A 72,089-nucleotide genomic window follows, 5' to 3' on the forward strand; every position below is an offset into this window, starting at 1 on the left:
GAAGATATCAACCTATCAATGTTTCTATTGCTCGTGCTACATTGGAACTTGTTAAGGATAGAAGAACAGAGGAAAAGATTTCCTACTTGAGGATGAGTGCGTTTAACATTCTACTTCACAAGATTGTGATCAATTGCCTCAGAAGGAAATCAACTTCCAAGACTGATGTTTCAAGTTCAGAGGCAAAGCTGATGTATGCCATCATTACTGGGAAAAAAATTTCTCTTCCTCACACTGTTATGTTCCACATGTATAGAGCAGTGGTGAAGGACAGGGGTCAACTTCCTTATCCAGGTCTTGTGATGAAGTTATTCAGACATCTGAATATTCAGCCTCCACAAATTTTTTGTGTTCGATCGTGTGATCATATGGTGATAGGACTGAAAATGGTGACTAAAATGCGTTTGAAGGAACTAAGCAAGGCGTTGGAGAAATTCAAGGAGAAGACTCCAGTCAAAACTCATCAAATCTCTTCTGCATCAAAAAGAAAAGGGAAGGAGCCCATGGTTGCTCCATCCAAGAAAAGAAGAGCTCTCATCGTTGAAGATGAAGATGATGAGGAAAACATCACCATTTTTGCAATGGCATTGAAGAATCTGAGTCATTCTGTTCCAGAGAAAGACTCAGAACAGAGGACTAGAGAAAGAGAAGAGAAAGAAGCAGAGGAAAAAGAAGCAGAGGAGAAAGAAGAAGAAGAAAGAGATGTTGAGAAGGAAAGAGTTGAAAAAGAAGAAGAAGAGAAAAGAGATCAAGAGGAAGGAGAACATGAGGAACACTCTTCTCCACCTGAAGGCATGGAAACAAGGGGAGACCAAGAGAAAAGAGGAATGTCCTCACATCCTGCTACCAATGAGGGAGTCAGTCGCTCTCCAGCAGATCCAGAGGACATCTATGCCTCTCAATTTCCTAAGGAAGGACATGATGTGTCATCGCCAAATCTGCGTGATTATGCTGATCTGCCATCATCTGCCTTTACTCCATCATATCGTGCTGAAGCCAGTACGCAGACCGATAATTCAGCAGATTTTCGTAGAATTCTGGATGTTCTCTTGGAAATGCGAGGTCAGATATATACTCTGGGATGCGAAGTTCAGAATTTGCAGAATGCAGGTCAAGCTTCTTCGGGTTCCTTAAACGATCAGATCCAAGCCCTTTCTCTTCAGATTCAGGCTAATGCTAAGGGTAAGGATGTTGCACAACTAAAGGAAGACTTGAAAAGATTGGAAGGCATCGTTCGGTCAATGGGAGATTTCCAGCTTGTTCGTGTTCCCAAGCATTCTTGACTTTACTCCATTTTCATCTCAACCTTTTTTATGCTGACAAAAAGGGGGAGAGATGCGAGATTTGAAAACTTTGAATCTTTACAACTTTTGAACTTTTGGATTGTTTTGATGTTTGAAGATTGTTTTGATGTTTGACTTTAGTTTTGTGTCTGGATGTGGACTGAATTTGGATTTGGACTTGACTACTTATATTAACTACTATTGATATCTTATGGATGGCTTTATCACATGCAAGACTAACCAAATTTCTGTGGTTGCAGATTTTAGCGTTATCATTCATTAAGCCATTTATCTTTATAAGATATCCATATTTGTTTGAGTAATATTTTGCAGGTCAAAGTTATCCAAATCTGCAGGAAAGTTTTGTCACTATCAAAAGGGGAGATTGTTGGAGAAATCTTCGTGAAGTGTTTTGAAGCTCGACAAAACGTTTCCATCGTCTAGTCGAAGATTTGTAGACTCTTCGCTATTTAAAGTCTCGAAGACCTCCGGACAGCCGACTCAAAACTCAAAGTCTATCCTCATTGACAGTTTCTAATCCGTTGAAGAAAGGCTATCCGTAACTTGACGTTTCATTAAGGATGTGACATTATCAACTGGAGAAGATCTCTTGGCTGGATGTGACATAGCGGAATCCTTTATTTGATCATGATTGATTTGAAGATTAAGGGTCCGATGATTGACAAAGTATACTTGGAAGGTTTTACTTATGGAAATCGAGATCCTGATTGTATAGGCGAACAGGATTGATGGGCTATCGACATGTTCCTTTAATAGCTCGAATGATCTTCCTAATTGATTCCGTCCAACGGGTAGATTGGAGGAATTCCTTTGGTAAGTGCCAACGGGTATGATGGCATAAAGGAATATATAAGGAAGACGTTCCAGTTGTTTGAGTGTGTGCACGATAGAAGAATTCCAAAGTCTGAAGCTCCTTGTTCTTAGTCAATTCATTTGAGCGAAATCTTGTACACAAAAGAGAGTCTATATTCGTGAGAATCCTTGAGGAAGTGTGGTAGAATATCTACACTGTGGAATCAAGGAAAAGCAGTGCTGTAACATCTCTTTTGTTCATAATGAAATCCAGCCGGTGGGCTGTCAGTGCGGAAGAGTGGACGTAGGCTTGGAATAAGCCGAACCACTATAAACCTTGTGTTCAATTTTCTCTTCCCTACTCTTACTTTACTTTGATCGTATTTCATTTTGTTAATCAAAAGAGAACTCCCTTTCTATCGTCTGCCTAGTATCGCTTCCGTATCTCGAGAAATTGTTTTTTGCACCTATTCACCCCCCTCTAGGTACTTATACTAGCTATCTCAAAAGGACAAATTTGTTTCGCTTGGAGAAACACAATCGACTGTACTCTAAGTTGCTAAAGCATGGTGTGATTAACCTTAGAAGTGTGGAGTTTGATTTTCTTGATTCCCTAAATGTCAAGCTGCGAGAGAAATTCAATCTTCTTCAACTAGAACGGTTTTGTTCTGAAACGACAGAAGCTCATGCTGAACTCACTGCTTACTTCTATTCTAATCTAAGTTTCTTGGATGCAAATAGATTCTCTTTCAGTGTTCGAGATCAGGACTATGTAGTTGACATGGATACATTGGCTGATGTGATTGGGGTTGAAAGAGGGAAATTCCAACCAATCAGTGTATCTATTGGACCTGCGACGGTAGAGCTTGTTTGGAATAGAACAGTGGAAGGAAATATTTCATATTTGAGGATGAATGCCTCTAAAATTTACTTCACAAGATAGTGATCAACTGCCTCAGACCCAAATCGACTTCGAAGACCGATGTTTCAAACTCAGAGGCAAAGCTGATGTATGCCATTAACGCTGGTAAAAAGTTCTCTCTTCCACACACTATTATGTTCCACATATACAAAACGATGGTGAAAGACAAGGGCCAACTTCCTTACTCAGCACTTGTCACTAAGTTATTCAAACATTTGAACATTCAGCCTCCCAGGATTCTTTATGTTCGACCATGCGATCAAATGGTGGTGAGACTGAAAATGGTCTCTAAAATGCGTCTGAAGGAACTTAACAAGGCTTTGGAACGATTCAAGGACAAAACCCCTGTCAAGACTCACCCAGTCTCTTCGGTTGCAAAACGGAAAGGGAATGAGCCCATGGTTGCTCCATCCAAGAAAAGAAGAGCACTCATCTTGGAGGATGAAGAGGATGAGGATGATATCACAATTTCTGCTCTTGCTTTGAAAAAACTTAAGTTGTTATGTTCCAGAGACAGAGGTGAGACAGGAACAAGACAAGGATTGTGGAAGAAGAAGAAGAGGGCAGAGGTGAACAAGAGGAAGCAGAGCATGAAGAGTACTTTTCACTGCCTGAAGGCAATAAAATAAGGGGAGATGCTGAAAAAAGAGGTACATCTTCAATTGCTGCTACTAGTGAAGGAGTAAGTTGTTCACCTACAGATCCAGAAGACATCTATGCCTCTCAATTCCCTGAGGAAGGCCATGATGTTTCATCGCCAAATCTAAGTGATCGTGCTGACTTGCCATCATCTGCCAATACACCTACTGATCGTGCAGAAGCCAGTACACAGACTGATAATTCAGCAGACTTTCGCAGAGTGCTTGATGTTCTTATGAAGATGCGAGACCAAATTTATGTTCTGGGATGCGAAGTTCAAAACTTGCAGAATGCAGGACAAGTCTCTTTAGTTTCTTTGCATGATCAAATTCATGCCCTTGCTCTTCAAGTTCAAGCAAATGCCAAGGGTGAAGATGTGGCTAAACTGAAAGAGGATTTGAAAAAGCTGGAAGGGATTATCCAGTCAAAGGGAGATTTCCAGCTTGTTCGTGTTCCAAAGCAATCCTAATTCCATTCTCTTTTCATCTCTACCTTTTTAATGCTAACAAAAAGGGGGAGAGATGTGGTGAGAGTTGTGACTGGATTTGAATTTGGATTGTTTGATCGTTTGTTTATTTTAAGCACTAGTGTTATTTCATGGAAAAAATAGTTGCTCATTTACAGGACTAACTCATTTCCTGTGAATGCAGATTTTAATATTATCTTTACTAGGCCAATTATCTTTTATGAGATATCCATGTTTGCTTGAGTATTGTTTTGGGTCAAAGTTATCCAAATCAGGAAAGTTTTGTCACCATCAAAAAGGGGAGATTGTTGGAGAAAACTTACTTGAGTGTTTTGAAGTTGACAAAACATTTCCATCAATCTAGTCTGAAGACTTGCAGACTCTTTCATCAAAGTCTGAAGACCTCCGGACTGCCAAACTCAAGACTCAAAGTCTATCCTCATTGACAATTTCTAGATCGTTGAAGAAAGCTTATCCAAAACTGAGTATTTCGCTAAGGATTTGATTTTATCGGCTAAAGAAGATCTCTTGGCTAGATATAGCATGTCAGAATCCATTATTCAAACTGAGATTAATTCAGGGATTTTGGATCCGTTGATTGGCAAAGTATACTTAGAAGGTTCTACTTTTAGAAACCTAGATCCTGATTGTATGGGCGAGCACGATTGATGGGCTATCGTCATATTCCTTAAATAACTCGAAATCTCCCTAATTGATTCTGTCCAACGGGTAGATTGGAAGAACTCCTTTGGTAAGTACCAACGGGTGTGATGGCATGAAGGAGTATATAAGGAAGACGTTCCAGTTATTCGAGTGTGTGCGCGATAGAAGAATTCCAAAGTCTGAAACTCCTTGTTCTTAGTCAATTCAATTGTTGAGCGAAATCTTGTACTCAAAAGAGAGTTTATATCTTTGTGAGACCTTGAGGAAGTGTAGCAGAGTCTCTACACTGTGGAATCAAGGAAGAGCTATACTGTAACAACTCTTTTGATTCATAGTGAAATCCAGCCGGTGGGCTGTCAATGCGGAAGAGTGGACGTAGGCTTAGATTAAGCCGAACCACTAAAAACCTTGTGTTCTTATTCTCTTCCCTAAGCTCTTTTACTTTGATCATAATTATATTTGATTATTAGAGTCTAATTTCGTTTTCATAATCTATTGCTGAACAGAGTTGCTTTAAAAATAAAATCATTCACTTCACTCTGGAAAATTTATTTTCACACCTATTCACCCCCTCTAGGTGCCCGTACTAGCTTTAATAAATCTGTCCCTGATAACTACAACTGCATCCATTGACTGTTGAACTAACTTTAGGCCTGTGATATTCCGTTCTCCGACTTCATCCCAACAAACTAGAGTTCTGCACACACTGCCATACAACGCTTCAAACGGTACCATCTGAATACTTTGCTGGTAGCTGTTGTTGTAGGCAAACTCGACAAGGTGAAGCCGTTCCTCCTAGCTTCCCTTGAAATCCAACACGCAAGCTCGCAGCATGTCCTCGAGGGTTTGAATCGTCCTTTCGGACTGGCCATCCGTCTGCAGATAATAGGCCATACTGTACTGCAACTTCATTCCCAGGGTAATCTGTAAGCTTTTCCAGAAGGCAGCTGTGAACTTCGGGTTTCGGTCAGACATAATCGTCACTGGTACTCCATGCAGACGAACAATCTAATGCACGTACAAGTCAGCATATCTATCCAATGCATAGTCCTTTCGTATGGCGATAAAATGAGCATACTTCGTCAATCTATCTACCAGGACCCATATGGAATCATTACCCCTCTAACTCCTTGGTAAGCCCATCACAAAATCCATTGCGACGTGTTCCCACTTCCACTTGGGAATCTCAAGAGGTTGCAAGAGTACTCCCGGCTTACAATACTATGCCTTGACTTGCTGACACGTCAGACACTTTGCGACATGCTTGGCGATATCCACCTTCATACCGATCCACCAAAAGTGTTGACGCAGATTCTGATACATCTTCGTACTGCCTGGATGAATGCTGTAATTGCTACGATGAGCTTCTGACAAGATCTCTTCCTTAAGCTCCGCATCGTCAGGTACACACAATCGTCCTCGGAACCTTAGTGTTCCATCATCAGAAATCTGAAAATCAGCATTTCTCTTATCCACATCCTCTTGCAAAATCTTCTGGATCTCTGGGTCTGTCAATTGTAGCGTCATGATTCTGATCTGCACTTCCGATTATTCTGAGGGTGGCCATAAGATGTGAAAGGTGGCCTACCTCAAATTTGAAAGCTGAATCTCACGCTCCCTCGAGTAAAATCCACTCCTTGATCGCCATTTGCGCAATCGAAGAGTTCCGACTCAACGCATCTGCGACCTTATTAGCCTTTCTAGGGTGATACAGGATGTCGCAATCATAATCCTTGAGAAGTTCCATCCAGCGACGCTATCTCATATTCAACTCATCCTGAGAGAATAAGTACTTGAGACTTTGATGGTCTATAAAGATCCGAAATCTTTTTCCACACAAATAGTGTCTCCAAATCTTCGGAGCGAAGATAATCGCTGCGAGTTCTAAGTCATGCATCGAATAATTCAACTCATGAGGCCTCAACTGATGGGACACGTATGCAACAACTCTGCCATGCTACATTAACACGTAACCCAATCCCATAAACGATGCATCATTATAGATCTCGTATCCTCCAGGACCATATGGAATTATCAACACTAGGGCGATAGTCAACTTCTGCTTAAGCTCTTGAAAACTATGCTCGCACTTATCCATCCATACAAATTTCTCTTCCTTCTTCAGCAGTCGAGTCAAAGGCGAGGCTAATGTTGAGAATCCTTCTACGAACCGTCTGTAATAACCCGCCAATCCCAAGAAGCTTTTGATCTCTCGTCACTATTGTCGGCCTTGGCCAGCTAATAATTGCTTCGATCTTGGTCGGATCCACGGAGATTCCTTCACCTGAAATCATGTAACCTAGGAAAGCTACATGAGTTAACCAAAACTCGCACTTGCTGAACTTGGCGTGCAATCCATGATTCCGCAGAGTCTAGGGCACTACCCTCAACTATCATTCATGCTCCTTAGGGCTTCTTGAATACACCAGGATATCATCAATGAACATGATCACAAGTTGATCCAGATACTCCTTGAACACTCGGTTCATCAAATCCATGAAAGCAGTTGGGCGTTCATCAAACCAAACGTCATCACGGTAAACTCATAATGACCGTAACGCGTACAAAATGCTGTCTTTGGCATGTCTTCCTTTCGATCCTCCGCCGATGGTATCCTGTCCTCAGGTCGATCTTAGAAAATATCAACGCTCCCTGCAACTAGTCAAACGAGTCGTCAATCCTCGGTAGCGGTTACGTGTTCTTGATCGTCACCTGATTAAGTTGCTGATAGTGGATGTAAAGGCGCAACGAACCATCTTTCTTCTTCACGAACAAAACTGATGCTCCCTAAGGTGATGCACTGGGACATATGAATCCCTTATCCAACAACTCCTGCATCTACACCTTCAGTTGCTTCAACTTTGACAACGCCATCCGATAAGGACCCTTAGAGATTGGCTCCCTCCCGAGGGCCAACTCAATCACGAACTCGATCTCCCTTTTCGGGGGCAGACCAAGTAATTCCTTCGGAAACACATCTGGAAACTCTTGCACCACTGCAATGTCCTCAACCTTCTGCTCCTCAATTGTCGTATCCACGACAATCGTCAAGTAACCTTGGCAACCCCCGTATAACAAATGGGTTGCCTCAAGCAACGAGATTAAGGTAATCAAAGGTCATTCTCGGTTCCCAACCTCCAAACTTCCACATGCTAACGAGTTAAACTGGAGTACTTCACGATAACAATCCATTACAACAAAAGGCTCCTTGAGCCAACTCTTTTCATATATGACATCGAAGTTACACATAAGCAAAATAGTCAAGTACAACTTTAGCTAGTAATTCTCCTTTCTATGATTTCATTACAACAAACCGAAGTTCTACAAGCTTAACCATATTTCCGCAACACCATTCTGATAAAATTATCCCATAAATATTCTTCTCCTAACCGAAGCATGGCTCGGTTCATTCCTGTCCCCTCGGCGGTGGCGGCAGCTATGATCCCATCGGCCTGTGCAGACAATCTTTCACCTGGCGGCCGTGCTGGTGACACCTCGCCTTCTGGGAACACTATTCCTTTGGTGGGCCTCCACCAAGTGCTAGCATTTCCCTGCAGCTGATATACTACAATGACAACTTTCTCTTCCTCTGTGCACCTAGCAATGGAAGTGCTTTCTCTAACTCTTGGATCCAGAGGGCTGCAACCTCGAGATCCCCTACACCTGTGAACCTCGGCGGGTTCAACTTCAGGAATTGCTCTACAAGCTTATGCATTGGCCTCTCGGCAATCATGTTCCCAAGTGGAACTTCGGCAGGTGCAGCTACGGCAACAACAGCAGCATTGGTGGCAGCAGTAGCGGCAATTGTAGCGGCGGCGGTAGTGGTGGCGGCTTGGTTCTCTGCTTGCTGGCCCATCAGATTCCCCAAGGTCTCAAGCGTATGTACAATCCCATCGATTCTAGGATCGCCAGGTGTTGTTGCACCAACACTGAGCAGTAGTGGTGCTTTTACACTTGTGCTGGCCTCAGCCGACGCTCTTCCTTGGGTACTGACCCTAGTCGGCTTCCTACCCCGAGTTACAGACATGACAGTCCTCCTCCGAGGAGTCCTCTGCTCCAGATCACTCATTCTACAGGATCTCTACAGAACCTGCTTTTCAATTCCACACAGAATTAGAAAATTGAGCAACCCATACCAAACCATTTACCAATCAATTAATTAATAACATGCATTAGCATAAGAAAAAGGGATTTCCTATTAACTATCCCATAACCCATTGCACCTTATCACTCCAAACACTAACCAGCTCTAATACCACTTCAGGTGGGTTCTGTCACGCCTTGAACCTCAAGCACGTGCACATCTCTTGGTGGTCAACTAAATTGCGACGTTCCCATGACACATCACCAACCCAATCTATTCATGCACATGCAGAAGCGAAATAAACAATCCCTAGACAACAATCAACTTAAGATAGAAAAGCAGGACAATCAGATCAAACCAAAACACTTTTATAAACAAATTAAGTTTATATACACAAGGGTCTAACTCAAAAAGGGCTACCAAGCTAACTCTACCTCGAACCCTACCTACTTAGGTTCCGGGTCTATCACGACACCGTCAGGGGTGTCGATGTCTAAAGGGTCAACTACCTCCTTAACTTCAGGCTCCCGATACACCCCGTACTGAGCTATGACATCGGTGTCATGTACGGGGTCTAGCTCAAAAAGCTCGCCAACAACAGCGAGACCGTCGAAACCATCTAGGGGGCCCTCCCGAACACCACTAGACCACGGCAAAACCACACTTTGAATCAATGAGGGACCAACTAAGGTTGGCCCTCATCGACCCAAATAGTAGTAACCATGAGCTCACGGGTCCAGTTAGGGTTCCCGTGGATGAGGAAGACAGTGCGCTCGGTATCAGCCTCCTGTAGCCATCCAAAACGAACGGGGTGCACCTCCATCTAAGGACTTGAAAAGTTAAATCTACGACGAGGTGAGAAACGTCTCAGCAAGTTCACGCCCTAAATCTCGATTAGGAAGGTTAATACGCCTAGAGGCGGCCTAACCACACAACCAAAGAGACTCACCTCGCCTATGTTCCTTTCCGCACATTAGTACAAGTCATATAACATATGCATACATCCAATGTATTTGATAATTGAAACGACTCACCTTAATAAATCAATCCATCACAGGGGTCCCAATTATAAGGCCAAATCATTGTGACACGTCCCATTCCGTGCCACACAATTTTGTCCCATAATCAGGCGTGGTCAAATCACTCATTCAAGTGTTCCGATTAATCACGGCCCCACGGGCACAGCCTACTTGATGTTCGGCGATCTTCCGGCATAACCGAGCATTGTCTCGCCCCATCGAGAACAACAACGTCTACATCTAGACTGCATTCCACATACGAGCATCAGTCCAGCCTCCACCACGACCGGCATCCCTTGTCAGGGGCATTCCATATAGGAGCATCTCCCACCTGACACACATCGAGTGACGGGTTCTCATAACCATCACACGCACATCCAATCCCGGCCAAGGACATTATGCTTTGCACTCAAATGCCTCAATTAAAATATCGAACTTAGCCTATTTTCTTCATATTAAAAACACTTCGTAAAATAATCATGTGTGGGTACATGGTCGATCGAGCCAAAAAAAGTGATATCTTTCCTTTTAAAAATCTCACTATTTTATATAGTACTTAAAAACATTTTTTGGGTCAAAAACTGACACTCGGTATTTTCTAATTAAATACCAAAAATCCAGAATTTTGGAATAATAACTCAAAAATCATAATCATCACTCAATTGCACAATCTAACAATCAATTGCACAAACCAATCACACCACGACAATCAGCACAAAATTCGAACGACCGACTATCCCGATATAATTTTCGGAAAATATTAAATAATTAAATAAATTACAAAAATAATTAAATAAATGAAAAATAATTAGATAAATAACTAATTAAGCTAAATACACTTATCTAGCCACCTAATTGGACCTAGATAAATAATGCACTAAGCTACAAAAATCATACAATCTAATTAACCCATAACTACACTAATCTAACCACCTAATTAGCCTAATTAACCAACTAAACCACTAATTACACTAATATAACCACCTAAACCAATCTTAGGCTAAGCTAATCTCTCCTTAAGCATAATTAACTCCTTAAGCAAGGTCTAGCAAGTAAACTCACCAGATTAGTGAGCCGGTGAGTTCACGACAATGGCGACATGGAGGCGAGCGAGACACAAGCCTACGGCGACACCCAACGAGGTCCGGAAAAGGCCCAGAAAAGGCCTACAAATCCTCACGGGACAAGCTAGCCTTCGGTTCCGTGGCAGAACCGAAGGGGCTGGTCGGGGGCTTGACTGGTGCGGAAAGGGGCACGGCGGGACCAGGCGGCGACGGTGGGACTAGGCAGCGACGACAACAGCTTGAGGATGGCTACAAAGGCTTCTAGGCGGGCGGAAGTGGCATGATAGGCTGCAACATGGACGAACGAAAGGCTCAGGACAGCGCGGGACGCGACGGACGAGCTCGCAACCGCATAGGCACGATTGAGTGACTTCGGCGGGCTTGGCGGTGCTCAAACAGGTGTGAAGGGTGGTCAACGGCTGCAGGGGTGCTTGCTAGTTTCTCTGGTTCTTTGGCTTGAGTTGCAGCAACAATGGAAGCTAAGGAAGCAAGAAGGAAGAAGGAGTTCTGATGGCTTGAGGGGAACAAATGGCCACCAAAGTCTTCTCAAAAGATCTAAAACACTCAAGTGGCTGCCCCCAAAGTCTTCAGTTGTGCCTAGCTACCTTATCCCCTCCAAATCTTTATCAAGAAGATAAGGATGATGCTAAAATGTTGCAGCCCCCCATGGCTACGAATTTCAGCATTTTCCCTCTAATTTCAACTCAATTCCTCTTCAATTCACTCCAATTCAATGGCCAAAATGCCAAGGTAGGTGCCCACACTCAAATCCACAATTTTCCTCACCAATTGATCCAACTTGACGGCCAAAAATCCACCCAAATTGGCCTATCCGAATTTCCCGGTCCAATATCGCCAAATCTTGATTTTTTGCCGAAAATCCCGGGCTTGCCGAAAATTCTTATTCCTAAAATAAATCGTGACATGATAGAATTTTCAATTTCTAAAACCGAGTTCAATTTCACGATTAATTTCAACCGGACGCGATTTTCGCGTGACCTAACCTACCATATAGTTTTTAGGAATTTTTAGCGCATTTGACCCGTGGTCGAATATTTTTGATCCACATATGCATCTTCGACATATTGGCGACTCTCGGTTGTCATAAAACTCTCAATGTTTCAAATACGGGCACAGGATACAGAAACGACAGAAAAATCGGTTTATTGCCATTCAACACGAATTTTGCAATTAGGTGAAATCACCCACACTTTAATTACATACCTCTATTAAAACGACATATCCCCGTCTCTAATCGATTTTAGTGGTGCCGTAATGACCCTTGCAGATTAGCACGGTCGAGCAGTCGATTTCTAGTCGAATTGTCAAGTCGGTCGCGTTTAGATTCCTTAACGGCTTCACCTGATAGATTAGTTATCTCGTGAGTGATCAGCTCAGAGAAAAAAACTATAGGCACATCGATGAAAGGCACATTTCATCTCATCGAAAGCAGGGTTTGAAAATAAGGATGTCACAACTTCACTTTCATATATTAATCAACCATAGGGGTCCTAATTATAAGGCCCAATCATTATGACACGTCCCATTCCGTGCTACACAATTTTGTCCCATAATCAGGCGCGGTTATCTCACTCATTCAAGCGTTCCAATTAGTTACGATCCCACGGCCACGGCCAACTCAATAGTTGGCGGTCATCTGGCATAACTGCGTCATCCCACTTCATCAGGCACGGCAACGTCTACATCTAGACGGCATTCCCGAATGAGCATCGGCCCAGCCTTCACTGCAACCGGCATCCGTTGACATGGGGCATTCCCGAAGGAGCATCGTTTGGCGTAAACGCATTGTGACGGTTTCCGATAGCAATCACACATACATCCAATCTCGGCCAAGCACGTCGTGTTTTGCACTCAAATGCCTTAATTTCAAACAATGTACTTGGGCTATTTTCTTCATATTAAAAACACCCGGTAAAATAATTGTGCGTGATCACATAGTCAAATTGAACCATAAAGCGTGTTATTCTTCCATTTTAAAATTTCACGATTTTATATAGTACTTAAAATATTTTTGACGTCAAAACCCGACACCCAGTATTTTTCTAATTAAATACCAAAATTCCATATTTTTGAAATAATAATTCAAAAATCAGCACCAAGCATCCAATTGCATAATTTAGCACTCAATTGCACAAACCATTGCAACCACAACAATCACACGAAATTCGATAACCGGCTATCCCGGTATAATTTACGCTAATTAATAAATAATTAAATAAATTACATTTAATTAAATAAATTACAAAATATTTAAATTAAAACACTCAATTAAATTAACATAAGCTAACCGAACTAATCTACTTAAACTAATTTAACTAATTTAACTAACTAACTACATTAACTAATTAAGCTAACTAAATGGTCTAACTAACCTTCTAACCACCTAATTGGCCTAACTAAATAATCCTAACCAATCTAGTTAAGCTAACTAAATGTCACTAATCCTAATTAGCCTAACTAATCCACCCTTAAGTGTAATTAACCCCTAATTAGAGCTTAGGGTGTTAACTCACCGGATTAGCGAATAAACGGGTTCACGGCGACGGCGGCATGACAACGGTGAATTCCCATGCCTACGGTGGCTCCCAAGGAGGCCCGGAAGATGCTGAAAATGGCCCCGCCTCGCAAGCTCACAACTTGAGCTAGAAACCGATTCTATGGCTAGCTAGAAGGGCTGGTCGAGGGGCTCGGCTAGACTGGACACAGCACGGGGATGGCAGAGGCAGCAATGGCGAAGCCAGGCAAACGAGTGGCTGGCTCGGGAGGATGGCAAGGCTAGTCGATAGTAGGCTCGGGGATGGAAGGGACGCGGACGAGAGGCGAAGCAGGCGACCTTGGCGTCACGGCTGGCAGACGGCGTGCAGTTGGTTCGACAGGGCTAGCTGTGTTAGCTTGGCTTGTAGCTTCAACAATGGAGGAAAATGAAGGCTTAGGGAGGAAGCAAGAAGAAGAAGAAGCTGAAGACAACTTCTACAGGGGACTGGTCAACCAAGGAGAAGGAGGGGGGAACAAGCAGCCAAGAAAGTCTTGCTACTAGCCAATCACCTTCCAAGCACAAATATCTTGCAGTGATCACACATGCACAAAGTCTTCAGCCCTCCTAAGGTCAAGGCAGCAGCCAATGGTTGATTTCTCTCCAATTTCTCTCACAAACAAAGCAATTGACAGCCCAAAAATGCTCCCTTTACTGCCCATACGAATTTGCTGATTTTCTTCTTCAATTTCCCCACCAAACAAACCAAATTGGCCTCCAAAAATACCAACTAAGGTGCCCAAACGAATTTCCATAATTTCCCTCACAAACTAACTCACTTTGGTAGCCAAAAATCCACACCAAAGTGCCCATCCGAATTTCCTTGAATTTAATTTGTCAAATTTTGATTTTCCACCAAAATTTGGGCTCACAGAAAATTTTTCAAAGGATGAGACGATATCCTAAAAATAAATCGTGACACGCTTGAACTTTCAATTCTTGGAAGCGAGTTCAATTTCGTGATTAATTTCGACTGGACGTGATTTTAGCGTAACCTAACCTACCGGGTAGCTTTTAGGGATTTTATCGCGTTTAACCCGTGGTCAATAATTCTTGATCCACGTTTGTCTATTTTCGACTCATCAGCGACTTTTGGTTGTGGTAAAAATCTCAAGGTTTCAATCACGAGCACCAAGTACAAAATCGACAGAAAAATCGGTTTAGTGCCGTGCGACGCGAATTTGCAATCAGGTGGAATCACCCACAAATTAATTACACTTTTCTATCGAATCGACCTATCTCCGATCTCTAATCGATTTTAATGATGCCGTATTGACCCTTGCTAATTAGCACGATCAAGCAATCGATTTCTGATCGAATTCTCAAGTTTGTCGCGTTTATCTCCCTTAACAGCTTCGCCTGGTAGATTAGTTATCTTGTGAGTGATCAGCTCAGAGAAAATGACCATAGGCACGTTGATGAAAAGCCCAATTCATTTAATCGAAACAGGATCGAAAATCAAGATGTCACAGGCACGAACTCACGTACTTAGAGAAGCGATCCACGATGACCATGAGGATTCGACATCCTTCAAATTTTTGCAGGTTCACGATGAAGTCCATGGAGACACTTTCCCATGGGCGTTCCGAGATAAGCAACGGCTCAAGGAGACATGTTGACGACCATTGTTCAATCTTGTCTTTTTGGAACACGAGACATGTTTGCATGTAGGCTTCAACGTCATCCCACATGTGAGGCCAATAATATTTCATTCTCGACAAGTGCCATGGTGCGGTGGATTCTCGAATGACCCGCCCATTTGGAATCGTGGCACTCGTGCATCACTTCCTTCCTCAGTTTCCCGTGGAGCAGCACATAGAGTCACTGTCTCTTGGTGTAGAGGAGGTCATCCTCACACCATAATCGCCTTGTCTTACCCTTTTGTGCACATCGAAGGAGAGCTTGAGCCGTTTAGTCGTGCCTGAGCCCTTCCTTGATACGATCCATCCATGGGCAATTGGGTCAACTCGTCATGCTAGCCAGCTCCAGCTTTTGACTCAAGGCATCGACCACAGAGTTAGACTTCCCGGGCTTATATTCCAGCACATAGTAGAACAGGCCAAGAAATCTTGCCACCAAGCTTGCTTGGGGCTGAGCTTCTTCTGAGTTTGGAAGTAACTTGTGACAACGTTGTCCGTCCTCACGACGAACTGGGATCCCAAGAGGTAATGCCTCCACGTACGAAGGCAATGCAACACCGCGGCCCTCTCTTCCTCTTGGACCGTGTATCGTCGTTTGGTGTCATTCAACTTCCAAGACTCAAAGGCAACCGGGTGCCCATCCCGCATAACGACACCATCAATGACAAAATTGGAGGTATCAATTTCTACCTCGTACGGCTTGGTGTGGTCAGGCAGCACAAGCACCGGCTCATCGGTCATGGCATGCTTCAACCGTTCGAATGTCTTTTAACATCGATCCGTCCACTCCCATGGCCTTTCTTTCTTCAACATGTCCGTGAGTGGCACGGTGAGATTCGAATATCCTCGGATGAAGCGTCAGTAGTAATTTGTCAAGTCAAGGAACAATCTTAGCTTCGTCACCTTGGTCAGCGGCTCCCAATCGATGATGGCACAGATCTTTGCTGCGTCCATCCACACTCATCCACCACCGACGATGTGTCCAAGGAAAGGGACTTCATTTTGTGCAAAAGCACATTTCACCCGCTTCACATACAGGTCATTTTCCCTCAAGATCTAGAAAACTTGCATCAAATGCTTGACGTGTTCCTCGAACGTCTAGCTATACATGACAATATCATCAAGGTAGACTACAGCAAACCGATCAAGGAAGGATGGAGTACCTTGTTCATCAAAGTGCAGAAAGTGGCCGGCGCATTGGTCAAGCCGAAAGGTATGACGAGGAATTCATACGAGCGATAGCGTGTCATGCATGCAGTCTTTGGCTCATCCCCTTCAACAATCCGAACTTGGTAGTAGCCTGATCGAAGATCAAGCTTGGTGAACCACCATGCATCCCCAAGCCGATCAAACAAGTTTGCAATGAGAGGGATCGAGTACTTGTTCTTGATGGTGAGCTTGTTCAGTGCTCGATAGTCAATGTACATCAGGAGGGACTCATCGTGCTTCTTTTGGAATAAGACCAGGGCACCAAACGAAGCTTTGGATGGCTGAATGTAGCTCACATCGAGCAACTCCTTGAGTTGTTTCCTTAATTCCTCCAACTCATGAGGCACCATGCAATAGGGCAACATGACGGGTGGTCGAGCATTAGGTACAAGCTCGATCCAATGGTCCACCTCCCTTCAGGGCGGCAGCTTTTTCGGCAACTCGGGAGGCATCATGACCTTAAACATATCAAGGACTCAGTCTACCTCCTTCGAGATAACGGTCCTTGCACCTTGAGCATTCTCGACCTTTAAGGTTGCTAGGAAGGTCACCTCACCCTTCTTGGCTCCCTTAAAGAGCCGCATGGCCGATGGCATTTTCTTATCGCGTCCCGACTCGCGATAGATCGGCACCATACATTGACACCGTTTGTCTAGGATGCATGTACAATCCGCGAAGGGCATGACACTCACATTGATCCTATCAAGGAATCCAAAACCTAGCATGAAATCATAATCGTTAATGGGAATTACCTCGATATTCTCTTTGCTAGTCCATGGACTAAGGTGGAACTCCACATCTCTAGCCATATTGATGGTTGGGATCTCCTCGAAGTACACCATCATAAGCCACCCAACACCTCCTCTTTCGACTCGAAGATTCAACTTCTTCGCGGCCTCTTGAGATATGAAGAGGTCGAATGCCCCGATATCCATGAGGGCGCTCATCGTGGTACCTCCAATCTTCACATCCATGAACATCATTCATTCATTTGTGTTCCTTTACTTTGTTGGTCTTGATCGAGTCAAGGATACGAGCGAACCCAACCATGCCTCCACTCGCGGTTCATTTTCTTTACATAGGGCTGCTACTTTACCCCTTTTGGGACAATAACGGGCCATGTGAGGACCGTCACAAAAGAAGCACTTTATAGGTGCGATTCCTCCAGTATCCTCCATTGCTCGACTCTGGTCGAGCTCTAGGAGGGGCCGATGGTGGTTTGCCTCCATTCGGACGGTTATACCGACTCCGATCTCCCCCACCATTGGCATTTTCTCTCGGACGAGTCTAGTTTCGCCGTGGATGGCGGCTTGTATTCCACAAGGGACTTGGCCACGGAGGTGGTCGTTGCAAGATCCACCACATGACACCTCTTGAGCTCTTGCTTGACTTATGGTTTGAGTCTGCTCATGAGCTAATGGTACGCCTCTGTCTTGGTCATGGACGGTATTTGGAGCATCAGCTTTGAAAATCGCTTCACATACTCACGAACTCCGCCTTTCTGCTCTAGGCACTTGAGTTCTCCGTAAGCTTCTTCTTCCGCATAAGCGGGATAATAGGTCCGCCGAAACTCCTCTACAAACCTAGCCCATTTCGTGATAGGGTAGCCACTTATCATCCGACCTGCGACGCCACTACAAAAACACGTCATGAACTATAAACATTATTGCGGTGTTTACCCAAATCACATCGTCGTTCATTCCCAAGGTTTGGAAGTATCATTCCATGTACCACAAGAAGTTGTTCACATCCTTTGCCACCCGCGAGCCCTTGAACTCTTTTTGGCTTAGGTGCGTTGGCACGTGGTTGCACGGTGATCATCCCATTCACACATGCCGCTTCAACCTCCACGAGCTTCCCTTGAGCTCGGCTATTTCCACGCACATGGCTGCCATCACGGCTTCCCAAGTCTCGTCCCGTTGCCTTAATTCGTGGATCAGGGACCCCAACAACTCGCCGCGGAGCTCTCCCATGCCAACTTTAAGCTCTTGCATCTCCGCCCAGAGCTCCTCCTTTCTAGCTTCCGCTCCCTCGACGGTCCGGCTCAAGTCCTCTACCGTCCCTTGGACATCTGAGACGGTCTCCTCCATGACCGCCATTCGGCGTTCTAGGTTGCCCATTGGATCCCTCAAACTCGAGGCACCCCGAGTCTTTTTCGACTTGGTGGGGGCCTTCTTGTTGGCCCTTCCGCGGTCACACGATCCTCGCCTTGAGTGATCGAGACATCAAAATGCCGTTGGCCATTGCACTTGGAATGAAGGCCCTGATACCACTTGTCACAGGTCAATTGTTTACAAACGATCACGCACCTGTGCAGCCTTAGGATTTTCAATCCAAAGTCAGCCTTATGCACACACGCTCGAACATAAGGATCGTATGAACAAAGGGGCAAGTGTATTTGCTTGTGAACGAGCTTAATACAATGAGGGGGAAGGTCCCCTATTTATACAAGTTCAGGTCTTATCTCATCCGTTAATCCTCCCTCCAATCCAACGATAGTATTTGAATGTGTGTCATCATTACAAGTCTGTACATTAGGCCACTCAATGGCTCTAGGCCTTAGGAAAGCCCAAGGGGTGTGTGTTAGAAGCAAGTGCAAGCCCGCTGACATAGTAGGTGAATGGTCACGAGCTGGTCCCTGAGTTGCGCATGGGCTACTTCGCATGGATCATGGGCCGATCCTTGGTTTACTCATGGGTTGTACGCGAATCAATTCCTTGGCAGCTCGAGGGCTGGCCCTTGGGTTGGACACAGCCTCATCATTTGGACGTCTTGAATCATGCTTGTCCTTTGGCCGTGTCACGCTCCTTCGCACTTGTTACATTAGTTGTAACTCTATCTAACTTTTTTTTTTCCATTTCCATTTAAGTCAGTCATTTCTCGAGAAAATATTAGGTGCCCAAGTAATGTCATACCAATTCTACACAAATCCACCCAACAGACAACATGTGCCACATTCGGGCCCACCTATCAAACCGGCCTGCATCCTCTCTGTCTCTCTCTCTTCAATTATATGACACGATCTCTCCTCTCTCTTCTACGTCTTCTGGGAAAAAGAACAAGGCCCACACTTTTTCATTAAAATACTCTCTCGCTCCCAAGATCCCGTCACTCGCATCCCGAGCTCAAACCCACCACCTCCATCTTTACCTCCATCTTCACCCACTTCTTCTTCGACCTCCAGTGCCATCGCATCCTATCCAACTCCTCCTGTGACCTCTACATCGATGCCTGCGTTGGCCAAGAGGTTGAGGCCCTCCGCCGCATCGATAAAACACACCACCACCAGAGCCTCGTCTGTTGCCTACGCAGACCCCAGTCAACCTCAAATCAACCCAAATTCAAGGTCAAGTTGAGCTCTAGATCACAAATCTAGGATTCATTCGAGCTTAGATCTAAAATCTAAAGCTCAAGTTTGCTGGTGAAGCTTGACAGCAATGAGGTGGTGGTGGAAGGCAATTCGCTCCCTCCACAGCTTCCAAATCTGACGAGGGCTCGACCTTTACCAGATCCAACGAGAGCGACCCTTGCCTTGGCAGCGAGAGTTGACCTCTCACCAAATTCGACAAGGGCGACCCTATGACTGGTCATAGGCCAAAGGGAAAGATAAGAAAATAAAAAGAATCTGTGAAGAAGAACAGAAAATAGTGAAAGAAGAAAGGGTAACAAAGGAGAGAGAAAAATCAGATAAGTGGACCTTTCATGGATACATCTCACACGATAAATGGACTATTATAAGACTGACATGGCCATGTCACCGCTAGTGTATCTGTGACATCCTGAATTTCGACCCCGTCCCGATAATATGAAATGGGCATTTCGTTGACACGCCTATGGTCCTTTTTCTCTGAGTTGGCCACTCATGAGTTAACTAACCTATTAGGTGAAGCCATTAAGGGATATAAACGCGGCAGACTTGAGAATTCGATCAGAAATCAATCGCTTGACCGTAATAATCGACAAGGGTCAATACGACACCGTTATAATCTATTAGTGATCGGATATAGGTCAATTCAATGGAAACACGCAATTGAATTGCGGGTGATTCCACATGATTGCGAAATTCGTGTCGAACGGCACTAACCCGATTTTCTGTCGATTTTATACTCGGTATCCATAATTGAAACCTTGCAATTTTTACGACAACTGAGACTCGCCTACAAATCAGAGATGCACAAATATGGATCAAAAATTATCGACCATGGGTCAAGCTACCCGATAGGTTAAGTTGTACTAAAATCGTGTCCGGTCGATTTTAACCACGAAATTGAATTCGATTTCGGGATCGAACGTTCGAGCGTGTCACGATTTATTTTAAGACATTGTCTTATCTTTTTGAAAAATTCCGTCGGAGCGGAATTTTGCAGAAAAATCAAATTCGGCAAAATTAAATGGAAGAAATTCGGATGGGCAGAATTAATGGACTTTTTGGCCTTCAAAATGGATTGAAATGTGAAGAAAGGAGAGAAAATCAGCCATTAGAGGCCCCTTTGACATTTGAGAGCTGAAGACTTTGAGGCCATACACTCAAGTGCATGGATATTTTGCCTATTCTCTTATTGGCTACCACCTTGACTCTACAATCTCTCTTCTTCCACCCCTGCGTGCAGCCTCAACCAACAGAAGCCAACTTTAGTTTTCCCTCAACATTTTCATCTCTCAATCTTACCTCTCTGCCGCCTCCACAACAAGCCACCCTCACGCATTTTTTTTTCTTCCACCCGCCAGCCACAGCCAGCCGATCGCCGCCCCTACCGTCCGCACCGTCTAGTCCTGCATCCAGCGGCCTTAGCACTGCCAACCACCCGTTCCAACCGCCCCTAGCCCGCACGTCCATTGGCTGTCCGCTAGCCTCACCGCTCGACCAACCCAGCCAGCCAGCCTCACCGAACCGCTAGCCACCGGCTGTTCCAGCTCAGGTCCGTCCAGCTCGCCGTCTAGCCACTTCAGTTTCACTAACCGACCGCCCAACTCCCTCGACCAGCTCGCCCACGTAAAACAACTTTCCCTCTTTCAGCCGTGACTGTAGGGCTGGTTTTCAGCATCTTCTGGAACTCCGTTGGAGACGTTGTAGGCTTGGGTCTTCACCGTCTTTGCGCCACCGTCGCCGTGAACCCGTCACCGCCCTAATCCGATGAGTTAACGCCTTAATCTTGGATTAGGAAGTTAATTACACTTAGGGGATTAGTTTAGTTCTAATTAGGATTAAGGGTTAATCCTAGTTAGGTGGACTAGCTAGTTAAGGTTAGTTAGTTAGTGTAATTAGTTTAGTTAGGAGTTAGTTTGGTTAGAATTAACTACCCTAGGTTAGTTTAGTTAACTAGGTTAGTTAGTTAACGTGGTTAGTTTATTTAATCGTGGTTAAGTTAATTAAATTAAATTTATTTATTTTCCGAGATTTATTTAATTAATTTTTGTTAGCGTAAATTGTGACGAGATAGCCGTTTATCAGAATTTTACACCAATCGTCATGGTTGCATTTATATGTGAAATTGATTGCTTAATTGTGCAATTGGGTGCTTGGTTGCTGTTATGGACTATTATTGCAAAAATTGGATTTTATGGTATTTAATTAATAAAATACCGAGTGTCAATTTTTTACGCCAAAATTTTATATAGCATATAAAATCGTGGAATTTTGAAATTAGAGTGTACCACGCTTACTGGTTCGATTTAAATGCGTGACCACGCACGATTATTTTACTGGGATGATTTTTAATACGAAGAAAATTGGCCAAGTCTATTATTTGAAATTGAGGCATTTGAGTGCAAAGCACAATGTCCTTAGCCGAGTATGTGTGTGATCACCTAATACCCCGATGTGTTTACGCAGGGTAATGAACCCATCCTGATGCATTTACGCGGGACGATGCTTGATTAAGTTCGAATGCCCTTCGCCAACAGATGCCGATCACAATGAAGGCAGGACTGATGCTCCTTTATGGAATGCCTTCCTGATGCATTTACACGGGATGATGTCGTGCCCAACAGAGCGGGACGACGCCCCATTATGCCGAATGATCACCGATTGTTGAGTTGGCCGTAGCCGTTGGGTCGTAATAACTGGGACATGCCTGAGTGATTAAGAGAGCTGTGCCTAATTATGGGACAAAATTATGTGGCACAGTATGGAACGTGTCATTACGGTTTGGCCTTATAATCAGGACCCATGTGATTGTTTGAAAGATGAATTGATGTGTTCCAGTTATGAAATACGTGTGTTATATGCATATGATATGTGATGAGCTAATGTGCAGAGAGGTGCTAAGGCAAGGTGAGTTTATGTATGACGCCGAGTGAATTCTCGTCCTAATCGAGGTTTAGGGTGTTGACTCGCTGAGATTTGATCTCACCCTATCGTGGTTTAAAATTTTCAAGTCCCTAGTATGGAGAACCCAGAGCCTGAAGCTAAAAGGTTCGGAGAGTAGGTGGCTTAGTAGTCTCTTTTTGAGATTGACCTTTTGTATATAAACTTGCAAGGTTGACCCGGTGTGTTTATAAAGTATGTTTTGAGAAAAATATGATGTCCTGCTTTTACTATCCCATGTTTGATTGTTGTCTGGGGTTTATTAGTTCGCTTTCACATGTGCTTAAAACGAATGGGTCAGCGACGTGTCATGGGAACGTCGTAATTTTAGTCGACCGCCGAGGGATGTGCGTGTGCCCAGGGTTCGGGGCATGACAGTACCCACTATTTTCTTCTATTTCTCACCGTCTATTCAGTTTCTCTTCATTCTGTATGGTTTCACTTGGATCTATTCAAAAAATTAGCTTCTTCAGTGGTATTGGGTTGTTTGATCTAAATTTTGGTGATTCAGCACTTATATTCAGGATGATCTGGGCAGATGCTTTAACAGCTAGAGAGATTGTTCTAACTGCCTAAAGCCAGAGAGCGGAAAGTCTGCCCTGTAGATCCAACGACATCTCAAAGAATTGAAAAAACAGCAAGCAAGTTTTTGTTCTTCGATCCGGCATGCAGCTCATAAAGTTAAATACATCATACTGCTTTTCATTCAGTTTGTAGCTTTTGAATTGAAAGGTCACAGCTACTTCTTTTCGCCAAAGTCAGGTTGGCGTTTATGGACTTTGATATTCAGACCAAATCATGGTGGCAAGGGAACACCACCAAGAATGTAAAGGTGTAGTTAGTCATACTACGATTTCTCTTTGCTCAAAGCAAGTACGGCATACAAAATCTCCGGCATAACATTCCTGGCATTTCCTTGTCAAGAAAATAATATGAAGCGCCTCCCCATGAAAGCTTCAAAGCGAAAAAATTACCAATACAAGTACAACATGGAATGCAAGGAATGAGCATACCGGAAAGAACCCACACCTCTAAGCATCAACCTTCGCGAGGATCCATGTCAAAAAAAAAAAAAAAAAAAAAAAAAGAATCAACCCACCACCAATACTTGGACAAGCAGGAAAAATTAGGGGGGGCAAGTTGAAATAATTAACTCATTAAATAACTCTGAGTGCTCTGAAGAAATTAACTCATAAATAACTCTGAGTGCTACACTAAGCGATTCTCTCGTCCGCTGAGGCACCCCAAATAAAATTAGGCTCAGCACAGCTTCAAAGTAGAATTACAGATTATTTCCCGACAGATGTTTGCCCCGGTGGAAGGGTTGTTTGGCATTCCGCAATTAGCTGCAGCAACTCATTAAAGTTTAGTTCACAGACAAAGCAGCAACTGCAGCACTATTCTTCGCTTAATTCTGCATATTGACCTCAAAGGCCGGTGATTTAGCGCAAGACATGCATAACACAGCATCAGCAACTGATATTTCAATTTCTGAAGGCTATCATGAAGCATCCATTTTATCACTTGCTCTATAATAAAGCATTTTCTGGACATAAAACATCAAGTACCCTCGTGCAGCTCTCACAATGTTCTCATTCAATTGGGTAATCCAAGCATCGTCACACTTGTACCACTGATTGCTCAGACGCAGATAAGTCACATAATGGCCCAAGTCTAATTTACCAGCGTGAGTGACAACAGCAAACAGCTCAAATTCTGAGGAGAACTCGTTTGATGCAGCAGGTTCATCCCCATCAAAAGGGAAAATCCTGTTCCCAAGGTAAGGAGCCATGTCCAGTGAAAATGGAAAATGCAGATATCGGTCGATCTTCCTTGACATCTTCCGTATGGAAGAATGTTCAAATCTTTTGATGTGAAAGCAAGAAACCAATGGGAGCTTCCTTATGGCCATCTGCTTGAGAGACTCCTGACTCACCTGACACTGTTGGCAGAGTACCTTATGGTCTGAACCGACCTCTCAGGTCTTGTGAATTGGTCCAAGCAGCCCATCAAGGTCAGAATCCCAGAGTTCAGGCTTGAATTCATGCACTCTGCCTCGCCATTGCAGGAGTGATGTGACTTAGCTGATGTTGCCTTGGCAGAACCACATTGGTTTTGTTCCAGATCCAAAGAAATATCCAAGTAAGGGTCATATGTTGTAGATGTGAAACCACAAGCCTTACACACGACATCGGAGCGTAAGATACCAGAGAATACTCTGTGAGCAATACAGCAATCTCCACTCCCTGTAATAATTCATTAGCATACTTCTAAAGATATCTGAGAATCCACAATTCGTAAAAATAAAAGTTCCTCAAAAGCATCACAAGTCACCACAGAACATAGTTTATAGTACAAACACACAACCGTCAGACACGACACAAAAGAGCGCACTTGCACAGAAAGCAGTCGTCTGCAGATATTATAGATGCATTAAATTACCATGTGATGGAACAAATAATAAGTTTCGCTGCGGAACAACTTGAAAGAAAAGTTGAAACTAGAGGCTAACACATGCTGTACATAAAGACCCACAGATATTAGTTGACAGAGTTGAATCTCCTGACTGATATGCCACCAAGAAAGAATGACACCAGAACAAAATGGAACTTCCCAAGGGACTCAGAGGTATTAGGGCTGGGAAATGCCAGAAAGGTAACACACCACAAGCGTTATCCTACATCAGTTCAAAAGTTCATTTACATGATTATACAAACAAACAAGCCCACTTGAACCACTGACCCAAGAGAAAATGTTAAAAACACTCATCTCTATCCTCAGCACCAGCAGATTCCAGATACTGCCTGTAAAAAATGGAGACTGGATGAAACAGGTTTAATGCGATGCCTGTAAAATTTACCTTGGCTCTGCGGCCAACATCGATCCTTATCCACTTTCTCATGGATCCCATCAAGCATAGAAATGAAAAACTCATGAGCCTCCTGCTGCTCATAACTTGCCAAGTTGGCTGCATGTTGCCATCAACTGTGGGATAACCAAATCAATAAAAAAAAAAAAAAAGTATAGGATATGTGCAACAGAAGTCCTAAAACTTACAAGGAAATTGCAATTGAGTCCTAAAACTTACAAAAAGTACAATTAAGTTCTAAAACTTATCAAATTTGTTCAATTGAGTCCTAAATTTAACACCGTCAAACTTACTAACGGAAATTGCTGCTATGGTGCTGACGTGGTATTTTAAATGAATTTTTATTTTCTACGTGGCTTTTAACATTATATTTATTCTTGTTTGAATCTAAAAAGGAAAAGCTAAATTTATTTAAAAACAAAACTGTTCAAAAAAAAAGCACCCATGGAGCTTCGCCACCACCCATCGCCAAAGGGGCCGGCGACGAGTGGGGTGGCCGGCCCTCACCAGAGATGGTCGCGGCCCTCGCGAGGGTTGGCGTGCCTAGATCTAGGCAGGTGTCCTCGCCCGACCTGGTAGGGGTGGCCAACCCTTGCCCTGGGTTGGTGACCATCGCCGGCCCCTCCGGCGATGGGCGTGGGCTGCAGCGGAAATGCCCGCCGGTGCCATTTTCTTTTTTTTTTTTTCAACAGTTTTGTTTTTTAAATAAATTTTAGTTTTTCCTTTTTAGTTTTTAAATCTAATTTTAAAGATTTTGAATAAAAAAATTTTAAAAATCCATATGGAAAATAGAAATTTATTTAAAATATGACGTCGGCGTCACGTCAGCAATTTTTGTTAGTAAAGTTGACGATATTAAATTTAGATTTAGGACTCAATTGAACCAATTTGATAAATTTTAGGACTTGATTGCACTTTTTGTAAGTTTTAGGACTCAATTGCACTTTCCTTGTAAGTTTTAGGACTTATGTTGCACATATCCCAAAAGTATAAAGCACATTTCCCTCTAAGTCAATTAGATAACACAGTTAAGCTCAGTCCAACATTGATGGTCAACAAGGAACTTGACAAAAGCATGCATCATTAGAATAAGGAAAAGATGCCTATCCATTATGTCCGCAGCCATTTTCAGAAAAGCTAGTAGACAAAAGTACCTAATCAAAGAGGATAATTTCCAAAGGCCTTGTTAACGAATGTCCCAAGGGCACTCGTTAAATTTAGCAAAATCAGAAAAAAATGCTTTCCAAGGCACTTAAAATAATGAAAGAAATACACATTTTAACTAAGGCAATACGTCCAATGGTAAATTTGAAATTTTGAGAGCACATCTGATAAGGGCCAAAGCCACAGTCCCCACAGGGCACGGTGCCTTAGCAATCTTTTATCATTGGATTGAAATGCAATTGATCTCATCTGTTCAACACATCTCAACCAAGATGATTGTGATTTTTTACTCCCATAACAAGTGCAAAGGGGCACTCTCTGGCATTTTCCAATTTCCATTTGCCAAAAATAAAAATAAAAAGATAGAGCAGCTAAGCTATGATACGAAGGAGGTCAAAGCGCAATTGCAAATTAGGTATTGTCCATCATACTAACAATATAGCAGAACATGCACTGATCAAACAACTTCCATATCTTCACAGCCACTAGGTCACAACAGCAAAATTTACAGAGCCTCTTGGACAATTTCCGACCTCCATATGCTTCCGAAAACCAATAAGAAACCATCAAGCATCCACATTTATCCAAAAAAATTCATAGAAGAGCAATTTCCTCCACATCCACAGACCTGTACAGGAACTTCGCAGGACTATAAGGCATCCGCTCCCCTGAAAACACCGCCGAGAACATGGCTTCCATGTCACAGGCCAAACAGAAGCTGCCATTCTTGCTCCCATGGCCTCAAGAGCACCATCTACATTCCTTTTACTCACATTTCCACTAACCCCATTCTTCTTCTGACAAAAGTACCTATTGTGCCAGTCACTCAAGAAGTAGTTCCTCAAAGGAGGAGTGTGCAACAATGCCTGCAACACCGAATTCATAAAGCAGGTGTTCCCAAAGTTATTGAGCCCCCGCAAGCCCCGCAGCAAATCCGAGGTCGAGACGGACTCGAGAGGGCTCGAACAGCTCCCCATTAGCGTGCGCTCTCACAGGTCCGGCGACAACAGCTGGTTGCGCAGGTTCTCCGGGGCCACCACAGCCCGGGAGCCACCGGAGAAGCTGGCAGAGGCCGGCAGAGTGGAGGCCGCGGTCTGGGCCAGGACCACGGCAGTGTCGAAGTCGCGATCATAGACCTGATCACGGCACACGCAGCGGAAAAATTACGTGCAATTTTTCATGCCTCCATATATACATACAAGAAATTTTGTTCACAAATCAAATAATTCCCACTGAAGTTTTCATGGCCATAGGTCTCGTCTGACTTTGGACCTTTTCCTTCTTCAAATTGTGGGACTATGATTGGTTGCGAAAACCTTTGCGAAATTTTCAAAATGTTTACGTATGAAATCATTTATAATTCCCTTACAAATTTATAGAACTCAGAACAATTTAGTCTTTTTTAAAACTCAGGAAAACAAAGCCATAACTGGAAGTCTGAGTAAAATATACCGATCGGTTGGATGCATATTTCAAGAACAATTCCTTGACTTCCACAGGAGTGGCTAATTAAATGCATAAAAACTGTTTCACACATTAATTAAAAAGATCGGTTTTTCTTGCCCAGGGTTTACTTTATAAGCTTAATTGTTCTAGTGTAAGCATCAATTTGGATTCTGATGAAGAAATGCTTCCTTTCAGAAAGGAACTTTAGGCCTTTTGAACGCTGGCTAAATCTTCATACTTCCGATGGAAGTTAGACTTTGGAGATTATGGAGTTAATTCAAAGTTGCATCTTTGATGTTGGGGTGATTCAGAGATTTGTATATGGACTAGCTATGCACGAACCAGGGGAGCAGACTATGCAGCTAATGCTCAATGATTATATATAGCTATTTGATCTCACTCCTATGAGGCCACATCAATTTTCGACATGTGCCAGAGTGTAGCTTATTGAGTTTGAAACCTCTATTACTCGCAAAGTAATTGCTTAAAGGAGCTGTCCTAGCAGCAATATGCGATGTGTCGAGTCTCTTCGCGCATGTATGAGAGGAACCTGGGCAAATGAACTTTGTAACTTAGAGCAAGATCGCGATCAACTTCTAAATAAGCAAAATGATAGCTCGCTGTCTGTCGGCGATTGATGGGGTGTTAGCTAGGTTCACTTGTAACATCCAGATTTTTTCAACCCTGTCTTCTACTGAATAAATCGAGCATTTCATTGACATGCATATAGGGTTATTCTTAGAACTGATTATTCTTGAGATAACTAGACTATCGGAGGAAATGATTAAGAAATTTTAAAGCAATAGACTTGAGAACTTGATCAAGAATCGGTTTCTTGACCGTATCCATCTTTAGAGGTCATTACAGCACAATTAAAAATCGATTTGAAATTAGAGATAAACTAGATCGACAGAGATGTGTGGCTAATCGTGGGTGACACCACTAAATTGGAAAATTCTCGTCGACCGGCACTAGACTGATTTTCTTATTGTTTTGGTACCCTGTGTCCATAATTGGGTCCTCGAGATTTTCACAACAACTAAGAACCGCCAATGAGTCGAGTGGGTTCATTGTGGCTCGAAGAAAATTGACCACAGGTCATTTGCCCTTAAAAATTTCTGAAAATTACCCGGTAGTTTAGGTCATGCTAAAAACACGTCAAATGGAAATTAACTGCCGATTCAAGTCCGATTTCAAAAATTGAAGATTCTGTCATGTCACAATAAATTCTAGGACCCACAACTCAGTCTCAAAGATTTTTTTCGACAACCGACACTTTTTGGGAAAAAGTCGTTGCCGGGCCCTTTGTGCAATTAAAGCCGGGGATTTATTTTGGTTATAAAATTGAGAAGCATGAGGGATTCTTGGATGAGGAAAATTATCAATTTGGTAAATGAAACATCAATTGATTTTATGAGAGCCAATTGAGAGAAAATCAAGAAGGAATTATTGCCAATGAAGCTTTATTCTTCAAAATTCGTAATCCCCACACCCTAGTCAATTTTGGACCATTGTGAAGGTTATGTGGGGTGTTAGTGTGGCCAAATGAGAGCCAAGGAAGGATACTTGGTTGAGGTTGAAACTTGATGAACAAGTTGTGGAAAATTGAAGCCAAATGGCCCACCTTCCCTCTTATCTCTTCATCTCTCTCTTTCCCCCTCATTTCCCTTTGTTGCTGTCCAAGAACCATCCTCCTCTCTCTCTATTTGCTGTGTGTGACCAGCATACCAGAAGATCACCGGAAGTAGCCTCGCCGTTGCACCGGAGCCGGGACCGCCTCACGTACACGCGCGCCCGCCTCACCGTGCACTGCCCTTCCCCTTGGCCGTCTCTCCCTCTCTTGCTAAGCTGCTGTCCAGCCATTGTTTCTGGTTTGTAGAAGCTCCACAAGGGCTGGTTTTGGGTGTTTCTTCGCCGGTAAAGTCCCATCAAGGTCCGGTTTTGTTTATTTCTTCATTCCCGTGCAAGTCTAGCCTAAACCGAGGGGCTTTCTTCAGTTTTCCAGCCAATAACAGAAGGTTTTGGTGTGGGTATTGCAGCGGCTTCTAGGCCTGTTTTTGGTGTGTTTTAGGCCCGAACCCGAGGCCCGCTTTGGGAAGAAACGACCCTTGTGTCATCCCCATCAATTTGATCCGACTTGCGCGTAATTCCGGTGAGTAACCTCACTAATCCTTGCTTAGTAGACTAATTATTCTTAAGGATTGATTAGTGTTAATTAAGTAGGATTAAGTGGTTAGATTAGCATGGATTTGTGATTATTAGTTAAGTGCATTGCATATTAGTTAGGTGGTTAGTGTAATTAGCTCGAGAATAGTCTGTAGTATTTATTGAATGCGTCTCGGGATTTTTCCCGACCCTTATCGGGCTTCAATTAGGCATTACGGGCCTAAATTGGACTTTTAATATTTATTTATTAATTTTCGAAATTAATTATTTAATTATTTATTTTTTCGAAAATTAGCAAAGATAACTGACGACCGAAATTTCGTGGCCGATTGTCGTGGTGTAGTCCGTTTATTTATTTGAGCTCTACATTGTGTGGAATTGAATTAATTGTGATATTTGAGAAATTATTCTTAAATTAATTGAAATTGAGTGGAATTGAATTATTGATTAGTAGATAGCCGAGTATGATTATTTAGCATTAATAATTCCTTGATGAGTTGTAAAGTGGAGAGAATCGTGAGATTGAACTGGGAATACTCTTGGCTGAGACCGATTAGGTACGAGGTATAGACATACGTGGTTCGGTGATAAGGAAATCACTGATGAAAACGGCGCCTTAAAGAATGCACGAGTGCTGTCTATTACCTGCATTAGTGTAAACATACGTGGTTCGGTAATAAGGAAATCACTGGTGAAAACGGCGCCTTAAAGAACGCACGAGTGCTATCTACTACATGCATTATCATGGACATACGTGGTTCAGTAATTGAGGATATCACTAGTGAAAACGGCGCCTTAAAGAACGCATGAGTGATATCCATTACATACGTCACTTTGGCGAAAACGACGCTCGAGGGCATTAATGTAGCTCTGTGACTAAGTATACAATTGGAGGTTATATATTGACGAGTGAAATGACCTGGAAATGGTCCAACTGACATGTAATCGACTAGGTCGATTGATTAATGATTTGATCCATTTGTTGTGAATTGATTGACTGTTTGATGCAATTTAGGAAGCATCTGTATATAACCTTGAATTGCAGGTTGGGACTGATTCCAAGATACATCTTCTAACTCGTGCGATGTTTATGCAACCATGTGGTGTGTTGATTTCCTAATCGAGTCTTAGTGGGGTAGAACTTGCTGAAACGTAGTCTCAATGGTTATTGTATAACCATTTCAGGCCCTTAAGTGGAGGATCCCAAAGACGAGGAATCCGAGAAGAACCTGGCGAAGAGTCGGAGGAGGACCCAGAGGATGATCCTGACTACGACCCATATGAGGATTGAGAGCCTATCCTCTTTTTGTGAACCCTGTCTATGTATAGATAGAGTGAGGCTTAAAAGTTGTGAATAGTTGTGAAGTACTCTGGATTGTGTTATGTATAAAAGTTTGGTTATGAGTTTCAATATGAAAAATATGGCATTGCTTTTCTATCCCATCGTATTATTGTCTGAGGATTTATAACTACTTCCACATGTGCTATTAAAAATGAAAAAGTTGGCGATACATAGTCTTGGGATATCGCATTCTAAAATCGACCAAGTAAAATGATGTATGCATGCCCGAGAATCAGGGCGTGACATCACTCCTATGTGAAGAAAGCCCAATGAGTTGCAAACCCAAAAATGGCTTGAGCCCATATAATAAGTTATATTGAGAAATAGGGTTTCTTAATATCTTTAATGTAGTAGCCGCAAAAAGACGTAGTAACAAGAGAAAAAGAGAAAGCAGAAAATCTAGGGGTTGGGCAATATCTGATTTACATCAAACTAGCATCGGAGGTCGATTCGTGGTCCGATTGAGCTGAAATTTTGTCAGTACGTTCGTGACGCAATTTTCTCGAATCTGAACGGTTTGATTTTCGTTTGAAACTCCCTACATCAGGTTTTTCGTGGATTGATCAAAACCTTCGTTTTTTGTTAAATTTATCATTGATCTCTTGTGAAATTCATGTATATTGCTAAGAATTATATTCTTGAGGTCTTTGTTGCTATGTACCTCTAGTATTTGCTAGAGAAGAACATTATTCACCCAATTTTGTTGATAGTGAAGATTTTTGGGTGGACTCCAATCCCTTGGTTTTTTATCTCCTCACATCGAGGAGGTTTTCCACGTAAAAAATCGTCTTGTGTTCGTGTGCTTGGTATTTATTTTACTCTACTATATCAATTCATATTGGGTTTACACAAGAGGGAAGATTATTTTATTCCACTGCATTAATTCGATATTGTTCGAATTATTATCGTTCTCCCATCAGAGTGGTATCAGAGCATCTGGTTATTGCTTGATTTTTTTGTCTTGTGTTAAACAATGAAAACGAATACGAGTAGAATGGTTACACTGAATAGTTTGAATTATCATATTTGGAAAGGGAAGATGAAAGACCTTTTATATGTGAAATATTTTTATTTGCTCGTATTTGCTGAGGAGAAACCGGAGAATAAAACTAATGCTGAATGATCTATATTTCATCGTCAAGTGTGTGGTTATATCAGGCAGTGGGTAGATGATAATGTTTCGAACCATATTATCGATGAAACACATGCACGCAATTTATGGGATAAGCTCGAACAATTATATGCTCAAAAGACTAGGAATAATAAGTTATTTTTTATAAAACAAATTATAGCTCTGAGATATCAAGATGGTACTCGTTTGACTGATCATTTAAATTCTTTTCAAGGAATTATAAATCAGTTTGTTGCGATGGGAATCAAGTTTGATGATGATATACAAGCACTATGGTTGCTTGGTACTTTGTCGAACTCATGGAAGACGTTCCGAATATCTTTGTCTAATTCAGCCCCGAATGGTACAATTATCATGGATTTGGCCAAGAGTAGTATTTTGAATGAAGAGATGAGAAGGAAGACACAAGGATTGTCATCTTCACATTCTGATGCCTTGGTTGTTGAGAAAAGGGAAAAAAGTGAGTCTCGAGGTCCGAGTAATAGAGATAAAAGTCGAGATAAAAGCAGAGGTAAGTATAATAAATTTGCTAATATTGAGTGTCATTATTGTCATCAGAAGGGACATATTCAGAGGTTTTGTCGCCAGTTAAAAAGGGAGAAACAAAAGGAGAAAGGTCATATGACTTTGGATCTGTGAAGATGGGAAAAGTGATAATGATAGTGATAACAACGTGTTGCTACACTTAAAGAAGACTTTCTCATTATTTTTTATGGTGATGTGGTGAATTTTGTATCTCATGAGACTAGTTGGGTAATTGATAGTGGTGCATCTGTTCATGCTATGTCTTGTAGGGATTTGTTTACATCATACAGGTCATGTGACTTTGGATCTGTGAAGATGGGAAACAATGGGCTAGCTCAAGCTGTAGGCATCAGTGATGTGTGCCTAGAAACCAGCAATGGCACAAGGTTAGTATTGAATAATATTAAACATATACCTGATATCCACTTGAATTTGATTTCTACGGGCAAGTTGGATGATGAGGGGTATTGCAGTACCTTCAGTAATGGTCAATAGAAACTCATCAAAGGTTCTCTTATTGTGGCTAGAGGTGAAAAATATTATTTGTTGTACATTATGCAGGCAAAGTTATCCACAGACAAAATTAATGGAGTAGACAACGAAGATGCAACTGAGTTATGGCATAAGAGGCTCAGTCACATCAGTGAGAAGGGTTTGTCAATATTGGCCAAGAAAAAACTCCTTTCAGGATTGAAAAGTTTGGCGCTAAAGAAGTGTGCTCACTGTTTAGCAGGAAAACATAATAGAGTTGCATTCAAACAAAATCAGGTATACTGGATTTAGTACATTATGATGTTTGCGGTCCTATGAAAACAAAATCACTTGGTGGCTCTCTTTATTTTGTTACTTTCATAGATGATTTTTCAAGGAAAATTTGGATTCATACCTTGAAAACTAAAGATCAAGTCTTATATGCTTTTAAGCAATTTCAAGCTTCAGTTGAGAGACAGACTGGAAAGAAATTGAAGTGTATCAGAACTAATAACGGGGGAGAGTATATTGGACCTTTTGATGAATATTGCAAACAACAAGGTATTTGACATCAAAAGACACCTCCCAAGACACCTCAGTTAAATGGCTTAGCTGAGAGAATGAACAGAACATTGGTTAAAATGGTAAGATACTTACTCTCACAGTCAAAGCTACCTAGATCCTTTTGGGGTGAGGCTTTAAGTACAGTTGTACACGTATTAAATCTTACTCCATGTGTTCCTTTAGAGTTTGATGTTCCTAATAGAGTTTGGACAGGTAAAGATGTTTCTTATGATTATTTATGTGTCTTTGGGTGCAAAGCATTTGTGTATATTCCCAAAGATGAGAGGTCTAAACTTGATGTGAAAACATGAAAATGCATATTTATTGGTTATGAATAGGATATGCTTGGCTACAAATGTTATGATCCGGTTGAAAAGAAAATTATAAAAAGCAGAAACATTATGTTTATGGAAGATCAAACAATAGAGGATATTGAGAAAGTAGAGATGATTTCAGCACCATAGGTCAGTGATAATTTGGTTGATTTGGATCAAGTTCCTCTTACAAATATTCCTACACGGGTTGATGAAGAGCAGTAGGAAGTCATTGTTCCAAATAACGCACATGTTCCTGAACATGTTGAAACAGATAATACTATTCCTTAACCAAAGGCTCAATTATATGTTTCACTAGATGTTCCAGTCCGGAGATCCATTAGAGACCAACGACCTTTCACCAAGTATTCTGAAGATGAATATGTATTATTGACTGATGCAGGTGAACCAGAGTGCTATGCAAAAGCAATAGAAGATGAGTATAAAAGTAATTGGTTTGATGCTATGCGAGATGAGATGCAGTCACTTTATGATAATCATACTTTTGAGTTGATAAAGTTACCTAAAGGTAAAAAAGCTTTGAAGAACAAGTAGGTATATAGATTAAAGCAAGATTAACATACTTCACAATCACGGTACAAAGCTAGATTGGTTATTAAGGGGTTCGATCAGAGAAAGGGTATTGATTTTGAAGATATATTTTCTCCAGTAGTGAAAATGTCTTCTATCCATGTGGTACTAGGCTTGGCAGCTACCCTAGATTTGGAAATTAAGCAAATGAATGTCAAAACAGCCTTCCTACATGGTGACTTGGAGGAAGAGATATACATGAAACAACCTGAGAGTTTTTAAGTAAAAGGGAAAGAGGATTATGTGTGCAAATTGAAGAAAAGTCTCTATGACCTAAAACAAGCACCGAGGCAGTGGTACAAAAAATTTGTGTCAGTTATGACAGAACAGGGTTATAAGAAGACTTCCTCAAATAATTGTGTGTTTATCCAAAAATTTTCTGATGATGACTTTATTATTCTCTTACTTTATGTTAATGATATGCTGATTGTTGGCAGGAATGCTTCAAGAATTGAGTTATTGAATGAACAGTTAAGCAAGTCTTTTGCCATGAAAGACTTGGGCTCGACGAAGCAGATTCTTGGCATTAGAATTACCCGAGATAGAGATGCTAAGAAGTTGTTTTTATCGCAAGAGAAATATATTGAGAAGATCCTTTAGAAATTTTACATGGACAATGCTAAAGTGATTAGTACTCATCTTACTGCCCACTCTAAGTTAAATATGAAGCAAAGTCCTACGACTGATAAAGAGAAGAAAAATATGGAAAGTGTTCCATATGCCTCAGCTGTAGGAAACTTAATGTATACGGTGGTATGTACATGCCCAGACTTGGCGCATGCAGTTGGTATTGTTAGTCGCTATTTATCAAATCCAAGCAGAGAGCACTGGAATACAGTGAAGTGGATTATGAGGTATCTTCAATGAACTTCAAATTTGAAACTCAGTTTCGAGACCGGGAAACTTGAGTTCGTTGGATACACAGATTCCGACTTGGCAGAAGATATTGATAGTCATAAATCTACTTCTAGTTATTTGATTTCTTTTGCGGATGGAGCTATGTCATGAAAGTCAAGACTGCAGAAGTGTGTTGCACTTTCTACAACCGAAGCTGAATTTATTGCAGCGACTGAAACTAGTAAAGAGATGCTATGGATGAAGAAGTTCTTAGAAAAACTTGAAGCAAAAGAACCTTTCAAGTGCTATAACTTGGCAAAAAGGAATACTTAAGTGCCATAACTTACGAAAGGTATACTTAAGTGCTACATTTTAAGAAAAGTGGGACACATGAGTGCCATCTCCAGTAAAGTTGGCCGGAAATCATACTTGGCATTAAAATATTAATATTTCTCGCCAATGTGTCTCGCTAGAGAATTGAGTTAGCTCGAATTCACCCAAAACAACGTCATTTCGGGTATTGGCCAAAATAAAACTCTTAAATCGGCCAAAACGACGTCGTTTTGGTATAATTTGAATTTCAATATAATATAAAAATTATTTCAATTAAATTTAAAAATAAATTTATTTAAAACATTTAAAAATAAATTTAAAAACTTTAAAAACTATAAAAAATTAAAAAAATTAAAAAAATTTACGAAAATTCAAAAAATTTACAAAAAAATTAGCCCTCAGCCGCCTCCTTTTTTTCAAATTTTTTAAAATTTTGTAAATTTTGTAAATTTTTTAATTTTTTAAATTGTATTTTTAAATTTTTTAAATAAATTTAGTTTTAAATTGAAATTAATTAATTTTTATATTAAATTTTTACCACGTCAGCACCAAAACGACATCATTTCGGGTGTTGGCCAAAATAGAGCCCTTAAATTGGCCAAAACGACGTTGTTTTGGCATAATTTGAATTTTAATATAATATAAAAATTAATTAAATTAAATTTAAAACAAAATAATAATATAATTTATATTTATTTTTTAAAAAAAACAGAGGAGGAGGAGGAGGAGAAGGAAGGCAGCCGGCGGCTGAGGGCAGAGCCCTCGCCGCGCCGCCTCCCACCATCGCCGTAAGGTGGGGGAGGGCCGGTCGGGGCCACCTCCCTTTTCTAAAAAAAAAATTAATTTTTTTAATTTTTTTAATTTTTTATAATTTTATAATTTTTCTAATTTTTTACAAATTTTAATTTTTTAAAATTTTTGAAATTTTAATTTTTTTTTAAATTTTTACAAATTTTAATTTTTTAAAATTTTTTAATTTTTTTAATTTTTTTTTAAATTTTTTAAATTTTTTAAATTTTTAAATATTTTTAAATGTTTTAAATAAATTTGGTTTTAAATTAAATTAAATTAATTTCTATATAGTAAATTTTTACCACGTCAAAGCACCAAAAACGATACCGTTTTGCACTCATTTCGCCGGAAAATTGACACGTCACCGTTTTGCTCCGATTTTGACACTTAAGTGTACATTTCGTAAGTTATGGCGACTTAAGTGTTCCTTTCTGCCAAGTTGTGGCACTTCTGAGGGGTTCACGTGTCAAAACTTGAGTTCAAGCAAAAGAAGTATGTGTTATTTTGTGATAATCAAAGCGCAATTCATCTTAGTAAGAATTCTCTTTTCATTCTAGATCAAAACATATTGATGTTAGATATCATTGGATGAGGGATGTTCTAGATAAAAAGTTGTTGAAACTTGAGAAAATTCATACGGATCATAATGACTCTGATATGATGATGAAGACTCTATCAAGAGAGAAGCTTGAACATTGCCAATTGATAGCATGGATGGTGAATCCCTCCACATTGTCGTGAGGGGGAGATTTGTTAGCCGGGTTATGGAGGAAGCCCAATGAGTTGCAAGCCCAAAAAGGACTTGAGCCCATATAATAAGTTATATGGAGAAATAAAGTTTCTCACTATCTTTAAAGTAGTAGCCGCAAAAAGACGTAGTGACAAGAGAAAAAGATAAATCAGAAAATCTGGGGGTTTAGGCAATATTTGATTTACATCAAGCTAGCATAGGAGGTCGATTTGTGATCCGATTGAACTAAAATTTTGTCAGCATATTCGTGGCGCAATTTTCTCGAATCTGAATGGTTTGATTTTTGTTTGAAGCTCCCTACATTAGGTTTTTTGTGGATTGATCAAAACCTGCGTTTTTTGTCAAATTTATCCTTGATCTCTTATGAAATTCATGTGTATTGCCAAGAATTATGTTCTTGAGATCCTTGCTGCTATGTACCTCTAGTATTTGCTAGAGAAGAACATTGTTCACCCAATTTTGTTGATAATGAAGATTTTCGAGTGGACTCCGATCCCGTGGTTTTTGATCTCTTCACATCGAGGAGGTTTTCCACATAAAAAATCGTCTCGTGTTTGCGTGCTTGGTATTTATTTTACTCTACTATATCGATTCCTATTAGGTTTACACAAGAAGGGAGATTATTTTATTCCGCTGCGTTAATTCGATATTGTTCAAATTGTTACCGTTCTCCCATCATGGGGAACTACTGTAATGCTTATTTGTAATTTGATACGGCAACATTGGGTGTTACAGTCGATGATCAAGAAACGATGGACGACAAGAAAAAAATGAAGACAGAAGAGCACAAATGATAAGGATGTTGTTTCTCCATCTTTTATAGGCTATATGTTGAGAAACATCTATTTATTAGAATTTGGCACTGCCAACCTTCTTCGCAAAAGATGGCAGACGGAAAGCAACGGCATGGATCTGGCACATCTGGCACAATAGGAGGCAAAGAGGCTTGAATTAACAAGACATCAAAGTTTCAGTTCACATAATGTGTAATGTCTTTTTTCCTTTTTACTTGAGAATCGTAGAACTTAGGAGGCCCTTTAGCCACTCCATTATTCTTGGTATCTAGAGGATTGACAGGTTTCTCAAAGTCGACTGTCAGCCGGTCACTGGAGCAGAGCACAAATCCATTCGTCCCCCTAATGGAATAAACAGTCGAAAATTTATTGTCCTCGTTGTAAACTTGAAAAAAGGAGATTGCATAAACACTCGGTAAGAGTTCAATTTGATACCTTGAGTAGGAAGGAATTGAACACCAAGTATATCTCACTGAGCCCTTGAAGATTTGGTGACATTCGGCGATAGTATCTTCCAGTGTGAAGTTGTCCAGCCAAAAGCTGTTTGCTGGAGTGGACATGACACCTCCAGGACAGAGCGCCCGAGCTACCGATTCCAAGAACTCCTTATTCGCTAGTTCAATTGCAGTAGCTCCTGAATTTTTTACACATGATTAGCAAGTACTCCTTTTCTTGGAGGTGTTTGAATGTTGCGAATTACTTGAAATAAGTAGATGTATGACCTACCACCCTATGAGATTTCTGTTGTTACTAAATTTCAAAGAGGGTGGGGGAGGTTTATAAGCACTGGACAATACCCATACTCTCAAATGCATCCAAAATGATCAAATCACAAGCTCCTTCAGGAACAGCCTTCAGAAAATCAACCCTGCGATGTTGAAATTAAAGTAAGTTAAATTAAATAATCTCTCGCAACTTATTTATATTCATCAATGTGTAAGGACTATTGAATGTGGATCCTCGTACCCAACTGCTATTTCAGGGAAGAATTGCCAGTAAACCTGCAACAGGACACAAAAGTACATGGATATGCCTTGGTCCTCCTGAACCTTAGGATTTGATGAGCAATGAGAAGCTCAACCTTAAAACTTTGGAAGGTTTTTGTAGTTTATTTTCGCTTATGTCAATCATCATTTGGACGATTTCATATATATCGATTTGTTCCACAGACGAGTGACGAGTTATTTCCCTCAGAATGCCTCCATCTCCCCCACCAACAAGCAGCAGCCGTAAAACTATCAAGTGAGCACTTTAACAGCATAAAAACTTAAAAGACGAAAGCTGTTGGAAAGAAATAAACAGAGAGGCCATCTTCTTTGGGTTCAGGATTAAGCAGCAGGGAAGATGCGTGAGCATCTCTTGGTAAACAAACTCATCCTTCCGTCAGTTGGACTTAACTATCCAGAATTGCCACTTTGCCATGCTTCACTGATTATGAACAATCGATTATATGTCAAAAGCCACAAGACATTTATCTACTCGCCGCGAGTAAAAACACCATCCAAAACGCCGTCAACTCGATTAACAGTTGTTGAAATGGTTTCTTCGGTAGGGGGAGTATCAGACGGAAGTCAATCTGATGTTTCATGAGATCTACTTACTGATTTTGGAAAATTAATGATTTGCTAAAACAATCTTCCCCAAGAAAATCTTAATTGAGGTGGTGGTATATATGCAGAGTTAGTGTAAGCTCATCGATCTTCATGATTCATCAGGATCCAATCCGTACCCTAAATACTAATAGCGTAGCCATTGCTTTGTTGCTGGTGTAAAATTGGAGAGCGATCATGGAAGGTAACAAATCACCTGGAAAACAAGAAGCTCCTCGTATTTGGACTTCCATGAAACAACACCTTGTCCACCTCATAGAAGCGTAGCTTCCCTTCAAAACGAAAAATCAGGAATATCATACTTCGACCGCGTCGTAAGGATTCATCTTTGATTCATATTATTAGTCTTGATGTGTGGTGATATTATTTAAGCAGTCCATGCATGAGTTCTATCAACTAATCGAACCAGTCTCCGGTGATAGGTTATACTTCTTTTCTTCTCTAGTCAGATGAGATTACTTCACAAAAGCATTCGTGGTGAGTGCCTATTTGTCTTCCAAGAGGGTTGGGCGAGCTAGCCTTTGGCAGTAGCTTTTTGTTTGGTATACCATGTGTGTCCATTTGACAAGTTTTGGCAAGCTACGAACCTAGAAGCTCTCGTTTGCTCTACTCTGGAAAATGGTATGAATAATCTTCTGGTTAATTTGATGTGACATCTAGCAAGAAAATGTTATTAGTAAGTATAATTAAGATAGTTTAGTACCCTATCGAACAGACAGCAGGGTTTGGAGTGAAGAAGGCAAACCCACTCGCTGGGATCTGGTTGGTCATTTCCATAGTCCTCTTGTATTTAGTAGGTTGTAACAAAGTATTCAGATCTGATTAAGTAATAGTTCAAGAAAAAATGGACATTCATGGATTCAGATCAGCTCTCAGACATTTCAGGAATGAAGCAAAGCACCTGTTTTGATTACCATGACGGACGGCTCCCGTTCATAAAGCACAGCGCAATGTAATCGGCTTAAAGAATGTCCCTGTTGCATCCATATCCCAAATATTTTGTTCGGATCTCACTTCATTGCCAAAATTACAATGAAGCTCCTGGTCATTTTAAGCATCAGGGGCATGATAAATTGTCGTCACCAAATGAAGAACGAACAAAAGGATGCAAATTCGATACATAAAGACACTGACAGATGGTGTGAACGTGTGAGATGTGGACATAGGCATGATGAAAAATAAGAAAGAGTGCAACATGATTCCTACCAGATTTCTCCCGTACAGGATGTTACTTTTGACAGAATCAAAGCCATAACTCCACCATCAGATTGAGCAATCTATGCATTAGCAATTCAATTGACAAAGTGGAATAAAGATCCTTGGATATTCATCATCTCAACATCGGGTGTCCTGGATTTGAGAAAAGTAATAATTTTATGATGCTGCCTCCAGTGACTTATTAATCCATGACAGAATTAGTGGACATAAGCGACTAAAAATGCAATTGAAACCACATAAACGTGAGTAGTTGCTATGATCAATTAATCCTTAGAAGTGTTATTCCACATTGGTTGAATAAAGGGTATCTTTGGGGGTCATATACATGCAGTCTACCTCTAACTAATACTTAAAGCTTTTGTGTTGAACTTTTGCTAATAATGAATGAAGTTCTGTTTTATTATGCATGAATGAATGAAAGAATCACATAATAAACATCCTATGCTCTAGGAAACCAACTTTAATAGAACTTGGAAAAAGGTAATACTCTGTTTGCATAAGAACATATTCACGTCATGTCAAGGATGAAGAGTCTTACTCTGTGACTGATGACGAATAATGACATGCAATATCATGTACTTGAGAGGCATTCTTGAACACCCAAACAACCTTTTATGGATTAATGAAAAGATAGAGTACAATTGTTCAACAAAAGCGGATTTGAACAGTGAAACATAATTATCTGCAACAATCAAATTGGACAAAACAAATGTCGCTTATTTCATGGTGGCAACGTCTAAAGCCTCTAAACTAAGCTCCAAAGACTGATCTTCTTCCTTACTATTCAACAATCAAGCTTTCCCAAATAGCACAGATGGAGTTTCTGCAAGCGAATCAGGGAGAGACTTCAAAACAGAACTGTTAAATATGACTCGAGTTTGAGCGTTTGCTAAAACGCGAAATTTGGTGGACTCGCGAAGGAGTTGCTGGACTAAAAGAGGAAATATAAAAATAAAATAAAGAAGGAAAGTTCTTTGCTGCAAAGCCTAAGCCTGAGGATTCCGAATTGAAGGAAATCAATTCGTGAGTCTTGGCGTGAAGGAGTCCACGCGTGAAAGAAAAGGAAACGAAGGTGGGCCCATGGTCAAAGTTTTGACCTCATGGGCACACGTATAAAAGAGCTGCCGAAGCCCTTTACGAAAAAGAGAAGTCGTAGAGGGGAGCCGTGAAAGAGGGTTTCTTCTTTTCGGTGAGTTGCTGCCGCACGAAGCCACACACGATTGTTGAGCGAAGCCGCATATTGAAGCGCCGTTAATCTAGCCGGTGCTTGGCGGGTTTTTCATTCGTGCAATTACATCCAAGAAGTTTAGTGTTTGTAGTCGATTAAATCTTGAGGTAAGATTTGCGTGTAATTCCGCCGTGAGATTGAGAGATTATTTTAGAGGAATTTCGGGGCTAAACACTGTGTGCGTTATTGGGTGTAATTGGGTTTGGGAAATACCGAGAGAGTGTTTAAGTGACTCGAGTGTGTAATCTCCTTGTATCGCTTGATTTATAGTGAAATTCACTGCTGCTCTTCCCGTGGACGTAAGTCTTTACGACTGAACTACGTAAATCTAGTATCCGATTTATTTTTCTTTTTTTGTCTATATTTTGTTCGATCGCTCGCCCAATCGCAACGAGTGGTATCGAGCAGACTTGGCTAAGTTGAAGCGAATCGATGGCGACAGAAGAAGTAAAAGTGAAAATCAACAGATTTGATGGGAATGATTTTAGTTTACGGAAGATGAGATTAAAGATTATATTTACCAAATGAATCTGCACTTACTTTTATCTGGGGAGAAACCAGATATGATGAAGCAAGCTGATTGGGATTTGCTGGATAGACGAGCTATGGGTGTTATTCGGCTGACGTTGGCTCGTAACGTTGCGTTTAACATTTTGAAAGAGAAGACCACTGCTGATTTGATGCAAGCCCTGTCGGATATGTACGAGAAGCCCTCTGCGATCAACAAGGTCTATTTGATGCGACGTACATTTAACTTGAAGATGAAAGAAGGTGCGTTAGTTGCAGATCATATCAATGAATTCAATGTGATTGTTAGTCAATTGAGTTCAGTTGAGATTGATTTTGAAGATGAGGTACGTGCTTTGATTCTATTATCCTCATTGCCTGATAGTTGGAATACTACTGTTACTGCTGTTAGTAATTCCTCTGGGTCAACAAGTTTGACATTTGATGGGGTTCAAGATTTAATTATGAGCGAGGATATTCGTAGAAGAGAATCTGGCGAATCTGTATCTACTGCTCTAATAGGTAAAAATAGAGGAAGATCTATAACACGTATGGGTAATGGTAATACTAATATGAACAGACGTAGTCAATCTAAAACTGATAATGTTGTCTGTTGGAGCTGTGGCAAGAGGGGGCATCTTAGAAGGGATTGCCTTAAGCTGAAGAATGAGAAGGGTAAGGGAATTATAATTGATTCTGCAGATAATGTTGCAGCTGTAGCAAATAATGCCGATTATGTCTTGTCTATCACTAATGATTCATCGCTTGATGGATGGATTATTGATTCTGGTTGTTCTTTTCATGTCACGCCAAATAGAAACTGGTTTATCACTTATCGGTGCACGGGTAGTGGTAAAATCCAGTTAGGAAACAACGCTAAGTGCGATGTTGTGGGTGTTGGTGATGTTAAAATCAAAATGCATGATGGTATGGTGAGGACATTGACTGGAGTGAGACATCTTCAAGAATTGAAAAAGAATTTAATTTCCTTGGGTGCCCTAGATTCAGCTGGTTGCAAGTATTCTTCAAAAGGTGGAGTTCTGAAGATTGTTCGAGATGCTCTGGTGATAATGAAAGGAATCAAGCACGATGGCCTGTATAAACTTCAAGATGAGACAGTGATAAATTTCGCTGCGGAGACGTCAGATGCATATGTTCGAGAGTCTTTTGACTACTCGAGAAAGACCTGGGTGTTTGTGCCAAGGCACAAGTTTGATGCTGGTGTCAGGATCTTGCAGTCAAGAGCTTTGATCGAGACAGAGACTGGTAAGTCGATCAAGCATGTGCAGACTGACAATAGCATGAAGTTTTGCTCGGAGCTGGCAAATAAATTCTGCATAAAAAAAGGGCATAGTGAAACACCGCACTAGTGCCAGTAAATCACAACAATTTGCAAAATTGATTAACAGAACATTACTAGAGATGGCCCGAAAAATTATCTCTAGTGTTGGTATTGCTATGAGCATTCTAGCTTATGTGCTTAGTACAGTAAGCTGCCTGGTGAATAGATCCCCATCGACTGCGATTGGATATCAGACTCCTGAAGAAGTGTGATCAGGTAACGTTGCTGATTATTCTATTCTTAGAATGTTTGGTTGCTCGTGTTATTTTCGAGTGAGTGATGGTAAGCTTGATTGGAGGGCAAGGTGTATATTCCATGGCTATGCACAAGGTGAGCGGGGCAATCAATTGTGGTGCCCAGATATAAATTCACCTGTTGACAGCAAAGAAGTTACCCTTGATGAGTCTCCAATACTTCTAGCTAGGAGCTTTTGTGGCAGTGTTAATACAGATCTAAATGGTGTTCAGCTTGAGGTAGAGTTGCAACCAGAAACTCCTGAGGTAGCGAGTACGAGTACTAGCAAGATAATCGACACAGATGGTGCTCATAGTGAGGTGGAGCCTATAGAGCCAACAGTTGCTGTAACTGCTGAAATTAACAAGGTACGTTTTCAATCTCCTAATAGATATGGATGCAACAATGGTTTTGCTTTATCTGCGGTTAAGGAGGTTGCGTCGGAAAATCCTTGTGGAGCAGTTAAAAGTGCATGTGGAGTTGGTATTCTAATGAGGTCCTCAATTATGGTGAAGTTCAAGCGATGCTTGAACTTGAATAATATATGTGGCAGTTAAGCCCATCGGGGGCTATGGGAAAGTAGCAGCAGAATTTGAATTTTTACGAATCGATTGTAATTTGGCTCAAACGTCAAGCCAAGTTGGAGATTGTTAAATATGACTCAAGTTTGAGCGTTTGCTAAAACGCGAAATTTGGTGGACTCACGAAGGAGTTGCTGGACTAAAAGAAGAAATATAAAAATAAAATAAAGAAGGAAAGTTCTTTGCTGCAAAGCCTAAACCTGAGGATTCCGAATTGAAGGAAATCAATTCGTGAGTCTTGGCGTGAAGGAGTCCACGCGTGAAAGAAAAGGAAACGAAGGTGGGCCCATGGTCAAAGTTTTGACCTCATGGGCACACGTATAAAAGAGCTGCCGAAGCCCTTTACGAAAAAGAGAAGTCGTAGAGGGGAGCCGTGAAAGAGGGTTTCTTCTTTTTGGTGAGTTGCTGCCGCATGAAGCCACACACGATTGTTGAGCGAAGCCGCATATTGAAGCGCCGTTAATCTAGCGAGTGCTTGGCGGGTTTTGCGTATAATTCCTCCGTGAGATTGAGAGATTATTTTAGAGGAATTTCGGGGCTAAACACTGTGTGCGTTATTGGGTGTAATTGGGATTTGGGAAACACCGAGAGAGTGTTTGAGTGACTCGAGTATGTAATCTCCTTGTATCGATTGATCTATAGTGAAATTCGCTACTGCTCTCCCTGTGGACGTAAGTCTTTACAAGTGAACCACGTAAATCGGTGTCCGATTTATTTTTCTTTTTTTGTCTATATTTTGTTTGATCGCTCGCCCAATCGCAACAAGAACAAAGCAGCACCAACGATCGAGGGCTCAATTATGGACCAACTTCTTGCCCAAATGAGAAAAGAAAAACGTTGAAAAGCTAAGGAACGGACAATAAGTTGGCCAAAGCAGTCTCCACCCCTCCATCAAACATAACCCATCCCCACTGGAGACACAATCCTCAAATTTAGTTGAACTAGCCAACGACCAGATATTTCTCAAGCATGACTCAATGTCATTCTTCAACACCTTTTGTGAACTGAAATCTTCAGGTAACTTAAAAGAAAAAGCCAACACTTGTCGATTCAGCTCAGTACTCCGGGAATTTCGCATATGTGCACGCAATCGACTAACATAGAGTTTATGACCTTCAAAAGCAAGTACATCACATGATAGAGGATCCATACAGAAGATGACAGAATGAAAACCAACCATGGAAATAAAAACAAATTTAATGGTGTTCCTATTTCAAACATTAGAAATCAAAATTTCCTTCCCGACCTTGTCAGCAAGACAAGAATTATTTTGCTACAATTGGCTATCAAATGCAAGGTTTTATGTTTTCTGAAGGTTTGAAGCACTCAGTATTGAACAAAAGGCACATTGCAAAGACTTAAAACAATAGTAAAGATGAAAATTAAAAGCAAAAGTTCTTCCAAACACACCACAATGTCAGAGCCCAATAACTCCTGGTGAAAGAATAAACCAATGGACTTCTATTATCGTAGCTCAAGCTTTTGCATTTTCCCACGGTCTGAAGGAGATAAGGAACAATTCCATTCAACTAGAAAGCTAGCAAAGAAAATGTAAGGACAAAATGAACAAGCCATATCACCATCACAACAATTCAGACACTAGCATCATTTTCCGTGTGACATTAGTGGCCTTCAACACCATTTCACTACGTTATAGCTAACTAGGATGAGTGAGGACATCCTCGGAGAATCTTATGCGAAGGAATTTCCACATACCTATGGAGAAAATGCTACTTTGGATCATGGGTACAATCAAATGGTTCACAGGAGATTGTTCATCTTTCCACTTCTCATCACCCCTCAAGGTGCTTCAAGATCCAAGAACAGGAAAGAAATGGCTATGAAAGTAGAACCTCATCAATCAAGGTAATCTTCCCGTTCAACCTTAAGTTAGTTCACACTAGACTAGAGATCTTCCAGGAGAGGGATGGTGAATGAGAGGGGAAGGAACCACTACCTTCGCCAGATTCCTCGCCTCCAACATTCTCTCTCTTCCATAATCACCCCCATCGTCAAACTCCTCCATTTGCTTCATTTCAAGCTGGAGCACAAAGGATCAAAGCCATCGGTGACTGCGTAATCAGCTAGCAGAGCATGTGAGCATGAATCTCACTTTCGAATCAGTCTTCCCATCGTCATCCACCAATAGTATGACAGAAATGGACCACCAAATGATGCTGGACCCCTCAATCTCTTCCCCTTCCTCTGTGCTCGATTTCCACCCTCCTCTTCTTACCCAGTGCCCAGAATCGCACCATGTCCTTGGCAACCTCATTGGCTTCCTGATGAAGATTTGACCATAGCCCGCAAACCTCAGCTTCTTGCTATTTCTTACCTCAAAAATCGTGCCCTATCGAGTGGTAAAAAGTCCGGAAATTTCTTAAGTGACTCACACCCATGCCTATCAAAGTGCTCCAGGAATTTACTAGGGCAGCGAATTTCAACTAAGCTTTTGCAATTGCGAACAATCAACCGCTTCATATGCTCCGACTTTGAAAGGTCCAGTACTTGAATGTGCTTGCGCTCAGAGATGTTCAACTCTTCCAGGGATCCCAATTTTTCAACGCCTTCTATCGCATGGAGATGATCCACCAGTCCATCCAAGTCGTCGAGTTGGTTTCTAGATAGGTTCAACTCTCTTAGGGATTTTAAAGTTTCCAGACCATCCAATTTCTTCAGCCCAAGGCAATCCACCAGCCCTAATTCCGACAAGAATTTCAAATCGAAAAGATTTGGCAACATTTCCAATTTGGGACATTCCTCAACGTGAAGCGTCCGTATGCAGGAGGGAAGCTCTGGGATGCTTTGAAGAGACTTGCAATACCAAAGGGTGAGCTCCTTTAGATGCTTCAGGTGAGAGAGCGATGGCAGCTCATTGCTCTGACAGGTGAGCTTCGGGGATGATAAGTTAAAAGGAGGTTTCGGGAGTGACTCAAGCTCTCCAAGCAAAGTAAATCGAGGTGTTCGAGAGAATGAAGCTGATCTAAGTTTTCTGGCAAGCCAGAAATTTTTGCGAAAGCTAAACGAAGGGTCTTTAGAGAAGACAATCCACCTTTATCAAAATGAATTTGTCCTTCCAAGTCAAAGCATCCGTCAGCATTGATCTCTTGGAGGCTTTGCAATCTTCCAATAGAGCTCGGTAACCTTTCCATCCCGCTACCACAAATCCTCAGAATTTTCAATTTGTTAAATTCCTCAATGGATTCAGGTAATTCCTTAATCCCTGTATATGACAAGTCCAGCTCAACCAACTCTCTTAACTTCCCAATTGAAGAAGGGATTGGTTGCAACTTGCAGTATTCCACTATTGAGCTGGGAACTTCAATCGGTTGCAAACAATGCTTGGCACTAAGTGTCTTCAACTTCTTCAGAGATCCTATACATGGAGGGATTTCTTTTATTTGAGTCTCGTCTACGACAAGTTCTTCCAAATTTTCTAGTTCGCCCAATTGTTCGGGTAACTTCTTGAGACCCTTACAACGGCTCAAGTTCAAGAAAACGAGGCGCTTGACATCTCCAATGGAAGGGTCGATTTCCTCCAAACAAGCACAATTTTTCAGGATTAGCATCTCTAGATTTTTAAACATAGAGAGATTAGGGGTGCTCTTTAATCCTAAGCACCGCGAAAGATTGAGAACTTTCAACCTCTCCATCTACAAGAAAGAAACATGTTTCGAGATTAGCAGTTAGAAATACAATGATTTATCATCAAATGTAACAAAAGAAAAGGCCATTTTCATCTTTACCTTAATTGAACTCCATCCTCTCCAATTTTCACTAATATGGTTTCCACTGTTATATTTACATGATAAATCAAGTACGACTAATTTCTCCAAATGAAAGTCGATCGCCTCAAAAGAGTCACAACATTTCTCCCACTTTAGCCATCTTAATTCAGCAAGTGATCCTTCTAAATATCCATCAAAATCCACATCCTTTGCATGAAGGAACTTCAAGTTAGGCATTTTTTTGAAGCTCTCTCGGTCAATGAACTCTCTGGAGCCCCTTTCATCTAGACGTAGTGCCTCAATATTTTCTTTTTCCTCCTACAAAAAGTAAAATAAAATAAAACTGAGGATTGTAAATACCATCCAACCTCCTTTTGTTAGTATACTTTGTGATATTGTGGCCGATGCATTTTTTCTACACTTCTAGGGAAATAGAAATATATTTGATCTTCTACAATTACATGATCATGTAATACGTCAATCTTCACTCGTATGCCCCAATTTTTTATGTTTTATGTGAAACTCCTATAAAAAATTAGTCTAGTTTTCTTATAGATTTCGAAATTAAATTTCGTAACATACAAAGTATTAACAACCGGTGTCCCTTTGACATATATGAGAACCGTTATACATTTCAAAAACAAAACGTACCTAATCAAACTTATGCATTCATAAAGGATGACAACTCATTCCCTTCCTGTTCATAAAATATTATTGGTTTTGGCATATTGCTCAATGGAAACAAGAATTTGGTCTATTCAACTCGACTTTTCGTTTTTGGATATTCAAGCTCAAAGCTCAACAACTAATCCTAAGACAAAGGACAAATTGTCTAATCAACCCAAAACTTACCGATTTTGCCGATTTAGTCTTAGACCTTTGCGTGAAATTTCAATGTAGTCCTTATGGTCAATTTTCATAGGAAATTGTTGAAGTTGAAGTGGCAGTGTACAATATAGGATGGCTGAAATGACTAGGCCTCCATAACAACGATTTGCGACAAAAATTAATCGGAAGGACTACATTGGAATTTCGTGTCAAGATTTAGGGTTAAATCAGTAAGTTTATGACTGGATTGACATCCATGGATTGATTGGGTAATTTTCCTCCAAGATGAGTGCACTACTCAATTAGTCATAATTGAATTTGCCCTATTTAGTCATAAAATTCAACCTAATCTTAAGAATTTGTTAGTGCATTTTTGCATTCACTCATTCATATAAAAATATATGAATTAGTAAAAATGTATGAATTAGTAAATCAAGGATAGTGATTATTATCGTTTTCCTCTTATTGCATTCCATCATTTATTTTTTGCTCCTCTAATTATCTTATTTGACAGATTAATTATCTATTTTTTCTCGGCTAATATCTAACGATAGATTTTTGTCTCCTCTCTATTTGTGTGGGTGCGTTAAGGCTCAACTAATCCCTATCAAGAAAGGCTCACTCATTACAGAATAGAGGTGGATACTATACTACACCAAAGGCAGATACATTGAGGAGAATACTATTTCTTTCACCTTTCACAATTCCGTCACTTACTTCCTACAATCATTTATTTTCTTAAATTCGATCTTGCTTTTCAATTTTTGGTTGAAAATTATGTTGTAAGAATATGTACAAAATCATATGTCGGTTGTTAGTTTCTTCTGTCATAATTTACCGTTCCTTAGTTTTGCACAATGTTGAATTATGTACCCAAAATACCTATGACTTGGTCCATGCATAGCACTAGTATGAACACTAGGATATCATTATGAAAATTGGGTAGAATAGCCTCATGTTGTTACATCACGTTTTGAAATCTTTTGAGTTCTCATCTTTCATATCAACGAACATATTTGTTGCATGACACGAGTAGAGCTCATTGCCACTTCCTTTATAAATTAATGTATCTTGAACAATCTTCCATCATTAATTTATGTAATTTGTTAATTTGAATAAAAGGGACACTAAAAGAAAAGCTAAATCCACAATTAAAATTTTTAATTTAATTTTTTAAAATTTACTAGTGCTTTAGCTGACATGATAAGTAATGATTTTCTAATAATTATTGAGTAAAGAGTCATCAAACTATGTAGTGTTGTCTCAGGTAATCAACTAACCTAATTATGCATTTCTAGATTATTCTAAAAAATGATATATTTCAAGGTGTTTCTTCAATTATGTTAATGACATTCACTGAGTCATACAATTTAGACTAAATTTTCAATTTTCTTTTTGTCAAGCACATGCACTTATGCATTGACATTATCATATTGGATTTAAGTTGTGAACATAAAACAAATTGTAAAAATTCTCCGTACAAATAAAACCACTGCATAAGGTCTTATTACTTCAAATTGAACAAAATTTAAAGCTGATAGCCAATAGTTATGAGGTGCAAATAATTGAACTCTTTTTTATGCCATAAAGTAGAACCTGCACTCGAGTAAATTGCACGTATTCACAGTTGAAAATTAAAGATGGGATAATGCATTAGATTCTTGAGAAGGATACTATCACATATATCATACAAAAGTACATTTTAAGAGTGAAAAAGGTGGATAATATGTGATCCATGTAAGCAGATCCATTTAAGTAAAAAAAAAAAGTAAATTTGACAGTTTAACATGTGGTTATAAACTCTTAATAAACATTCATCAACCCAGTATTTATTTTAACATCAACGTACTTCAAAAATAAATTCCCGATATATTTCGGGAAGATAAAATGAAAAAAAAAAGAAGAAGAAGAAGAAGAAGAATAAGAAGAAGAAGAAATGATTGACAGTAAAGTTTTTGTTAAATTTGTAATGACTTATATACATTTTAGAGCCGGACATAGAAGTGGCATAAAGTAAATTTCCCAACCTGTGCGCTTCAACAAGTAATATGGTAAGAAGCAGTAACATATCTGCTGAAAAAAGATGTCAATAGCCAGTTTCTGAGCCTCAAACTCACGAATGCAAAGTTTTTTATGAACAAAAGGCCAAAACTAGATGTAGCTTTTACCAAGAAAATGCTAAAAACATACTAAGAATGGTCAAAGATATAAAGAAAAAGAGCAATAATAATAATAACAATAATTTGAGGTACTATCATTAGAGGACATGGAATAGGACGAAAGTAGACCTAATTGTTACCTTGCACCTTAGAACTATCATGGCATCCTCATCCCATAGTCTGCTACAATCCCAAAGCTCCTTATCTGCTGGACAGGCGATAGCTCTGCCTAAATCTCTTAATTCATCATGCATTCTCAACTCATTGTCATCATCAACATATATTAACGAGCGGTTAATCAGCTCTTCCAATCTGATTCTTGGATCTAACTTGCAATCCCATAGGTAGGTGGCAATTCTTCTGTCAATTCTTATGAAAAAACATGCTATGTCTAGAAACATTTGTTTCTCCACGTGTTCTAATAAATCATAGCTTATCCTCAACCGTTGTTGTACCGTCTCATCAGGCGTGTTCCTCAATTTCTCTAGCATATCTTCCCATATTCTTTGATCTTCTTTTCCTTTGAGATGTGAACCTATAACCGTGCAAGCTAAGGGAAGCCCTCCTGTGGTGGCAACAATATCACGAGAAAGAGTCCCTAGTTGTTTTGGAGGTGGTTTCTTTTCAAAGGCATGTATGCTAAACAGAAGCAAAGAGTTTTCAATATTCATTTTTTGGAGTTCATACCAATATGTAGACTCCAAAATGGTCTTATCTTGACATTTAAAGGACTTTTGTCGACACGTAACAATTATCCTACTTCCTGGTGAGAATTTACAACCTCCAATCAAATTATTGAGGTGATCTTCATGACCCACATCGTCGAGAAGAAAAAGAACCTTCTTTTGTGTACAACTGGATTGGATCATATTAATCCCTTCATCAAGATCATGCACTGAATAGTCATGAATTTTTATTGTATTTGAGATTAGTCGAGACTGCACATGCTCTATACCCTTGCGACTAATTGTTTCTCTAATATCCTTAAGAAAGCTGCGGTACTGAAATTTGTCAAAAAGTTTATTATAAATGATCGTAGCTAGAGTTGTCTTACCAATGCCACCCATCCCCCAAATCCAAATAATTCGAGTGTCTGGGTGACCAATACCCACCAATTTCATAACCTCAGCCACACGATCCTCAATTCCGACCAAGTTCCTTGCAAGACGTGGTTTAAAATCTTCTTGCTGCCTGTGCAAGACGATTTGTACAAGGTGATTTACTAATTCCCCTTCATGCCTGTCAAACAACACAACAAATGAGATCTTATTAGTGGGCTCCACAGAACAAGGATTAAGGATGATGAATAGAAAAATATTTCTTCCGACAAGGATATGTTAAAACAACGTAAATGACATACCCACTAGCAAATTTCTCTGATTCGTATACTCTTAGAGTAAGTGCTTTTTTAAGTGCTTCCGGCCCTTGTTGCTTGACATCCTCCTTAAAACGGTCCATTCTGGATTTGAAGGCCTCCCCAAATTTCCCTAGCATGTGTTTCACATCCTTGGGTTTCACCTTGTAAAGCACGGGGAATACTATTTGTCCTCTACTTTCCTTGCACTCCATAATATGGATGAGTTCACGGAGGCACCATTCGCTAGCAGCATAATTTTCAGAGATGACTGGGATTGAAACCTTAGAGCGCTTGATTGCACTGAGGAGATTTGCAGCAATGTCCTCACCAAAGGGGAGGCTCTCATCATCTCTGAAGACAGGGTTTGGATGGAACCTCAAGCCCACATCGTTGAGTCTATGGTAGAGGTGATCCACGAAGCCTTTGCGAGTATCAAGGCCTCTAAAGCTCAAGAATACGTGGTAATTGTTTCCAATCAAGGAGATGGACGAAGAAGATGGTTCAGAATTCGCTCCGGACACCGACGGCACATCGATCTTCTCCAAAGAGTCCGAAGAGGGAAGAAGAAGAGGCGATTCACTCTCGCACTGCTCCGACTGTTCGTGTCTTTGATTCTTCGAAATGATCGGACTCGAAGCATCGGTGTCTCTAACACGCTTGCCTAGTTGCTTTGAGGAATAATTTCCCATTGCAGCTCTCTCTCTCTCTCTTTGTGAGACCCGACCACTGTGGATGGTTTTTGAGGTGCTGGAAGAAGGGGGTGAGTAATTCATTTCTTGAAGTTCATACAAATACGTAGACTCTGACATGGCCTTATCTAGACATTTGATGGACTTTTGTCGACACGTAACAATTATCCTACTTCCTGGCAAGAATTTACAACCTCCAATCAAATTATTGAGGTGATCTTCATGATCCACGTCGTCAAGAAGAAAAAGAACCTTCTTTTGTGTACAACTAGATTGGATCATATTAATCCCTTGATCAAGATCATGCACTGAATAGTCATGAATTTTTATTGTATTTGAGATTAGTTGAGATTGCACATGCTCAATACCCTTGCGACTAATTGTTTCTCTAATATCCTTAAGAAAGCTGTGGTATTGAAATTTTTCAAAAAGTTTGTTATAAATGATCGTAGCTAGAGTTGTCTTACCGATGCCACCTATCCCCCAAATCCAAATAATTCGAGTGTCCAGGTGAGCAATACCCACCAATTTCATAACCTCAGCCACACGATCCTCAATTCCGACCAAGTTCCTTGCAAGACGTGGTTTAAAATCTTCTTGCTGGCTGCGCAAGACGATTTGTACAAGGCTATTTACTAATTCCCCTTCATGCCTGTCAAACAACACAACAAATGAGAATTTATTAGTGGCTCCACAGAACAAGGATTAAGGATGATGAATAGAAAAATATTTCTTCCGACAAGGATATGTTAAAACAACGTAAATGACATACCCACTAGCAAATTTCTCTGATTCGTATACTCTTAGAGTAAGTGCTTTTAAGTGCTTCCGGCCCTTGTTGCTTGACATCCTCCTTAAAACGGTCCATTCTGGATTTGAAGGCCTCCCCAAATTTCCTAGCATGTGTTTCACATCCTTGGGTTTCACCTTGTAAAGCACGGGCAATACTATTTGTCCTCTACTTTCCTTGCACTCCATAATATGGATGAGTTCACGGAGGCACCATTCGCTAGCAGCATAATTTTCAGAGATGACTGGGATTGAAACCTTAGAGCGCTCGATTGCACTGAGGAGATTTGCAGCAATGTCCTCACCGAAGGGGAGGTACTCATCATCTCTGAACACAAAGTTGGGATGGAACGGCAAGCCCACATCTTTGAGTCTATGGTAGAGGTGATCGACGAAGCCTTTGCGAGTATCAGGGCCTCTAAAGCTCAAGAATATGTGGTAATTGTTTCCAATCACGGAGATGGACGAAGCGTATGGGTCAGAATTCGCTCCGGACGCCGACGGCACATCGATCTTCTCCAAAGAGTCCGAGGAGGGAAGAAGATGAGGCGATTCGCCCTCGCACTGCTCCGACTGTTCGTTTCTTTGTTTCTTCGAAATGATCGGACTCGAAGCATCGGTGTCTCTAACGCGCTTGCCTAGTTGCTTTGAGGAATAATTTCCCATTGCAGCTCTCTCTCTCTCTCTCTCTCTCTGTGAGACTCGACTGTTGTGGATAGTTTTTGAGGCGCTGGAAGAAGGGGGTGAGTACAGCGGTTTGCTTGTCAACCAGGAAGATGGCTCCGTTCGGCTGCTTGCTGGGAAGCGTCGCTGGTCAAAGAGGAAGAATGGGAAAGCAGGAGGCGAGACCCGATTATTTTATGGGCATGATAATCTCTCCGAATACTTTAAACAAGATAAAAGGAAACCGTTCTCGACTAATGTTTCGGATCGGGTCCGGTATCATCAAACCGACCCGACCCGACCCATCGACACCTCCAGTTTACAGGATGGAGAAATTCACCTTAGAAGAGCCTAGAAATCTGTACATTGAATTTTGTACCTGAATTATTATCTTGAACATAAACAATCATTAAAAAATCTCTTATAAAATTTAACACAAAAAAAATATTGGATCTTCCAATCTAAATTAATGCGAAATCATAAAAATTTGATTGAGGAGCAATAAATAACACCAAAAATTTATCTAGTTTGAGCCAATATTACATAATCCATTATAATCGGAGAATTAGAATTACAATTGCTCGTACGTTCGCTCGAATGTTAAACCACATCTAATTCAAAGTATTTATAAATAAATTAACTCAATTCTATATAAAATTCATGATATAAGATTGAGCTCTTCCTATTGTGGAGATGGATGAAGCAGATCGCTTAGAATCACTTCATTCTGGTGAGGTTGAGGATCTAGAGGCACCAGTATCCTCAGGTTGTTCGCAAGGGATGGTCCTCTTCTTCTTTTTACCAATGTAGTACCCAGCCACAAGGATAAGAACCGACGTGAAATAATGCCAAAAAGTCTCATTTTGCTATTTCAAGGCGGGCGAAAGTACTGTAGTTTCCTTGGCACCAAAAAGATTACTCGACTACTGCAAATAAGATGGAGCAAGAAATGGCTACTGGATATCTCTACGCCACATTTATAGCGTTGCTGGTAAATAGGTGGAAGGAAAGCACAAGGCAAGGCATTATTACTCAACTATTAAGGGCAGATGACAAAATTTCGTTTCTCGATTTCTACTTCGTTTTCTGTTCCCTAACAAGGTTTGGAACAGAAATTGTTTGGTAACGCAATTTGATTTATCTATTTTTGAAACAGATTTCTATTCCATAAATAGATAAATTAAAGAAATCGAAACTGAAATTTTAACTCCTCGTTTTCGAAATAGAAATCGAAACCGAAATCAAACCATATAAAAGAATCTCGCTTTCTTGCTAACTTAATTCACTCATAACCACAACTTCACAAATTATTGCTAATTTTCTTTTTCTTATTTTGCTCGTGTTTCTTTTTTTTTTTTTTTTTTTTTTTTTTTTTTTTTTTAACTTCCTCTTTATGATGAAAGACAATCGAATGGGTTCCCAATTTTCAAAAACGACCAAAGTTCTTAAATGCTTACTTAAAAACAATGGGGCTCTTTCCTCCTAGAAAAGGCACGCGCATGGCCAGTTGAAGAAAAAGTTCTTACATAATAGATGAATAAAAAACGTGCCTAGAAATTTAACCTTTTTTTTTTTTTTTTTACGGATTCAAAATTCTTGCAAAATCAAAATAATTAGATTGTTACACAATCTTGAATTTTAATTCGAAGGCAAAAGATTCAAGAGAATCTCTCTCTTTGCTATGCAAGGGCCATTAAAGGTTCATTAAGCAACAATAAAGAAATTAGGGATGAGCAATCTGACCGATTCAATTCGAGAATCAAAATAAACCAACCTTCCCCCGATTGGTTCCTAACCATAAACGTTACTTTAAAGTAGAATTCTCATATATTCCTTTACACCATTAATTTTATTTTGTTGATAATCTTGTATAATACCGTTTTTGATAAAATGACAAGGCTGTATAGGCGCCATTGATGGCACCCATATTCATGCTTCCCATGATATTTGTCTCGAACTTACGCAGATGAGCTTGCCAACGATACATTGACCGAGTAGGGAAACCAAATAAATACGCTTAGGAAAACAATTGCTAATAAAATGGCAAAGGATAATAATATGCCGGAAATTCCATGAAATTGTATTTTCAACTTTTGTAATGTATTAGTATTATTTCGACTATTATTTTGTATTTGATGATTTCCTATGTTGTTTTAGTATTATTTCGACTATTATTTTATATTTGAGAATTATGTTATTATCTAATCAATTTCTATTCTTAGAAATAGAAATTTTATTCTGTTATCAAACGGATTTCTATTTCATAAATAAAAATTTTAAGTAGTTATCAAACGAGTTTCTTTGCTCAGAAACTTGTCCGAGGAATAGATAATCAGAAATCAATTTCTGTTTCAGAAATTTTGTCATGCGCAGTCTAAGTATATTTTAATCTCTCAAGGTACGTTGGTCGTTTAATGTATTTCATGTGTTCACACTTGGAATCTGGAGATGCCTTCGTATTGACTCAAAAAAAAAAAACTACTCGCGTTGCCTTCTTGTGGTCCAAACTCCTCCTCATCCTCGACGGTGGCTTCTTGGCAAATATCCGATGGATGATCATTACATTCGCTGATGCAAGCGCGCCTTTCCTTACCACTTCTTGGAGACCTCCTCTTACACGTGCTTAGTCATGGCCTTCTAGGCATTGTCTGGTGGTGGTTCCATCTCAACGCTGAATGGAATTAAGACAAGCTGATCTTACCATTTATGACAGGCGTTCAGTTTGCCCGTGCTACGCCATCAGAGCATCGGGTTTATTTTATTGTCATTTTTTACCACAGCATTAGTATCGTATCGAAAAGCAAATAAAAGAACTTAATGGCGAAATTGGCACTACAATCATCTTAACATTAGAGTGGCCTGTAGATTGATGCTATGCATAGGAAAAGTCTAGTGAAATAATCATTTGAGAAGCATACTGATCGTCATGAAAATAACTAATTGTTCTACAAAATTTTTATTTCAAATAAAGTGGGGAAATAAAAGTAATTTTTTTTTTTTTTGAAAGAAAGTTGGGATATGTGTCATTTAAGTGCCACATATAAGCCGTCCATTGATATTGCTTTGGAGCACCGCTTTTATATTCATCTAATAAGACACATTCATTGTACATGAAACATATTTGATTTTATAAACCCAAACTAAGCTCTAATAAGTTATGCTTTCTTTTTATGCTTAAGCACATCAACAATTTCCTTTTACTAACTTGTGAACTTTAAGTAAGGACATAATTATAAATTTAATTATGGGACATTCATGTTGTGACTTCTTTTTTTTTCTTTTTTTTACTTTTGCTATCATGTTCTTAGCGTTATTAGTTTTGCAATTTTTTAAATTAGACAACTTATTATAAGGATAATAGTTTAATTATTGAGTTTCATCTTTCGCTTATTGATAAGAGGATCTCCGATGAAGACAACTCATTTATAGAAATTTGCCACGTATTAAAAGTGCTTTACAATATCACTTTTACATTTATCTAACAAGATAAATAGATAGATAAATGTATATTGTATCTATTTTAGATCTATTTGTAAAACATTTTCAATTCATAGCTCTAAGAAAATATAATTTTTCTTCTTGTTTTTTTTTTTTTGTGCAAGCACATCAACAATTTGCTTTTGACTAACTATGAACTTTAGTGAATGACAAAAGATATTAAATTTCTCATCCGTCCCAATCACTCTTTCTTTTCGAGTCGTCAAGGCCATCATGATCCTCTTCTCTTTTCAGAGTCAATGGAAAACGCGCTATTGCCAGTCTAAAAGAAAAAGGAAAAAGCCTCAAGCACCGACACAACTAGTACGTTCCCAGGAGCATCCGCGTGAGGTTTTTGTCCTCTAATTGAGCCGTGCAGCGGGGGCATAATTAGATCTAGGAATCAACGTCCATAGGCTACCATGTAGCAAATAGAAAGTCTCCCAGTAGGGAACTATTTGGGGGACATACAATAAATGTTTTCACAAGAAAATGGAGGATGAGGAGCTCTTGACGTGTACGTGAAGCTAAGGTTCGTATAGTTTAGGATTTTGTCTTTCAAAATTTGTGGGCTTCAATCTTTGTGGCTGAACGTTTGAATCACTCTTCCTCTCTCCCGTGCATAGTTTGAATTCATTCTCACTCTTTTTATCATCCCGAAAATTTGTAAGAAGTCGCTCCTAAAAATTTAGATGTCGCTATTTATCCCATCTCTTTAACCCAAATTGCGAGTTGAAAAATTTTAATTTTCACATATATATTCCAAAATTTCTCTCTTTATTCGATATATGATTTGATTCATTCTTGCCTCACTCTCTATCTTATAAGTCTGTCAAGATTGCTTATTGTGCATATCCCTCGATGCCAGTGATCACTCGTCTTTGGACCGGATCATTACATTATTTTATTTAATTGCTGATGATTTACTCATTATGATGAAATGTTATTTTGTTGTATTGTACCACATCTTGCTTCATTTCTTGCATCACAGTTACAAATATATCTTCATGACTCTTTTTACAAATCCAAGGAATCCGTAAATCGACAGCCGGCGAACTTCTGGATAAGTGATTGCGGGACCTCCTTGAGATTCGAACTTCTCCCATTTATGAGAGGAGACTCATTATTGGTTTCTTTGGTATTGTAGAAATCATATTTATAAAATGAATAGTACATCTCCTTTCAAATGCCCTCTTTTACAAATTTATCTAATAAGATAGATAGATATATATTGTATCTATTTTAGACCTATTTATGAAAAATTTCATTTTACAAGATTAATTCATAGTTTCAAGAAAATATAATTTTTTTTTTGCCAGCACATCAACAATTTGCTTTTGACTAACTATGAACTTTAGTGAATGACAAAAGATATTAAATTTCTCATCCGTCCCAATCACTCTTTCTTTTTGAGTCGTCAAGGCCATTATGACCCTCTTCCTTTTAGAGTTGGAAAACGCCCAGTCCAAATGAAAAAGGAAAAAGCCTGAAGCACCGACAATTATAAGTTGCCAGGAGCACTCCGCGTGAGGCATTTTGTCCTCTAATTGAGCCGTGCAGTGGGGGCATGATTAGATCTAGGAATCAACGTCCATGGGCAGCTATGTGGCAAATAGGAAGTCTCCCAGTAGGGAATTATTTGGGACAATAAATGTTTTCACTAGAAAATGAAGGATGAGGAGTCCTTGATGTGCACGTGAAGCTATAGTTTAGGATTTTGTCTTTCAAAATTTGCAGGCTTCAATCTTTGCGGCTGAACGTTTGAATAACTCTTCCTCTCTCCCGTGCGTAGTTTGATTCATTCTCACCCTTTTTATCATCCTAGAAATTTGTTAGAAATCACTCCTACAAATTTGTTAGAATTCGCTTTTTATCTGGTCTTTTAGCTTGAATCACGAGCTGTAAAATTTCAATTTTCACATATATTTCAAAATCATTCTCTCTATTTGATATATAATTTAATTTATTCTTTGTTTCATTTGCTATCTTATAAACTTGTCAAGAGCCGCTTCTTGTGTAGATCATTTTATCTTAACGATCACTCGTCTTTGTCGGACCAAATTATTACATTTTTTTATTTGATTGGTGATGATTTAATCATAATGATGAGATGTTATTTTGTTGCATTGTGCCATATCTCGCGTCATTTCTTGCGTCACATAGTTACAAATTTATCTTCGTGATCCATTGTTGGTCTCCTTGGCATTGTAGAAATCATATTTACAAAATAAATAGTACATCTCGTTCCAGGTGCCCTCTTTTCCATCCCGCCTTCTTCTCTCCTTCCTTTTTCTTCAATTTGCTTTTGTTATTTTTCCTTTTCATTCCTACCGAAAGAACCTACTACTCCTTTCGGGCATGACCACGGAGAGAGAGAGAATATATTTTCTTGAAGAAATTAATGAGGTTGTGTTTGGGTGTGAAAGCACAAATGGCTAGAAGAATTTTTTTTTTAAAAAGAGAGGAAGGTAAAAAGAAGAAGGGAAGGATAAAAGATGAGATGTGATTGGATGGGAGGCGTTTAACTTAAAGTCGGGAAGAGGATGTGTGGGGGAGTCGATGGCCACACGTTACACCCTACGAGTCAAAGGTGTTGTATCTCAATTAGATTTGAATGAAGAACAACCAGAACCCCTCATTCACATTTTCTAAGCTATGCATTCATTGCATTGCAATATGTAATTACACCCTAGACTGCATTGGTCGGGTCGATTTTTCTATCATAGTTTTTCGCAAATGGAAGAGTCAATCTTTTTATCTCATGAATCGGGGACCTTTGTCACTTTCATCGTCCGTGCGTACTACTCTTCTTTCGGCCCAATTTCAAAAAAAAAAAAAAAAAAATCCTAAATTTTAGATCTAGCCCCATATCTATCCCACACTTTTTTTTATTTAAAAAAATCCCAAATTTCAAGTTTGTCTCAAATTTGCCCCAAACTTTTCTTTTATCTCAAAAAAACCTAAGACTTTAAGTCCAATTTCAAATCTATTACAATTTTTTTTGTCAAAAATAAAATCATCAATTTTACTCTAGTCCTAAATTGCTCCCTTAGTTCTCTATCCAAAAGTCGCAGTTAGTAGTCTCTAATTTTTTTCATCCTAGAACTGTTTATTTGAAGGTAATTTTCTATGCCGTCTTGTCAATGTGTATTTATTATCGATGTGGAAATGGCACGTAAGTTGGGATTGGACCATGAGGCAAATTTGACAATGAATTAAAAGTTGGTGATATTTTTGGTACAAATGGAGGGTAAAACTTTAAATCGGTATACCCATCGATTGTCACATGTCATATAATTCAATAATTTAACAATAAAATTTAATGGAAATAATTGAAGATTAAATTTGTCACATGTATATCAATTTAAGATTTTTCGTGGTCAAAAATTAATTTGGAGTAAATTTATCATATATATATATATATATCAATAACTTTAGACAAAATAAAATTCGGAATAAATTTAGAACTGAACTTAATGTTTTGGATTTTTTCTAAAACAAAAGAAAAGTTTAAGGCAGATTTGGGAGTGAATCTAAAATTTGCATTTTTTTAAGATAAAAAAAGTTCGAATAGATTTTTTGGGCAAATTGAGAGTAGACCTAAAGTTTAAGATTTTTTCTGAAATAAAAGAAAAGTTTGAGGCAGATTGAGGAATGGGCCTAAAATTTAAATTTTTTAAATAAAAAAATTCGAGATATATTTAAAATTAAACTTAAAATTTGAATTTTTTTCTTTTTTGGAATTGACCCCCTTCTTCCGCGTCTGCAAAGCCACAAACCTCTTCTTCTTGGCGTCAATGTGAAACACGCTGGTGTCCTCCAACTATTCAAAAGCCAAAAAGGAAAAGCACCCACGTCAATCGGTACCTTCGCCAAATCGTCAGCCAAAAGATTTGTCCAAGGACTCTTTATCTCCTCTCTTCAAGTTCTATGCAGCATGTGCAGAATTTGACAAGGGATACAGTAACTCTTGTCTTCAACGAAAAAATCATTTGAAATCAACGTCTACTTGTCGAGGCTACTGTGTAGGAAATAGTAAGGGTAAATAGTAGGGAACTATTTGGCAGATGTACATGAAGATGAGGAGCTATTGACGTCATCCATGAAAGCTCAGGTTCTTTCAAAGTTTGCAGGCTTCAAATTGAGGTGAAAAAGAAAGAGCTGGCGGGAAAGAAATAAAAAGAGTTCGCCTTCCTCCAACTGTTTTTGCGTGTCATGTGAGAAAAATAATTGTAATAATGAGTGTAAGTTTTCATCAATCATAAATTAGGCGTGATAATTGGGTGATATATTTTATTTCTATGTTATATTTATACCGTATTTTTAAATAAGTATGTCATAAATTGCTCGTTATAATTTTTTCGTATTACCATCGCCATACTTCAGTGCCTAATAAGAATGATGAATGATATCTACTTTTAGAACGAATTTCACTCCAAATTCACTTTAACATAACTTTTCAATGAAACCATAAACGGCCTCATTTATTTAATTAAAAATTTGAAGACATGGCATAATTTTTGCGATGCACATAGCTCAAAATTGGATACTTGCACTGGTCACCTGATCCGGAATAGTACCAAACCCACATGGGGGCATGAAATGACGTTTTCTTTGGCCAAAATAGAGACCAGAAAAAGCATGGTAGAGGTGGGGTGCATGAAATGACGTTTTCTTTGGCCAAAGTGGAGACCAGAAAAGGCACAGTAGAGAAGAATCTTACTTACAAAGCGTTTTTTTGTATCTTAAAAAATAATAATATGTCTTCCGGTAGCTTTACTTGTATGTCTTCCGCTTTACTTGATCCTGATCCTGATTTGAACACCTGATTTCCTTCTGACTCAATGATTCTCCTTTCCATGTCTTCTTGATTTTGAGGTTAATTAGCTATTTACTGTGTTATGTGAAATCTCTATCAGAATCAATAAGGATAATTATTATTGATGAAGTATTGAATTTTTCTATCGACTACCTATGACATATTTTAGATTAATCATCTTGACTTCCAGCTTTTTAACAATCTATCATGATATTTCCGATACATATATCTACCAAAAATAGAGAACCGGACATTCAAGATTCAATTATGTGATCCTTTGATGATACTGATCATTCTCTCTAACCTAGGCTTTCCCACATTTTTATTCAACATAAAACTTTACTGGACTCTTTCTTCAAATCAATTTTGACATCCCTAGCATAATCTTTTGATACGTAGAAAGATCATCCTTGGAGTAGGCAATGAACACATATCGTCAAAAGCAACAAAATCCGAGATCTGCTCAGCTATCTACTGATGCTTGCTCTTTTCTAGAAAAAAAATTCACTTTTTTTGTGCATAATATGACGAAGGATTATCGATTAATTTGGAGCTTTTTCTGTGGTTGATCAATTACTATTGAACAAAAAAAGAGAAATTATTATTGAAAATGACATTGTTTCTCCATTTCTGAGATATGGCAAGTATTGTGGGCTTCTATGTTGTGGATGCCCTGGGGAGAGACCCTGCGACTATCTCGACGCTTGCTGCATGAAGCATGATGCCTACACTCAAGCTAAAAACAATTAGTTTTGGCATCGATTATTTCAACTTTTCTTCATCAAATCAATTGATATAACTAGTCATTGGCCCGCTCGTTTGCATGTACATATTTTATAAGGATGAATGTGGAAGCTTTTTTTCATTGGTGAACAATAGCTTTACTCATCTATACATGCCTGGATTCACATTCTTAAAAATGTATATTACGGAGCGGATATAGAGAAAATGGTGCAAGGGACTAATGGGAAAGGAGAGAGATGAGTGAGATTAATATGCCTAAGAGGGCTATGTTGCTCCACAATGTCACTAAGCCATCTCTTCATTCATGAGCCAAACTTTAATCACTGTTATGAGGTCTGGGGGTGGAGTTTGTGGGGGAGCAAATGCACTCATGCTGGCAAGAACATCAACATTTGCTTTTTATTACAAAAAACGCATGTCTAGATTTTCTCTTTCTCATGGATCGATCTGAAACAATGACTTCCTCAAATACTCTAGCTCATCAAATGTGCTAAGCGATGACGATGATGAAGAAATCATAGTGTGATTGTTCAATTTGATCTTTTATTCATAGAGCAGGTTGTGTCATCCACATAGGTATATTGGAGTTGTGAAATTGAGACCTGGTGGGTGTTGTGCAGATGATTATTCGAGCCAGGAGTGCAGCCAGAACTTACTGAACTGCATGACCAACTTCAAGAACTTGGGAGGCCGAACATTTAAAGGAAGCAAATGCCAAGTCGAGGATGTCGTCGACATCCTCTGTGTTGTCATGGAAGCTGCATTGCTTGCCGGAAGATACCTCCACAAGCCCTGAATCTCTATCCACGTTCTACGGATATATCAAATCGAATCCCTTCATTCGCTTCGTGATCATCCCTTTCTTCTTTGATTTTTTTTTTCTTCTAGCTGTTTGTCTATGTCTGTTCTTATTCTATTGCAAAAATGGGAAAAAGTAAAAAGAAAACTGTGAAGTGCCTTTATTTTCCTTTCCTGTAGAATTGGAAGAGCAACAGACAATGAGCATGGAGTTCAATTTTAATTGCAGAAACAAGAACTTAAAGTGGCCATGGAGCTCAAAACCAAAGATCCACGTACAAATTTAGAACACCAAGTAATGCGAATAAACATACTGGTCCGTACTTCTACACTTAATTAACTAATGCTAACAATCTTATGATTAGGGCGAAGGAATTTGATTTTATCATAAGTGCGACGAGAAAAGACATTTGAATCGATGACAAATAGCTTTTTGCTGTGCTAGCTATCAAAATACATTCTCTCTGGAGCAAAAGAATTTCAAATCATTGAATATGGACTTAGTTTATGCTAAATCCCAAAACTCTGCAAATGCGCCCTTTGTTTCTAGTGTTATGATGTTCAATCTTTGGCGTAAGGAATCACATGATCTTTGGTTGATATTTTCCTCAAGTTCATAAGAAAATTGCTATGAAGTGTCAATCCTTCAACAAATCAAGAGTTCTATCAATATAATTCCAAAGTCTCAAGCTACCTGAACTGTCAAGAACAATCATTACGGAATAGCAACCTTCATGAATTGCGTCAATTCAAACAGCTGCTTCAACAAATTGAAAAACTACCAATAAGAAAGGCATTAACAGCTCCTGCAAATCATGCCATAATGTGCCAATGAGGAATCTCCATCTTTCCAAAGTTGTCTTGACACCAAAACTCTCACAAAGCAATCACAACGTCCAGCTCTGCATTCATCTCGGTGACAGAACAAATAGTCCATTTTACAGTCACTTCATTCATATCTCACATCAGAACCACCTGTACATGCGGTTGTCTTTAGTTTAAATGTCCCATATAAAAATGCCATCCCTTCTTTTATCCTAGTTAGCATTATCTTGCTATTCCAAAGGTCCAGAACAAGCATCAACACCTTGCATGGCATTAAAAAATCTAATGCTTGAATGAACATAAGATAAAATGAGAAGATAATTTTTCTAGACAGGATGAATTTGATCGACATTTCAGCCCTTGGTCAAATTTGACATGTAAATTTGATTAAGGAATCCAAAATGGCTAGGGAATCTTGTGAATAAATATATCAATGGATCATAAACATGCTAAAGATTTAAAATGAAAAGAATCATTAAGGGACTAAGATGACTGAAGTTTAGGGGATTTCCCAAAGAGTACATATGGCTTATTACAGCCAATAATTCTTTAAGCTGAGGATCCTCATAGATAATACGAAATGGAATGACTTTGCATAAGGGAGTAAACAGAACCAAATAGATTTAAAAGAAGGAAGCAAATCATTCTTCAAAAGTATCACTTTGAGACAATTGTAAATTAGATTTGCTAGTGATAGTTGTCGTGACCTACCTTTTTTCGTTCAAAGGGGAAAAGAAATAGGTTTAGAGGTATTGTCCAAAAAGCGGGCCTACAGTACTCAATTAAACATGAGCTCTTCCAAGCCCATATTTTACGCGACATTGTGGTGTTCAATTTTAGCATTAATTGATGCTATAATAGTTTTCTAATAAGGAGTCGCCACTAGATTATTAGGGTCGACTTGAAACCAAGTAAGGCATCGAAATATACCTCACTTCCTACACAATTAGATAATTTAGAATCAAGGACTAGATTGCACTAATTAATTAACTAGCGCTCTCTTGGTATCTAATCTTATTCAATTCAAGAAGATTTTTTCAAGCAATGTTGATTGATTTTTAGTTATCCACCAATATGTGAGGTTATTATGCAGGTGTGCAATCATTAAAATAACAATCATTGATTAAGGAAGCATTAAATAAATTACAAAGGAAAACAAGAATCTAACACTAAGAGAGAAGAAAAATCCCATTCCCTACTAAGCTAAAGGGAACATATTGAAAGTGCTCAATCAAGGAATAGGAACCTAACGTTTGTCTCTAAGGATGCTCAAATCCTATGGTAAAACTCTAAGAGCTAGTTCGATTTTGAGCACAAATTTTTATTATCAATGATTTTCACACATTTTAAGAGAAAAATTCTCAAAGACTAATTTTTAACCTTTTTTTCCTAATTTTAGGATTTTTTAATTTTTAAAATAATTTTTGTAAGAAAAAAATTTCCCGAAAATAGGGCCTTCGGGTTGGGCCATGGACACAAAATTGGGTTCTCAACCCATAACAAACCAATTAAATTTAAACCCAGCCCAAACTGACATATAAGTCCGGGCTCATTTAACCTAAACCAAGCCCCACTTAAGCCTACGTTGTCCTCCCTCACCCCTCTTCTCTTCTTTTTCAGCATAACGTGAGAAGAGAGAGAGAGCGCACGCCCAAACATGACGGAAGCTTCATCATGCCGGAACATCAACAGCGGGATCCCTTCACATCACACCCAAGCATCAGAGGGGCGCACGAAATTTCAGAGAAAGTTTTAATCAAGACCGAAAACTGAAGCGCTAGAACATGAGCCCCAAGCTTCACTGTGAATGAACAATATACGCCCCATCGCCAGACCGATTGACCATCAATTTTCGCCTCCAACGCCAGCCGATTAACACCCATACGCCCACAGCAAATCAACAACCGACATCCCACGTCCCAGTCGGCCTCCACCTCGACTCGCCGTTGGAAAAGCAAATCTACTCCCGACGGCTATCGTTTGCTCCGGCCAGTCATCGCATTCGATGGAGAAGACACGATACGCACGAAGAAAAGACACATCAACCAACGAATCAAAGAAGAAACTATAAGCCGCGTCTAAGGACCAACGAATGCCCGGAATCAAGCCAAAATCAGAGGAGGCATAAGCGAAATCTGGTTCGAGCATTTCTTCGAACACAAGGCGAGCAGCGAGTTGGGGAGCAAATGTCGACCCGTTCGGAGCTCGAGTGCATGCCCAAACTCAAAAGTAATCAACGAGCAACATTCGGAATCAACAAAATAAGAACTCATTCAGGTCCAGCACGAGATGAACAATCTTACTTGATGGCACATGAGATTTGATGTATTTAGAATGTATTCTGATCACGGTTGATGTTATCAATAGAATAATTTCTTTGAAGCATTACGTCAGACTCTTGGATCAGCTTCACCATTCCTGTTGTCATTGAATAAGATTAAATTTGACCTAATTATTTTATGTAAAAGGAAAGGAGACGAAAAGAAAATTTTAAATGACCTTTTCCTCCCCTCTTTCATTAGAAAATTTGAAAGTTCGGATATTAAGTATTATAGACCCAAAATGAAATATACAGATTAAAGAAAAGAACTAACAAACCTGGTTTGTTGAAAAAGTTTCCATGTAAAGGAAAATATTTCTCTTTTGTTTTGTTGAAAATATGCGTGCTTTGTAAAACTAAGGTTTTCAATCCATCGTTTTGTACTTTTTTTAGCTAATAATCCATCTTTTTATTCAGTGGTTAAAAATTAAACCCCCTCTTGCGTATGTTGCTAATATCAAATTGTCAATACACTGCCAATAGGAAATTTTCGGTCGACAAAAATATATTTCGTAATGAAAGAAGCTCGTAACTTACTAATTTCATTAACATTTTTGTAAATATATTATAGTGCAACACCTATAAAATTTGAGAAAAGTTGGTATCTAACTAATTTTGGGGACGTTGGTAAAAATCATTTTAAGGTTTGTATTTTACTAATCGCACTTATAAAAATTGAAAAATATCAATGATTTATTAAAATGTTGCTAAATTCCTGTGCTTTTCCTAGTAAAGCTACTATAACCTACCCCATGATCCAGAGATCAATACCCCCCTAAAGCATCTGGTCAACTTCCACAATCAACGTTTCCATTCCTTAGAACTACTCAAAGACAAAAGTACGATAATGCGAGCAATAATTTGTGTGATAGATATTTTATTAATATGTTATATTTGTACCTCATTTTTCATATATGTATGTCCCAAATTGTCTATTATAATTTTCTCAAGTTCCCACCACCATACTATGAATGCATTCCACATTTGACCCTTAGACAATTCGATTTGACTTTTAGTGAACATTGATAGAAGTTTAATGACACGGACAAATGTTTTAGTCCAAACAAAACAGTAGGTGGCTATGTTATTGCCACATTAATCATTCGAGAGAGATTTATAGAAAATAGGGTAATCAGATTAAAATGGGGAATTAATGATATTTTATGGCAAATGGATCACGTCGATATCGTGAATCTAATATCTAGATAGCTTTAATGTTGCAGATTTGGTTATACAATGGTCGAATCAGGTATAGGAGAGAAAATGGAGAGCCATTTGAGATAGAATTTGATGTATTCTTCTCGTGCAACTTCTTTGCCTATGTTACACTATTCAATCACTAGGCACTCAAGTCGACGGTGAAAGACGAGGTCAGGACGAGACTTGAGACAAGACTTAGAGTTAAGTTTATCAAATATAGATCTGCCAAGTTGAATTACCGAGAAACCATCAGCTTCAATGCTTATAGAAGCACCACATCAAATGCCATAAAATAGTTTTGGAATCAACTTGACCAGAACAAAGTATAAGACAACTATACATTGAAGCCCAAGTTCATGGGCCGATTTTATAAACATTACCAATACGTATGAAGTGGTGCTGTAAAATTGGAAGTGTGCATAGTATGCCCTATGCTTCAATACAACACCAGGAACGTATCTACGCATTAAGAACTTGCTCATGGTACAAACTTGCACGACATTTCTAGATAATTTACAATGGCTTTCGTTTTCAGGTGAAGCAGGACAGTAAATGATCCATTAGCTGGCTCTAACCTTCATCATCAGAACCAAAGCGCTGCCTTCTTAAAGATTCCAGCACTTCTCTGGGACGATTGCTTGGAGCGCCCCTACTACCTGTCGCTCCACTGCAAGACTTGACCTTGGGCGCTTTGAGAGAACTAAGAGGTGGCGTGGAAGTCCCTTTGTTTACTTCCCCGAGCTCAGACCGCGCTGTGGCCTCAGCTGCAGCGTCTGCCAGAGCCGAAGCCACTCTAGAATTGCTCTGCAATTCATTGGAGGACTTGTTCTGGCGCGGCACTCCACTGGGAGCGTTGGAAGCCTGAGGCATATGATTATTCCCTGATTTTCCCATTGCAGCAACGGTCTCTGCAGCTTCTGATCTGGCCTTTGCAGATTCATGTTTCTGCATGTCATATAAGAGCTCTCTTTGGAGCTGCTTATCAGCAACTAATATTTCATCTATCTCATTCTTGTAGTCCTTGAGGAGGAGACGGAGGCAATCCATGAGGGAACCTGTGAGGGGGCTGTTCTTGCTCTCGAGCAATCTCTTCAGCTCTATGAATATGGGGATGGTGTTTTGTATGAGGCTCTTTCTTACTGCTTGACTTATCACCCGTCCCTTAGCAGCCGCAGGGGATGTTCCACCAGAACCGTTGCTTTTGTCATCCATTTCGGGAGACTCCAATGTGGAATTCTGGCTCGTTGGGAGGCGGATTTCCTTGCATGCAAGAATCTGAAAAGCATCCTGTTCCCTCATTTGAGGGTGCATAAATACACGTAAAGATGAGTTTATGCAGGTCATAAGAATTAGGATTTTCATTGAGGATAAGCTTACAGGGTCAAACTCTATCATTTTATTAAAACCAAAAGAACAGTGATTGGTGAATATATCTTTCAACAATTGCTAAGTGCCAGTTCAATTACAATGCTTTGATTCACACAGTACATGAAGTTTAGCAAGCATTTCGCAGAGAGACCACATTTTCCCTTACGTGGTAAAGCAAAGGGACAGTTTGTGTGTTATTTTGGGCTTATGGAGATGACATTTGCAATGTTTAATTCCAAACAGGGAACATATATTCGTTTTTTTTCCTGCATCTATCAACTTAGATAAGGAGAGATACTTCCACGTGTATTACAGTCTATATCACATTCTCTGCAGCTATCCATGTATAATTGTTGACCAATATTAACGTGCATTGCATGGTACCTGTAGAACTGACTGTCCAGTAGTATCTCGATATTGAGCATACCATCAGATGCCGCTGCAAGTATCTCTGCACAAATCTTAGCAAATGTGGCCAACAAGTGCTCGGGGGCCATTTGTTTCAGCAAACGAGTGTAAATGCGCATTCTCTTGGACCTTGAAATCTCATCAGTGCCCCTGGAAATTTAAGCCTGATGAAGGGTCTCTTTTGGTACCATATGATTTTCTCTCTGAATGAGATCTCGATCCCAGTAAACATTCTTAAGTGAGATGTGTAATCAATACCTTATGGAAAATAGCCGGCTCTCAGACTGTGAACTCTGTGAACTACAATGTCCACCGTGCGCACGGCAATCATTCAGAATGAAAATTGCTTCCACAAAACTGTTATAAGCCAAAAGTGGTACTTTGACTGCAAAGAGAGAAGAATATATATTTAAAAGGACAGGATTAATAAACAGCTCTTTGAA

The 72,089-nt window shown here is 39.8% G+C and overlaps 3 protein-coding genes and 2 pseudogenes across 3 annotated transcripts; all 5 read right to left on the reverse strand.

Moving 5' to 3' along the window:
- Window positions 1–24,164: 24,164 nt before the first annotated feature.
- Window positions 24,165–30,005, reverse strand: LOC120291561 (annotated as a pseudogene).
- An 8,804-nt stretch (window positions 30,006–38,809) lies between these two features.
- LOC120291562 lies at window positions 38,810–48,216 on the reverse strand (annotated as a pseudogene).
- LOC120291328 (disease resistance protein RUN1-like) lies at window positions 46,910–49,828 on the reverse strand. Its single transcript, XM_039308554.1, has 2 exons — window positions 49,221–49,828; window positions 46,910–49,127 (listed from the first exon to the last, which is right to left on the reverse strand). Exons 1-2 carry the CDS (start codon window positions 49,437–49,439, stop codon window positions 48,324–48,326), a joined length of 1,023 nt encoding a protein of 340 aa, XP_039164488.1. The 5' UTR covers window positions 49,440–49,828; the 3' UTR covers window positions 46,910–48,323.
- A 2,459-nt stretch (window positions 49,829–52,287) lies between these two features.
- Window positions 52,288–55,690, reverse strand: LOC104438875 (probable WRKY transcription factor 19). The gene is made up of 3 exons (XM_039309213.1): window positions 55,008–55,690; window positions 53,550–54,887; window positions 52,288–53,428 (listed from the first exon to the last, which is right to left on the reverse strand). Exons 1-3 carry the CDS (start codon window positions 55,688–55,690, stop codon window positions 52,288–52,290), a joined length of 3,162 nt encoding a protein of 1,053 aa, XP_039165147.1.
- Window positions 55,691–70,440: 14,750 nt separating this feature from the next.
- Window positions 70,441–71,169, reverse strand: LOC120291563 (condensin-2 complex subunit D3-like). The gene has a single exon (XM_039309215.1). It carries the CDS (start codon window positions 71,167–71,169, stop codon window positions 70,441–70,443), a length of 729 nt encoding a protein of 242 aa, XP_039165149.1.
- Between the last annotated feature and the right edge of the window lie 920 nt (window positions 71,170–72,089).

This window comes from Eucalyptus grandis, chromosome 3 (assembly GCF_016545825.1).
Source record: "Eucalyptus grandis isolate ANBG69807.140 chromosome 3, ASM1654582v1, whole genome shotgun sequence".
Taxonomy (NCBI): Eukaryota; Viridiplantae; Streptophyta; class Magnoliopsida; order Myrtales; family Myrtaceae; genus Eucalyptus; species Eucalyptus grandis.

Excerpts from the sequence above, each read along its gene's own strand:
- LOC120291563 (XM_039309215.1), bottom strand. The coding sequence starts at position 71,169 with ATGAGGGAACAGGATGCTTTTCAGATTCTTGCATGCAAGGAAATCCGC.
- LOC104438875 (XM_039309213.1), bottom strand. The coding sequence starts at position 55,690 with ATGGGAAATTATTCCTCAAAGCAACTAGGCAAGCGCGTTAGAGACACC. Across the intron at positions 54,888-55,007 it reads TCAGAGAAATTTGCTAGTGG|GCATGAAGGGGAATTAGTAA; the intron begins GTATGTCATTTA and ends GTTGTTTGACAG. Across the intron at positions 53,429-53,549 it reads TCAGAGAAATTTGCTAGTGG|GCATGAAGGGGAATTAGTAA; the intron begins GTATGTCATTTA and ends GTTGTTTGACAG.
- LOC120291328 (XM_039308554.1), bottom strand. The coding sequence starts at position 49,439 with ATGCCTAACTTGAAGTTCCTTCATGCAAAGGATGTGGATTTTGATGGA. Across the intron at positions 49,128-49,220 it reads GAGGATGGAGTTCAATTAAG|ATGGAGAGGTTGAAAGTTCT; the intron begins GTAAAGATGAAA and ends TCTTTCTTGTAG.